This window comes from Manihot esculenta, chromosome 14 (assembly GCF_001659605.2).
Source record: "Manihot esculenta cultivar AM560-2 chromosome 14, M.esculenta_v8, whole genome shotgun sequence".
In the NCBI taxonomy this organism is placed as follows: Eukaryota; Viridiplantae; Streptophyta; class Magnoliopsida; order Malpighiales; family Euphorbiaceae; genus Manihot; species Manihot esculenta.
In genome coordinates this window covers 7,230,266-7,291,213 of record NC_035174.2, presented here as the reverse complement: position 1 = coordinate 7,291,213, position 60,948 = coordinate 7,230,266, and the positions used below count along the sequence as shown (strand labels likewise).

General features: G+C 32.6%; 8 protein-coding genes across 19 annotated transcripts; 3 read left to right on the top strand and 5 right to left on the bottom strand.

Annotated features, from left to right (window-relative positions):
* Positions 1–732: 732 nt before the first annotated feature.
* On the top strand, positions 733–7,358 carry LOC110631361 (squamosa promoter-binding-like protein 6). Of its 6 annotated transcripts, none has more exons than XR_002490496.2 (6): positions 742–2,131; positions 2,662–2,798; positions 4,461–4,631; positions 4,719–4,970; positions 5,033–5,345; positions 7,072–7,358. XR_002490496.2 is itself a non-coding variant. In XM_043950794.1 (6 exons), the coding sequence occupies exons 2-5, from the start codon at positions 1,584–1,586 to the stop codon at positions 5,327–5,329; spliced, it is 1,467 nt and encodes a 488-aa protein (XP_043806729.1). In that variant the 5' UTR covers positions 748–1,164; positions 1,494–1,583; the 3' UTR covers positions 5,330–5,345; positions 7,072–7,358. The 6 variants fall into 6 exon arrangements, 5 of the variants coding, with proteins under 5 accessions (XP_021634859.1, XP_021634858.1, XP_021634861.1 ...); XM_043950794.1 differs by having other exon boundaries at positions 748–1,164; positions 1,494–2,131; positions 4,719–5,345; XM_021779169.2 differs by having other exon boundaries at positions 744–2,131; positions 2,662–2,753; positions 4,719–5,345.
* A 934-nt stretch (positions 7,359–8,292) lies between these two features.
* Positions 8,293–10,772, bottom strand: LOC110600369 (probable UDP-arabinopyranose mutase 2). The gene is made up of 4 exons (XM_021737213.2): positions 10,361–10,772; positions 9,216–9,466; positions 8,966–9,134; positions 8,293–8,835 (listed from the first exon to the last, which is right to left on the bottom strand). Exons 1-4 carry the CDS (start codon positions 10,682–10,684, stop codon positions 8,497–8,499), a joined length of 1,083 nt encoding a protein of 360 aa, XP_021592905.1. The 5' UTR covers positions 10,685–10,772; the 3' UTR covers positions 8,293–8,496.
* Positions 10,773–13,783: 3,011 nt separating this feature from the next.
* Positions 13,784–21,985, top strand: LOC110631415 (COBRA-like protein 4). Of its 3 annotated transcripts, none has more exons than XM_043950197.1 (7): positions 13,784–13,800; positions 14,152–14,210; positions 20,277–20,356; positions 20,436–20,892; positions 20,984–21,131; positions 21,232–21,509; positions 21,585–21,985. In XM_043950197.1, exons 3-7 carry the CDS (start codon positions 20,330–20,332, stop codon positions 21,866–21,868), a joined length of 1,194 nt encoding a protein of 397 aa, XP_043806132.1. In that variant the 5' UTR covers positions 13,784–13,800; positions 14,152–14,210; positions 20,277–20,329; the 3' UTR covers positions 21,869–21,985. The 3 variants fall into 3 exon arrangements, with proteins under 3 accessions (XP_043806132.1, XP_021634935.1, XP_021634936.1); XM_021779243.2 differs by lacking the exon at positions 13,784–13,800 and adding an exon at positions 19,444–20,186 and having other exon boundaries at positions 13,830–14,210; XM_021779244.2 differs by lacking the exons at positions 13,784–13,800; positions 14,152–14,210 and adding an exon at positions 18,075–18,755.
* Positions 17,147–17,613, bottom strand: LOC110599596 (histone H4). Its single transcript, XM_021736048.2, has one exon. It carries the CDS (start codon positions 17,553–17,555, stop codon positions 17,244–17,246), a length of 312 nt encoding a protein of 103 aa, XP_021591740.1. The 5' UTR covers positions 17,556–17,613; the 3' UTR covers positions 17,147–17,243.
* A 97-nt stretch (positions 21,986–22,082) lies between the features above and the next one.
* Positions 22,083–24,842, bottom strand: LOC110599594 (protein COBRA-like). The gene is made up of 6 exons (XM_021736046.2): positions 24,609–24,842; positions 24,131–24,210; positions 23,367–23,817; positions 23,033–23,189; positions 22,690–22,958; positions 22,083–22,604 (listed from the first exon to the last, which is right to left on the bottom strand). Exons 1-6 carry the CDS (start codon positions 24,727–24,729, stop codon positions 22,312–22,314), a joined length of 1,371 nt encoding a protein of 456 aa, XP_021591738.1. The 5' UTR covers positions 24,730–24,842; the 3' UTR covers positions 22,083–22,311.
* A 378-nt stretch (positions 24,843–25,220) lies between these two features.
* On the top strand, positions 25,221–29,914 carry LOC110599595 (cleavage stimulation factor subunit 50). Of its 3 annotated transcripts, XM_021736047.2 has the most exons (14): positions 25,221–25,410; positions 25,811–25,894; positions 26,006–26,133; positions 26,256–26,328; positions 26,435–26,518; positions 26,614–26,700; positions 27,099–27,169; positions 27,362–27,413; positions 27,533–27,590; positions 28,117–28,217; positions 28,309–28,463; positions 28,901–29,009; positions 29,309–29,365; positions 29,462–29,914. In XM_021736047.2, the coding sequence occupies exons 1-14, from the start codon at positions 25,309–25,311 to the stop codon at positions 29,615–29,617; spliced, it is 1,317 nt and encodes a 438-aa protein (XP_021591739.1). In that variant the 5' UTR covers positions 25,221–25,308; the 3' UTR covers positions 29,618–29,914. The 3 variants fall into 3 exon arrangements, with proteins under 3 accessions (XP_021591739.1, XP_043806135.1, XP_043806134.1); XM_043950200.1 differs by lacking the exon at positions 25,221–25,410 and having other exon boundaries at positions 25,807–25,894; positions 26,019–26,133; XM_043950199.1 differs by lacking the exon at positions 25,221–25,410 and having other exon boundaries at positions 25,808–25,894; positions 26,016–26,133.
* Positions 29,915–36,280: 6,366 nt separating this feature from the next.
* LOC110630901 (cytochrome P450 78A5) lies at positions 36,281–38,957 on the bottom strand. Its single transcript, XM_021778541.2, has 2 exons — positions 37,740–38,957; positions 36,281–37,113 (listed from the first exon to the last, which is right to left on the bottom strand). The coding sequence occupies exons 1-2, from the start codon at positions 38,721–38,723 to the stop codon at positions 36,508–36,510; spliced, it is 1,590 nt and encodes a 529-aa protein (XP_021634233.1). The 5' UTR covers positions 38,724–38,957; the 3' UTR covers positions 36,281–36,507.
* Positions 38,958–44,325: 5,368 nt separating this feature from the next.
* On the bottom strand, positions 44,326–47,091 carry LOC110630787 (transcription termination factor MTERF15, mitochondrial). 3 transcript variants are annotated; one of them, XM_021778368.2, is made up of 2 exons: positions 44,799–47,091; positions 44,326–44,628 (listed from the first exon to the last, which is right to left on the bottom strand). In XM_021778368.2, the coding sequence occupies exon 1, from the start codon at positions 46,490–46,492 to the stop codon at positions 45,134–45,136; it is 1,359 nt and encodes a 452-aa protein (XP_021634060.1). In that variant the 5' UTR covers positions 46,493–47,091; the 3' UTR covers positions 44,326–44,628; positions 44,799–45,133. The 3 variants fall into 3 exon arrangements, with proteins under 3 accessions (XP_021634060.1, XP_021634061.1, XP_021634062.1); XM_021778369.2 differs by having other exon boundaries at positions 44,326–44,619; XM_021778370.2 differs by having other exon boundaries at positions 44,326–44,616.
* Positions 47,092–60,948: the final 13,857 nt, after the last annotated feature.

Here is a 60,948-nt window from a genome sequence, read left to right as displayed (position 1 = left end):
TTTACACGTGTTTTGTGGTCCGTTTTATATTAATAATTAATAAACTCTTAAATTAAATATTTATATAAAATTTTATTGAATTGGATATCTCTCCCATAATTGAGATGTTTTATTGATTTGGGCCCAATTTTAATTTTATTTTATTTGCCTAATTGCATTTGCTTTCTCTTTCTTCTTCTTTTTCTTCATGTTTTTCGTATTATCTTTTCTTCCGTTCTGTGCCAACTTTTTCTAAATTATCACATTGAAATTTCTTTGCTTCTCTTTTCTCCTATTCTTGCAACTTTTTTCAAATTTCTATCACCATTATTAATCAATCTTACCTAAAACTCTTTACATCACCTTTGTTTTAAACTTATATCATCTTAGTTTCATCTTATTAATTAGTCTTTAATTTTAAAATTATATTATAATTAATATTTTTAATCAAAACCCATTATTTTTTATACAATCCAATATATAAATTCAATCAATAAAAATATAATTAAATGTAAAATTTATTATTTATTTATCGATATAAAAATTTCTATTTATCACAATAACTTGTAGATTATAAAAAATCAATAAAAAATAGTTGCAGTGCAAAGTGCAAACTAACACAATCTTATTTGAAAACAAGTGAAATTAGAATAAAGAGATTAAGATTTAAATATGAAGTAATTACTGCTCAGAGAACAATAATGCAGGATTTTTGTTTTTTTTTTTTTTTTGTTCTTTGCTGGGCAACAACAAGGGGAGAAATTAACTAATCCTAGTTAGAAGTTAACAAGGAATGCAAAAAGGAAGTTTACAATTCTCTCTCTCTTTCTATCATAAGTCAATGTCTGTTTCCCAATTTATGTGCGTGTGAAAGTAGCAGCCACAGCCACAGCCACAGGTTCTCTCTCCCATGACACCTAAATCATTTTCAGTGAGTTGGGTCTGCCTCAATCTCCATTACTCTTGTTCCACTACTCTTCAAACTTCTCTGCTCTGCTAAAGCTAATATCATATAGCAATCCTTTTGCTTTCTTTTTCCACTCACCTGATGGCTTTCTTTGTCCCATTTGCTTCTGTGCTTCCTTGATTCCTTCTTGCACTGATCTTTTTCTTAATAGAAGACACGTGCTCTCCTAATCTCTTTCAGTCATTTTCTATGTTTTTTCCACTGCTTAGTTTCTCTGGGTATGAGTTTTCTCTCATGGGTTTTCTTGTTTTGGTGCATTTGGTATCTCAGAAATTGAGTTTCTTGTGAATTGGTGGTTTAAATGGAGGGTCTTTGTCTTGCTTTTCTTTAGGTATTCAGGTGGGGATTTTTGTGGGTAGTGTGTGTACAGTGTCCTATCAAGAATTTTTTCAATGTTTACTGTTGCAAGTGGTTTGTGAGACAGTTTATTTTGATTTTTGCCTTGTTTGGTAAAAAGTGTATGAGAGAGATCATTTTCTTGCTTGTTTTGACAACTGTGTTTCTGTCTAATCTCTTAAAATAGTGATTCTATAGTGTTGCAATGCAGTCTTGGAGCTATGTTACTGGAGGTAAGGGGTTAGTATCCGATGAAACAATTTCATCTTCTGATGCTATTGCCAAAAGCAAAAATGCCTTGATGGGTTGTAGTTTTGGCAACAACATGGTCGTCTCAAGTCAACAAGCTATTGACAATCATGGTTTTGGGGAATTGATGTATCAAGAACTCACGGGAAAACAATTAATTGATAATTCAATTAGGGCTACTTTGAGCAGCGAGGTTGGTGGTGGAAAAATTATCAATCCTTTTATGGTCAGCACGAATGCTTTTTCTGTAGAAGATGAGTCCACCTCCAGGCTTTCTAGCTCTGTTGTGGACTCTAATAGTAAGGATTCTTCATTCATTGATTTGAAGCTGGGAAGATTTGGTGATCCTGGAGATGCTCAGAATTCCAAGATTTCCAAAGGAGGATCCATTCTGTCTTCATCCGAGTCATCTGTGCCTTCGAAGAGAGCTAGACTGGGAGTGAATTCCCACACTGCCCATTGTCAAGTTTATGGTTGTAATAAGGATCTCAGCTCCTCAAAAGAATATCACAAGAGACATAAAGTCTGTGAAATTCACTCCAAGACTGCCAAAGTTATTGTGAACGGAATTGAGCAGAGGTTTTGCCAACAATGCAGCAGGTATATGTTTTCCTCTTGAGAATTCACTTTAGTTGCTGGCGAAAGATCAAAACTTTAGATGTGAATAGGAAACCTTAATTCTTGAAATAGCCAACCCAACGTATCTGATAAGTCAAGTTTTCAGTTCCTTTTTCAATTGTCTTATCAAATGTGGAAGCTAGGAAATTCAAGTTGAACTCTTTCATGTGTATCCTTTTCTTTTTCCCTAGAATTTTTAATTTTCCTGAAAGAGGATCCTCTTACCTTCTTTGCGATCATTTCGCTTCATTTTCCCTTCTTTGTTTTTATCCTAATCTTTTATGAAACATGTTTATCTGTTTATTTGGATGTTTTTTCTTAGTATAAAGAAATCCAAATATGCCTAAGGTGAATCTATTTAGCTTTTGCTTGTTGGAGTCTCTATTTGAGATTTAGGAAAAGCTGAAATTCGAGTTTGCTCTTGTTCATGTTTTGGTTAATATTGGCCCTACAGCTGTGCATGAGTTGAGCCTTGTTGCTGCTATAATGTGTATTAGCTTTTGACTGCCCAGGTTTCATTTGCTAGCTGAATTTGATGATGGTAAACGCAGCTGTCGGAAACGCCTTGCAGGCCATAATGAGCGTCGGAGAAAGCCTCAAGTTGGTATTCACTCTGCAAGGACTGAGAGGCTACTTCAGTCGTACAATGGTCAAACATACATCTAATTTCTTTTCATTAGTATAATATTCTCTGCCTAAATGTTTGGTAGTAATTGACTCTTTAATCACTTTATTTTACTTCAACTATTTAAGCTGTGTCTTACTTTCTAAATCAATTCATACATAACATTGGTTACTATTTAAACTAATTTAGCATTTTTCTAAACATGCATTAAGACTTGCATGGAGACATGCTTGTTTATTGCTAAATTAAGTTTGTATCTTGAAAATGTTCTTGATGGCATGAGTATTGCTATTTTGTTGCACCTCCCGGAAGATCTGAAACTGCAAAGTTATGGTTTCACCATGCAGATAGCATAAACATTTTGATATATGATTTGAATGACAATGAAGTAAAAATCAATCTTTATTAACATCTGTTCCTGATTGCCAACTGTCTGCAATTGATGAAGACTTTAAGGTGCAGATGTGAAAGCAGAGTTCTAAATTTCGGGATAAGCTGCATGAGTTGTTGCTTACCTCCCTTTTTAAAAAATTCTCTCCAGGGTGATACTCAGTATGCTTCTGACATCCTTTTATATGAGGCCTTGTTCGTGATTGATTTATCATAGGCTTCATTGTTTGACACATGTTTGCATGTGTTCAGCACCTGTTCCAACCATCTCCATGGGAAATACCCTGTGAATTCAATATTGTTTTTAGGTATAGCTCCAAAAGATGGACAGCTTCGGCTGCCAAGCTCCACTATATGGTTTCACAGTTATAGAGCAACTGCCTATTGCAGAAAAGCTAAAGGTTAGGAAACATCAAAGAGCACCCCTTCCATAATCCTGCTGAGGTAGAGCTTGCAAGTTGGTAATGCACCTTAAAAATGTACTCTTGATTCTTCTAGTGAGAATCTTCTCATTGAAAAACACATCTATTACTCAATAGCTTTGAGCATTTATTTTTCCAACTGAGTGTTGAAATGGTACAAGGTAGCTCCTTCTGTTCTGTTGACAGATTTAGGTAATGATAAAGCTGCTACTCTAACCAACAAAAGGGATGGGTGATTAATCCTTATCTGCTGCAAGAATAGATTCCAAAATTTCCATTACTTTAATCATCATCATGATAATGATGTTTCACTCTTTAGAAAAGTTGTTGCCAATCCAGTGGTGGTATAACACTTCTATGTTCATGATTCCAATATGAAAAATTCAACCACCTTTCATTTATCATCTGAGGAAATTTTCTGAATGATGGAAATCCACATATCAAGACATAGAAAATTAGCTATGTTGAAGAATCTAACAGCCGGAAGCGTAGTGGTAATGGCAGGTAATTTGCTGTCCTAAAAGGCAAAAGCAGTACAAGCAGTGGTGGACGGAGGGGACTTTAATGCATTTGACTGTGGGATTTGGGATTCACATTTGTAGCATAAACTACTGAATATATATATATATATGTAGATTTGTTTTTTTTTCCTCCCAAATTTATCTTGTTTGTCCATGGTGTATGTAATCTGTTCGTGACACCGAGTAATCTGTTAGTAACTTGATTACATTCCAGAAATGCTTGATGGTGCCTATTTTTGTCTCTTCCAATGGTATACAACTGGGACTAACTGATAAAATAACCCCATTTACGTAGGCTATGCCAATTATGCAGTTATGGTATCCTGATACGTGATATTGTTTTTTGAATACAGGCTTTGCCACCAGCAGACTTCATGGCTCTGCATTAACATCTTTTATCTGCCAAGATTTACTTCCTACTGACCCATTGCATCCTGAGAAATATGGAACAAATAATTGGCGCAGGCAGATAAAAATTGAAGATGGGTCTGAGTTTAGTCTACTATCATCTATTCCTGTTACAAGTGGGTATCTGCAATCCCTATTCCCTTCTGACAAATTGGATGAAGTATTTATTCTTTTTCATGACAATGAAGCTCCTACTGCAACAGGAAGCATTTTCGGTGAAAGCACTAATCGATATCCACATGAATTGGGAGGCTCAAATTCTGATTCACGTTCGTTAATCCAGGACATCTCATTGGGAAATGAACACTTGACTGCTTTTGATACAGTAGCAACTATTCAAGGACTATCAGGGATCACAAGCTCTAGCTGTGCTCTCTCTCTTCTGTCATCCCAGTCACATAATTATTCCAGTCATTCAGCAGAAATTTCTATGGCCTGTCCAGTGGTAGTTACAGGTAATAATACCCATTATAGTGTGACTCAAATCTCTGAAAAGCTTACAGGAGTTAGTTCTCAGGCTTCCACAAGTGGAGTACCAAACAAGTTCTCTTCATCAGGAGCTAGTTCTGCCGAAGGAAGCCACTTGGGCTCCATACTGATGTCTGATGGTAGTGATGCCATTAACTTTGATATCTCTGATGGGATTTACCAGGGGTCCAATTTCATGAATGCCAAGCATCATCTTCCCTGTGAAGATGGCACCACCATTAACCTGCTTGAGCTATCATCACAGCTTCAGCGAGTAGAAAGTCAAAAGCAATCCATGCAAGCAAAGCAGGAAAATGATGCTTTCTGCTGGCCCCACATCACTTGAGTGCTTTGCAAAGAAGGTATCTGCTCAAATCCCTGAGAACATTTCAATTATATATTCTAACTAGACATGTCAAGTGCTTTTCTTGGAATAGATGAAGATGTGTGTTTCTTGGAAATGACTTATCTTGGCTTATCCCATTGATTAAGCAAAAGATAGTAGCTTATTTAACTTTTGCAATCACCACCACTGCCAGGTCAACTCCCATGGCATTTAGATCCTTTACCTCTTTCACCAGAAAACACCCTAAGATCAGCAGCTGCAGCAGCATCCCCCAACTTCTTCTGTTGACATGTCTGCAACATGAAAGTGTCTCTATAGTTAGCAGATCCTTCACAGTCATTTCTTAATCATTTGCTGCTAACGTTTTTTCACATTAGAGGAACAGCTGTTGCTGTGATTTGCTGTGTGCTTATATAAAAGTACAAGGAAGACTGAGTGTGCTTGAGTGTGTGCTTTTTTGTCTATGGCGCCACTTAAACGTGGTGCTTCATTTCCTCCATTCTAGCAATAACCAAGTGTAGCAAGAAGTTCCTTTATATAGCTCATTTGGCAAAAATGCATACTTTGCCCTCTCACCTTTTCATAAAAAGTTTTACCCCTCAACTTTAATTGTTCTATTTACCTTTTCAACTTTCAAACAGTGAAATAACTTAATCTTTACGACTGACACGTGATACTCATGCGCTACCACATCACGGGATTAAGTCATTCAATAATTAAAAATTGAAAGGGTGATATGTATATTCTCTCATTTCTCATTTTGTATATATTAATGTTAAGAATTGAACAATCACACAATCCAAAAAAGATAAGCATGAGAAGAAATCAACACACTCATTTAACATGATCACCAATTTGGCGACGTTCACAGCACTTAGAATTTTCTTATTTCTTTATGAGTTTTCAAACAGAATACATTAGAAGAATATTACATATTTATATACTCATAAAAAATATGAACAAGACAATAGTTCTAAAAAAAATTCGCGACCATGAGGTATAGTGTATAGTTCATAATATATCATTAGATTTTATATCACAATAATTAAATTATTCAAAATTTTAAAATTTAAGGAGTAAATAGGATAAAAATAACGTTGAGAGCTAAAATAATTTTTCATGAAAAGGTGAGGAGCAAATTATGCATTTGGCCTAGCTCATTTTCTAAATGAGCATACTTTAACCATGATATTACCGGCCGAGCCTCAGCAGCAGAAGATGCTTGCTCTTTTCCCCTTATATATCATTTGTTTATGCTGTCTGTTACCTTACCATGGTTTTAAATGATGGGTGATAAGTTACATACAAGAATGTCGGCCTGCTAACCTGCTATTTACCTCACAGCTACCGTGATTTGCAAATCATGGCTAAATGCATGTGACACAGCACTTGATATGCAGCAATATAGGTCATTTCACTGTCCCATAACAATGAAGCTGATTGCATTGATTTACTTTTCATTTTAGGGAATTTGCTAATGGGTTAAAAGAAAAAATTCATGGCAGACTGATTCAGTCTCTTTCAATGTTTCCATTTCTGTAACTTACAATCCTATTCCTTACTAATCTCTTTTAAGTCATTAATATTTGGGTATTTGTTTGGTTCTGCTTTAAATCCTCTTTTAATTCTCATATAACTGCAATCATATCTTAAAATGATGATCTGCTGGAAATGGAAGATGCCAAGTTAGATGGGCTTCATTCTTAATTCATTTTATTGTTATTTTACTTGATTTGGCACAGGAAGCAGGAGCCTCAGTGTCTGGTAGCTCCAGTGATGTATACACCAGATCTTCTAAAGCAGCAAAACTGAAATGCTAAAGAGCAAAGAAGGACAAAGTTTATGAAGTCCCTTCTCACTTGAAGATAAGGGCAAAAATCGTTCCTTTTCTGAGAATGAATATTGAATTTGCTAATCATGCTTGAATGATTTATCTCTCTGCAACGTAAGGAATTTCATTAGCAAATTTAACTCTGCTGCATTTATGCCCTTTGAATAGAGAGGAGATCACTTGATGTTGGTTTCTTCACTATCCTATTGCATATGATTGTGTAAGTTTCATATTCAGTTCGATTAATTTCCTCAAATAACCATTACCGTTGTAGGTTAGTGAATCTTCAAGAAAAAGAGAGGAAATGTAGATTAATGACTCATCAACTTTTCCCAAAATGGATAGAAAATTCATTTTGCGCGACAAACTTCTCAAACTAAACTATTTTAGCTGGTAAAAAAAAAATGAAAGCTGAAGAACATAGTTCAACAGATCCAAGAACTCAGCAGAATTCAATATATACTCTCTACATGAACACCACCAGAATCTTCAAAGCCGATGGGATAATGATATGATATAAACAGTCCTGATGTTAATTACACATTTATTTAATATTGAAATTATATTTTAATGACCAATAAAGCAAAAATAAGCAAGATATTCTCCAACCTTGGTAGGGGTATAAATGATTGAAATTTTAATTTTCTCTATCACGGGAGAGATTTGGCGAATAAATTACTTATAAATGTTGGTCTGTCATGTATTATTTTAGATCTTATTTAATTTTCTCTATCACGGGAGAGATTTGGCAAACAAATAATCAAACATGCAGACGATTGTTTGGAAGGAAGCACGCTTCGCTGGAATTGGCTACAAGTCCCATGGCAGAATGCAGGAGCGGGATTCCGCATTAGACATCCGCATGGCTATTGCCGCTGCATGTCGACAAGAAACGCCAAACTACAGCTTCCACTTCGCTATTACAGTTGTTTCTTTGTCTACTTGGTTACGTTGACTTACACTTCTGTGAACAAAGACCAATCAAACCTAATGTTTTTGATGCACTTGCACTCTCAAAGCCAACCAAAAATTGGATCTTTTTCTCTAAAGGAATTCAATTTTTCAAAACGGAATGATTGATCAGTCAAAGTTTGATTCTAAGCCCCTTTCATTTCTAACAGTCGACGTTTGATTAATTACCAACAAAATGCATTACCATTTCAAAGTGATAATAAATCCAGAATACAGAAATACATCATTCATTACTGTTCTAAGCTCATAATATAAGATAAAACAATATCTTTTCCCTCTACCATCAAAACAATTAATCCAAGTTTCAAAGCAAAAGGCTCAATAAATGGACTCAAAACTGTTAACCTCTCTGCTATCAAGAATTCTATTTTGCAGTAGCGTTGATCAATTCACCAGAGGTCCCTGATGAGTTTAGCTCATCCCATGCTTCAATCCATGTGACCATGGCATCTGCTAGCTTGATGAAGTATTCATCAACTTTACCAAGTTTTGCTCTAACTTGCTTGGAGAGTTCAATGTAGCACTTCTGAACAGTGCTGCAGTCCTTTGGAAGTACTACAGATTGAAAAAAGGGGATCAGCTCTTCTTGCCAGTAGATTCCTTTGTATTCCTTTTTAAGGTTCACAAATGGGTTGCTTGCTTTACTGTGATATATGTAAGGCAATCCTGTCTTGACTCCAAAGCCCAAGTGGTCGCATATAACCTACAGACTCGGCAAAAAATAAAAAAACCCTTTCAGCTGCAATATACATGAAACTGATAAGCAGATGATAAAGCCTAACAAACAAACAGATACACAGAGTAGCAACGTGTTGAACAAGAAAAGCATAGACCTTAGTGCACCAGCCAGCCCACATATCATCATAGCGTCCAATTGGCTGACCATCGCCCATGAGACCAAAGTACATTGCAGGACCAATCAATTCTCGGTTGAATGCCAGATTCATACCACACATGGGGAACAAGGTTGTCTTTGGTATTGTCATTACAGCATCCACATACCTGACAGCCAGATCAAATATTAATCCTTCTGTTAAATATTGATGTATATGAGTTAGAACTAGTGATGCATTAAGGATCTACCTGGTGTTCCTCTCAAGAGGCTTGACAAGCTGGGTAGGGGCATCATAATCTGGGATATTCAGCCAGAGGCCATGAGATACAGCTGTGGGAACACCCTCACGAAGGCTGAATGGATACCCACGGACAAAATCTGCACCATTTCGATATGGGTCATACAGGGTGTTGAAGAAAAATGGAGTAGAAGGACTCAGAAGGTTCTTTATGTGCTGCTCAAGTGCATTAATATCTTTGCCAGAAGGATCTTTAGCTACCTGCAATAACAGAAGAGATGCTCCACTTCAGATTACTCCCAAATCAAATTCTCTGCAAATTTATACGAATGCATAAAATGGTACCATTTGAAGCACATAAACACAAACGGAAAATTGCTAAATCTATGGCAATGGCTTGACTCAAATAGCAAAAACAAGAGAATTCCAGTTTCTTAATGGGAGTTAGATAGCAGATCTATATCTCAAATACATATCAACGGCCAAACTTGCCTCTAACATTCACTACCGCAAGTGTACCAACAGAACAGAGGATAATTTGTCACCAAAATAATGATATCAAGGCATCAATTCAAACCATATCCTCGATTATTCCAAACGCAGTTCAATGTCAAGGCTCCAAACATATTGCCTTAGAATGGAGTATTACACATTACAATGTCACATGAAAACTTTTCCCTGGTTAAATTCAATTGGATTATTAAGATACCAAAACAGATCAAACCGTTGGAACCGCATGGAGTTGGCCAAGCAAAACCAGATCATCAAAGCATGTAGCTTTTGAGTAAAATGGAACACAGAACTATAAGCAGGAATTACAAAATTATAACAGAACCAGATCCAAATAAAAGAAATAACAGAGAGAATAAAGGGGAGTAGTACCATACCATATCAAATTAAAATTCAAAATTCCCACCAAAATCAAAATTGGCCAAACCCCATTGAGCATAACCACAAACAGATAACCCAAATTGCATCATATCTTCAAGCGCACACGCAAATAAACCAATTCCCATATGAAAAATTCAGAATTTCGTCCAGAAGACGACCCGGATCAAACTAATCAGCCGAGGTAATAAAAACACAAAAACCAAAAGGAAATGATAAAATCCCAAAACAAAACAGTACAGTGAGAAGGATCAAGGGGTGACTTACAAAGCAGTCATCATCAATGGTATAGATATACTTCTTCTTAGAAACCAAGTAGCCAAAGCACCTACAAGCAGAGTCCTTGAAGGAAATACAAGAAGCTTTGGGACCCAGAATTTTGTTAATATCATTTCTGTTATAGAGCTCATAGTCGAAACCTTCAGGGACCTTAATGGTTTTAGAGGGGTCACCATCCTGAACAATGATGAGATGGTATGGCTGGAAGAATGGCCTCCACATCTCCAAGAAATCAAGGTTTCTGATCGTGGGGATGACTATGTCGAGCTCATCTTTCAATAGAGGAGTTGGGGAGACTGCGGACTCGGCCATTGTAAGCGTTTTGGATCACACAGATGGAGAGAGTTGAATTTTGAAGGATTGTGGCTGCGAGTTGGTATTTGTAGAACTGCAGAGAGAGAGAGAGAGAAAGAGACAGAGTGTGTTTTGTTAGGACCTTACCCACCACGTAGATGTGGGCTCTGTCCAACAAGAATCTTAGCTCCATGTTTTCTCACTCCCCTCTTTGCCACGTATTTTAGCATTGAAAACAAAATAAAAATTTTAGTTATTTCTGAAGTTTGTGATAAAATTCAAGATTGTTTAAAAATTTAAATTTTAAAAGAAGAAAAAAGGATTATTTATTTATTTATTATTAAAGTGCATACTTTATAATTTATAAAACCCTTTGGTCCCATAATATTTTTTAATGGAATAATTTTATAGGTAAATTTAAATTATGCATTTCGGATTAGTCAGCAAAATTCTAGTCAGAGAAAAAAAAAGTTGGACACGTGCAAAATCCCAATTTCGTAAAAGCACGTGTGGGACCGGCCAATTGGAATTGAAGGTATTCATGGGGCGACTCTTTCAAAGTGCGCGGTGGTGGCTTTGAGCTTTGGAATTGGACTTTCCTTTCGTGGCTTTTAGAAATCATACGTTATAAGGACAAGCATTAATTGATCATAGACACCCGCATTTTTTATAGTACACGTGGCATATAAAGGATGATGGATGGTCAACACATTGGATGGATTTGACTGGGTTTTGAACGCGTTCAAAAAGAAAAAGTTTGGGCCTTGAGCCTTCCCTCTTACTCTGTCTCTTGAATTCCTGAAAACAAAATAAATCTCCATTATTTTCCCAAATTATCTTCAAATCATATAGAATGAAAATTTTAGAAATAACTAAAGGTTGCATTAATAAGAAAAAGATATGAGTCTATGATAAGGGGCTTAGTAGAAACAACCAATCAATACAGGCCATGTTCTTAAAAGAAAATAGAAAGAAGCCCAAAACTTACAATCCTATCCTAAACTGGTACAAGAGTAGAGGAAGGAGCACTGCTTATAGATGAGGACTTGGGACTCTCTAGAACTAAGGATCAACAGGCTCACGCTTAGAAAACAGAAAAGTGCTTGAATAGAGCAAAAAAGGAAAAAAGCATGATTATTGAAAGGTAAACAAAAAATTGCAATGACGGGAAAAAAAGGCAAAGGTGATGAGATTCTTTAGTATTTTGGACTATATCTATAGAACTCTTCATCCAGAGATGATGGAAAACAGAATTATGGCTATAGATGCCAACAAACTGAAATCATAAGTACATAAAATTTAAACAAAACAAAGAATAAAGAGAGTATATATCATTAGTACTGAGCAGTATTTGGTTGAAATTGAAAAAATTGATCGAATCGAATTAATTTTAAAATTCGGTTCAGTTTTTTATTTAATTCAGTTCGGCTCGATTTTTAATTTTAAAAATTTCGGTTATTTCAGTTCGGTTTGATTTTAATTAGAAAAAAATCGAAAAAATCAAACCGAATCGATTAGTGATAATAATATATTATTTTTAATAATATAAAGAAATTAAATTATATTAAAATTAAAATATTTTAATTAAATTTTAAAATATTAAAAATAAAGTGTAAAAAATAAAAAATTATTAAAAATCGAAATTGATCAAACCGAATCGAATCAAACTGAATCAGACCGGTTCGGTTCGGTTTGATTTCTAATCTAAATCAATTCGATTCGATTTTCATAAATACTAAAATTTTGATTTTCGATTTATTCGATTCAGTTTAATTTTGAACCGAACCGATCGAATACTCACCTCTATATATCATTGTCATGGTCCTAAAATAAGATTTAGTTACGGGATAATTTTGAGTAAAAATAACAGTTAATGAAGGATGGTGGAATCAGATTTTTTTTTCTTTCTAATCTATAATGAAAGTTGTATAAGCTCGTAAAAAACTCAAAAATCTCTTGAATTCGAATAATCAATAAATTTTAATAATTTTTAAAATATTTTTTATTAATTTATTGAATTTAAATATTAAAAAGAAGAGATAAATTCTTTCTATAAATAAGGGTGGTGAAAATCATAAAGTCAACACCCTCCTATAATTAAGGAGTTAGGAAAGAACACTATATAAATGGAGAACATAAAAAAAAATAATTAAGTGGAAAACTTAAAAAAACAAACTAAGGGTAAAATATGAGAAACTCAATCGACAATCTTGACAGCAACTCAATTACATTGCAAGAAAAATAAAAACTTTTCTAATTATCAGTGATTTTGATCTAATTTTATATTTTAATATTTTCTTTATTTATGTGTAAATCTCTTATATATTAATAAGAATATGCTAACAATACGTATAAAAAACTCGATTTAAAAATAAAATTAAAAAAATCTTTCTTTTTTACGATTAGATTTAAAAATTTTTTATATATTTATATATAACCCACACTCAAAGATGGATAGAAAATACAATCTCTTTGTCCTACAGGATAGAGAAAGTAACTATAAAACAGTGAAGGAAATGGAGTGTCTCATAACTATAAAGTAGAGAGACTCCATATTTTCATACCTAAAATTTAGGTTCACAAGCACGTGTAAATCGTGTGAAACCCTTATTTGATGTGTAGTATCAAATAATATTCGATAGGTTGGGATCTCTTAACCCTAATCCTAACCCTAACCCTAACCCTAACCCAAACCCTAACCCAAAGATGATGGTGAAATTTGTGGGGCAAGCCAACGAGGCTGTTAGCCTGCTAATGCCATGGAGGTGTCACATCAACATTTTTGAATCAGCTATTTTCAAATGTTTGTTTATTTCTTGACGCCAAGTGCACGAATCATATGATACCAGCAACTCTTTTATTCCCACTAATCAAACAACCAGTTGAAACCCATCATTTCTTTAGGTGGGTCCAAGGCTAAAATAAACCAAATAAAACTCATTTTATTTAAGACGAACGTGAAGGTAGAAATAATGAAGAAAAAACCATGGAATTAATATTTTCTTTTTCAGGCAATCTTTTTGTCTTTATCTTCTGATCAATACTCTTCTCACAGCAAATGCAAATCAGCATCCACGTAACCAAAAACCACTTAGAGTGAAACCAGGGGCTGGAAAGTTGTTTCTTGAAACCAGGTTGATACCATTTTTCGTATATAAGGGAGGATCACATGCCTGAATTCATCAAGAGATAGCTGATATGAAATGGGAGATTAAGCCTCCCAGATGCAGAGTGGAAATGGGTGGATGGGAGTGAAATTTAAAGAGTCTGGTGATAGAAATCGTTCCCATGCCACCCATTTCTATTCTTTCTGGGGGTTTCTCCCTTTTCCCATCCAGCTTCATGCATTTGTTTATGGCTCATTTTCCGGCTTTGGTTTTTTTTTTTTCAAATAGGAAATCAAAAAACATGCGAAGCAAATAACTTAGTTTTGGTGTTAGCTTTGTTTTTTCATTAATTTACATGTTGGATGTGATTGATGACAGGTGAAATGAAAGGCTTCTGCTCTTCTCTCGACCTTACTGATTGGAGTAGATTTGATGCGGTATGTTTGATTTTAATGATTTTTATTTTTATAAATTTATGGTATATTACTCTTTTATCTCCTCTCTCTACATACACACTATTAAAATAAATATTGTAAAATTAAATATTAATTAAAAATTTTAATTTTATACTTGCAACAAGGATAACATTTTTTAATATAATGTTTAGGAGCAAGATTTTTTTTTTTAAAAAAAAATAGAGATGGTTAATAAAATAAAAATAATTAAAACTTATATATTGAACATAAAATTATATAAACTTTGTCTTGAGATTATATTTTAAATTATATTATAATCAAAGAACCAAAGATTGTAAAGAAAAGAAGAGAAGCAGTGCGTCGGTCTTCACCGTTTTGAAGAGGAAATTTAATCCTTCACTTGTAAAGAGGCAAATTGAGGATCAAAGAATCATCGAAAGACCAAATCCAGTGGGTGAGCAATAAGGATAACCAGAAGAGATCAGAGAGAGGAGAGGAGACCTTGTATATACAGAATGAATGTATATACAGTCCCGCCCTAAAAGCAAGGAGAGGAGATCAGAGAGAGATCTTTCCCCTGTGTGTGATGGCGAAACAAAGTCGTGAAACCGGCAAATGAAACGTTTCTGTAGCTAATCGAAGAACCAAGTTAAAGAGCTCTTTATTACAGAGCGAGAAAAACGTGCCCTAGTGTTTGTAATAGTTCTACTGAGATTATATTTTTTGTGACCAATTTTTTTATTATATTACAAAAATCAATTTACTTATTTTTTTTTAGTTTGCGGGTTCAATTGATTTAATTTATTAATTATTATAGATATCTTTTATTTTTTTTTTCATTGGATTCTGTTTTTTACAAAAATATCAAAAAGAAAACTAAGAATGTCAATTTTAAGGTCACTTTGACCGAAATAAATATAATTATTTTCTTATAAAAAAAATTAAATTTTGCAAATATTTATATTTTATTTTAAACTTTTATAAAATAAATTTATTTTCCATGAATGAACCACATTATAAAATATATATGATATCTACAAAAATAATAATAATTCAAAAAATTATAAACATAATATTTTTTGTAAACATTAATAAAAATAAAGTCTATATTTATTTGTTTTATAAAAAATTATATATTTTTAATTTACTATTTTATTAAAAATAGTAAATTAATAAAAATATAAAATTTTCAAAAAGCCTATTTGTATAAAAAAAATTAAGATTTTTAATTATTTTATAATTTAATTTAAAATTTTAAAAATTAATAAAATTATTCAAAATTATAAATTTTATTATAATTATATTTAAATTTAAATTTTGAATTGAAAAGAGTGTATTTTACTTATCTGACAAGATGATATGAAATATGTCATGTACATTGGATAAAAAATTTAAAATTTTTAATTATTTTATAATTTAATTCAAAATTTTAAAAATTAATATAATTCAATTCAAATTCTTTAAATTTATTTGTATTCATATCTCATCATTTTAATTTTTTTCTATTTATCATTAAGTTTAATAAAAATTATAATAGATTTCATATTTATTAATTTTTTTTAAAATATTTTATTAGGTATTTATAATAGTAAATTTTATTATATTTTTATAAAAAATTATGTTAATATAATAAAAATAAAAATTATAATTTTATTATTTAGAGTTATACTATTAATTTTCTATTATAGTTTAATAGTATAAGTCAGTTTTTGAAAGAATAAATAGAAATCTTGTATTAAGAGTATATATAATTAAAATTTAAAATAATTATAACTAAAAAATGAAAAAAATTATTATAATTTCTTGTATCAGATAGAAATAAAATATGATAATGGAATTCTAAAAATTTAATAGCAAAGTGAATAAATTTAGTGATTTTAAATTGAATTATATTAATTTTTAAAATTTTATATTAAATTACAAAATTTTAAAATTTTTATACCAATAATATTTATTTAGTTGATATATGAATTATGACAAACTTTTCTCAATTTAAATTTTAAGTGTCAAATTAAGTTTTAATATAACTGTATAAGTAATTTTATTAATTTTTAAAATTTTGAATTAAATTGTAAAAAAAAATTAATTTTTTATATAAATAACCCATTTTAAAAATATAAAAATTTATCTATTTTCATAGACAACAGAATAAAAATATAATTTCAATCAATAACTTATAATGTTATTAGTTTTACTATTAAAATGACTCAATCAAATGTCATAAATAAAGTATAATTTTAATTATATCGATATATATTTAAAAATAAATTATTGATAATTCAATATATTTTTAGAAATTATTATTTTATAAAAATAGGTACAAATTCATAATATAAAACATAAAATTTAAATAAAACCAATTTATTTCTATAATTTTAAGTCTAAGTGAAAACTTTTCAATGTTATGGACATCCCCCCTCTGGTTCTCCCTTCCATCTCACCAGCCAAACTGAGAAAATTCACCTGAACTGTAAAGGCCTAAGCCTCCTGAGCAGCAGATGGAGTATATCCTTCTCCTTTTCCTCGCAAAAACATCACTTTCCAATTTGTCGTCGTTCTGTCACATCTGTATTGCCATCGACTCTTTCCCATCTCGCCTCCTATTTCGCTACTCTACAACTGAAGCTTTAAATTATAAGGGTTGCATTATTGTTTCAATTGCGAACGAACACCTAGGCAGTTAGTGTTCTTTGTTTTGGACTTTCAATTCTATAGGTTTACAAGATTGACGTTGAGGTTATGTAGCGGTATTTGGCTGGGAAACTTCATTCTCTGTTTCAGACGCGTACAAGGCCTTCGTTTTTGTTAGATATTAGCACCAATGAGATTAGACCTAATGGCCTTTGCCACCTCAATGCTTACCATTAATCGATGATGTTATCACCTTATTTCACATCCAAGATTTTACCAGCAAAGCATACTTGTTTAGAAAGAAAAATCAAACCCAATCAGAATACTGAATAAAACAGTAAGACTATCTCATTAAAATCTAACATTGTTTTCCACTATTGCCAAAAAAGGAAAAATACAATAATCCTAAACCTAACCAAATGTCTAACCACCAAAACCATACAGAGTCCTACCCTGCCTTTTCAAGGCATACACAACATCCATAGCAGTAACGGTCTTACGGCGAGCATGCTCGGTGTAGGTAACCGCATCACGAATGACGTTCTCCAGGAAGATCTTGAGGACGCCTCTAGTCTCCTCATAGATGAGACCGCTGATACGCTTGACTCCGCCACGCCTGGCCAGCCGGCGGATCGCAGGCTTGGTGATGCCCTGGATGTTATCCCGTAGAACCTTCCTGTGCCTCTTGGCACCTCCCTTTCCCAATCCCTTTCCTCCCTTTCCTCTGCCTGACATGTTTGATCTTACCCTTTCTCTGATTACAATCTGATACAACTGCCGGTGAAGACGTACGCAAGGGTCATTTTATAGAAGGAAAGGCTAATGGTGGCCGTTGGATTGCGTGTCGATCCGTGTGAAGAGTTTGTTTTAGATTATTAGCCGTTGGATTGATTGGTGGAAATCGATGGTGGTGGGGCGATTGTTTGTGGGTCTGTGGAACTTAAAAAATGGGCGGGTTCTTGAAAACTGAAACGCAGTTATTTGCCGCGTTTGGTTTCGAAATAAATTTTAAATGGAATTAAACCGAGTATGCGTATGTGGCGCCAATGTCATAGACCGTGGTCCCAACAAATTTTTCCTTCCAATTAAATTTTATTTTTTTTTATTTTAAATGTGGTCCAATCACATAATTAATTTAATGTTTAAATTAAATATTTCTTTTATTCTATAATTATTATTTAATAATTTTTTTTAATTATACTATTTTTAAAATATTAAAATTTATCCAAAAATTTGTTATCCAACTGACATCAGCATATAAAGATGAATCTTAGCCATGCAAAATGATTATATGGCTTGTCATTCACCTGCTCGAGACAGTAAAAGAACAAACAAAGTTGGTCTGCATTGGCATGTGAAGCTCAATTTTCAATTACCAATTTCAACGATCGCCCGAATTACAAGCAGTCGATGCTTACATTTCAGCCTCCGAATCTCAACAATGTCAGTCAAGTTTGTAGCTTTGATTACAAGCCAATCGTCCCATACCCATCTGCAAGAAAGCCCATAAGGACTTATCCAATTTCCTGAAAAGCCTTCCTGTTAGTAGAATTTCTCTGGGTCTACTAGTTGGGTCCATTGCAGCCCTCATCCCATACCATCTGCCAGGAAGTCCACAGAATTTGGCTGGGTCTGAGAGCAGAATTTCACATGCAGATGACAAGATGTTATAAATTTCTTCAATGATATGGAAGCCGGACCAGATGGAAATGGTGCAGTCAGAGTTGATTCTTGAGAAGGACAGAACACAATCCACAATCAAGGTTGGCCTACGATGCCACACCTTCTGACAAATACCCATGCCTACCAAATTCTGCGCCTGCGGCTTGAATTTGGGTCGCACTGTCAATTTTCATGGCTGCCCTTTTGATGCTGGAGACTTGGAGTTGTTGAAATATGTACTGAAAAAAGGAAGAATAGCTTTAATTTCCGCAGGTATGTTCCTGAATGATACTGTTTAGACAGAGTTCACTGAGTCTGAAGTTGTTGACAAGTGCTGTAACGCTCTTCCTCAAATGCCCAAGCCAGTGTACAGAGAAATGCCATTGAAGATTAAGAGAAGAAGTATAAAGTTAAACGAAACTCATACCTAATTCTTTCATGGAACCTTTCTCGGCCTATGGATTTAATATATATATATATATATATATATATTTCTAATTTTGTGAAAATTTGAATTTAATACGAGAATGGAGGTTTAGGGTTGAGATGATTCTGCCACCATGCATTAATTATTTAATTAAACAAATTATTAGATGATTTTTGTTTTGTTTTGTTCTTTATAATACTGGTACAAATGAACATATCTTGCTTGCTTAAACTTATCAATTTAAACTGCAAATGACCTAATTGGCTGGTGACTCTTTATCAACAAGATGAGATTCAGATTTTGCTTATTAGCCTTTTAATAGAAAAAAAAAGAGTTAACTTGAATTGCAAATCTTTTTTATTATAATTAGTCAACATAAATGGATCTTGATAGCTGACTAGCTACCAATTGTGCTATGTTCAAATTTCTTTGGTCCATCCATTGAATCAGCATGGATGGAGCAACTTTACCCTCCTAGAAATTTTTTCCTTAGGTTGTTGAGTTAAAACTGATTGATTCTGTCCTACACAACAGAGACCCAAAAATCCAGATTATGAGATAGAGCCACTGAGTAGAAGATGATTGATTTCTTGGTTCAAGGAGACCTAAGGACAGGCTCCAGATTGGTAAAAAGTCACTGGAATAGAAGAATTGTATCTCAGGTTTAATATTGGAGAAATTATTCAATATAACCGTTGTATATATAATAATTAGATATTATTATTGATTAACAGTTGCAAAAATATAACAGTTGTAAAATTTTTCTTAACGTTGGTATAAAAATATAATATTTGCAAGGGCTGATACATGTGGGTATGTGACTCCTGACTAGCGACCTCTCAAAATCTCCCGCCAGCTACCTTTTCCATCATTTCTCGCCAAGTTTATGCTTCAAGATGCAGGAACCTCAATAAGAAAAAATATATACAAAAAATAGGAATATGGTGTTGTGTATGTTAGAATAAAATTCAGAACTGAAAATATCTCATAACTCACCTAACAACCAGTAGGTGAGACATCTTCAGCAATTTCATTTTCACTCTAGTCTCTTCTCTTTTCCCTTTTAACATAATACTACTGCAAAGTGCAATCTGTGCCTTAACTCATTGCCTGGAATTTTCTGATCCGGCAAATTGAGGCAATGGAAGAAAATAAATATTCCAAGCTATCTTACAAAGTTTCTTTCCATTCAACAAAGTATCAGCCATGGTACTTATTTGCTCAAATGAAGTTCATTTGCGTGGTTTCTTTAGTTTTCATGATGTTGCCCAATGCAGGTAAACTTTCTTGCTCAGCCTATGAATCTGCAGTTCATGACTTTGATTTTCATTTCAGTTTTTCTTTCTTCTGTTTTCACATGATTGCAGCTGCATATGACCCATTGGATCCAAATGGGAACATAACCATCAAATGGGATGTAATGTCTTGGACACCAGACGGTTATGTGGTGAGTAGATTTGTTAGTAACCCCTAATAGAAAATCAACAAAATCAAATTCCTCAATTATTATTATTTTTTTTTTTCAGGCTACTGTGACCATGAGCAACTTCCAAATGTACCGGCACATCATGAATCCTGGCTGGACTCTGTCATGGTCATGGGCTAAAAAAGAAGTGATATGGTCAATGGTGGGAGCTCAAGCCACAGAACAAGGAGACTGTTCTAAGTTTAAGGGAAACATACCTCATTGTTGCAAGAAGACTCCAACAGTTGTTGACTTACTCCCTGGAGTCCCTTACAATCAGCAATTCACCAATTGTTGCAAGGGAGGTGTGGTGGCAGCATGGGGGCAGGATCCTACAGCTTCAGTCTCAGCCTTTCAGGTCAGTGTTGGACTTGCAGGTACCTCAAATAAAACAGTGAAACTGCCCAAGAATTTCACTCTGCTTGGTCCGGGACCAGGCTACACCTGTGGCCCTGCAAAGGTCGTGCCATCCACCATCTTCTTCACACCTGATCATAGGCGAAAAACTCAAGCACTGAGTGAGTTTCATTTCCCCCAAGTTTTTCTAAATATCTTATCTTTTATATTATTGCTGACACTGAACGTAATGTTGAATCTATGCTCATGCAGTGACATGGAATGTAACATGCACTTACTCGCAGTTTCTAGCCTCCAAAAATCCAAGCTGCTGTGTTTCCTTCTCCTCTTTCTACAATGAGACAATCACTCCTTGTCCTTCTTGTGCGTGTGGATGCCAGAACAAGAACAATTGTATTATGTAGGTCTGCAAATGCTAATTTTCTCTAGATTTTCTTTTATCATATGAGGATGTTAGTGTAGCTAATGCTGTTGTTGGATTGCAAAAAAAAAAATTGCAGGAGTAACTCAAAGGAAGCACATAGAAAGGGAGTAAACACACCAAAGAAGGATAATTCACCACTGCTTCAATGTACACACCATATGTGCCCAATTCGAGTGCATTGGCATGTGAAGATCAACTACAGAGAATACTGGCGTGCAAAGGTTGCTGTTACTAATTTCAACTACAGGTTGAATTACACACAGTGGACACTCGTTATTCAGCATCCCAATCTCAACAATGTCACACAAGTCTTCAGCTTTGATTACAAGCCTCTCGTACCCTATGAATCTATAAGTGAGTACCTGAAATCCTAAAATGTTTACATGTCTTTCTGACAGATATTCACGTATAATTGACTTGCCTGTGCAGATGATACTGGTATGTTCTATGGGATGAAGTACTACAATGATCTTTTAATGGAAGCTGGACCTTTTGGAAATGTCCAGTCTGAAGTGCTTCTTCGAAAAGACAAGAATACTTTTACACTGAAGGAGGGATGGGGATTTCCCAGGAAAGTTTATTTCAATGGTGATGAATGCAAGATGCCGCCACCAGATGCATACCCATATCTGCCAAATTCTGCCTACGTAAATCTAGTTGCATTTTCAACAATGGCAGCTCCTTTGGTCTTGACGTTGCTTACAATTTGGTGATCAGTCTTATATGGGGGGAAATTATATTCTTCTTATCTCTTTGTAACAGATATTGCAAATACAGTTTTGAAAGCCAGAACAATTTTTTATAACAGGTATATATATATCTTCGTTAAATCTCGTATACAAGCTAGAAAGTAGGATGTGCTCAGATCATTCACTTGCCGATATCTTTCACAGGAGTGAATAAACATGTTAAAAGTAGAAATTATAATAATCCCAAAAAATAAATGCTGTAGATATTCTCTAGACCAACTAATAAGTGTATAAGTTAACATTAACATAAATAATCATAAGGAAGACCAAAGCCACTACCAATATGGCATCTGAAGCACCTTATCTTAACTTGCAGTACTTGACACATTTGAGTCCATAAGGATTCCTTTATTTTCTTGTGTATCTCATACCAGGTCAGGTTTATAGTTTGACTCAGACATGATTCATCATATGTATGCAAAAAAGAAGACAACATAAACCAAGAATGTCATGACTAGACGAAGCAGAGAGATGATTGGACGGAAACTGCCATTTGGCAACAATGGGTAGGCATCTGGAGTAGGCATCAGACAACTATCACCATTAAAATAAATCCTCCTAGGAAAAGCCCATCCTTTTACAAAAGTGAAAGCTGATTTATCCTTTGGGAAAAGCAGCTCTGCCTGTACATTCCCAGAAGGACCAGCTTGTGCGAGCAAATCATCATAAAACTCAACTCCCTGTAACATGGCTGTATCATCTGCAAACATAATTTATTGTAAGCTTTAACAAGGAAATAAAAAAAACAGAGGCCGATGGATAAATGTCTAGCAAGAGTAACTCACTTAATCCATCATAAGGTGTTAGAGATTTAAAGCTGAAAAGCTGGGTGAGATTATCGGAGTTGGGGTGTTGCACAACTATATTCCACTGCGTGTAGTTCATTTTGTACTTGAAATTTGTAACTGTGACCTCCACCTGCCAGTACTGCTTGTGATCGAGTTTAACATGCCAATGTACTCGGATTGGACACATGTGGCCAGTACATTGCACCAAAGGTGTAGTTTCAGGTTTGCCTGAACTGACCACAGAGGCTAAATGTGGAGCATCAGAACTGTAAGGTAGACAATAAAGGGAAAAGATCAGAAGAAAGGTAATTTACTGAAAAACACAAATAAGTAAACTTACTTCACACAGCTCCCAGTTGCATCTGTACTGTTTTGACAGCCACAGGCACAAGTCCGGCAACCTACTACTGTGTCATTATAGGAGGACAGAGAAACACAACAAGTGGGTGTCTTCGGATTCAGGAATCGCGAATATCCACAAGAAACATTCCAGGTCACTGCCACAATGAGCAAGCATGTTAATTACATCTTCTTTCAATCTTTTAGCAACATGAAGTTTGAAAAGATACACCACAAAATGCAAGATCACAATATGAGGATGCTATTGACGCAACAGAGTCCAGAAAAACAAATTTATTAATGAATGACCATCTAAAACGTTCAAATTTTCTTACTTAAAGCTTCAGTAATTCCCCACTTATCTGCTGAAATAAATTTTGTTCGTCTAACAATCCTTGCTGCCCTACAATTGTATCTAGTGCCTGCTGCTTTCAAGTTGAATCTCTTTGGGGTTCTAACTGTTTTGTTAGAGGTTCCAGCATCACCTACTCTGACTTGGAAGGAGCTTACTGCATTAGCAGGGTCCTGTGCCAAAGAGCTTATTACTCCTCCTTTGCAGCAATTTGCTATCTGCTGGTTGTAAGGTGTCCCTGGCAATAAATCCACGACAGTTGGATCCTTCTTACAGCTATGCGGCATATTTCCTTTGAACCTGGAACAATTCCCTTGCTCTGTGGTTTGAGCTCCCATCATGCTCCAGATCACCTCCTGTTTTCCCCATTTCCAACCCAATGTCCAACCTTGAAGTTGGCGATATTGCTGGAAGTTGTATATTGTAACAGCTGCCTGTCGGGGTTTGACATATAGAAATATCAGACAATCATTAATCCAGATAAGAACTTCAAGCAGTTGAAAATGGTTATATTAAATTCCAATTGTTCTCCCAAATCAAACAGATTTTCGATTCCCCTATTCGATTCAACTGAACTACTTCATAACAGAAGGCAGTGAACTCAGAAGAGAATTTTATCAACATATTTTTACAAAACCTTATAACCTGTGCAAATTAAATTATCCAACTGACAGGATGACTCAATTTGAATCACATTTTGCAATGGCAGATATACTAGGTAAAACTGGATTATTTACTGATACTTACAACATAGCCATCTGGAGTCCAGCTTATTACGTCCCATTTGATAGTGACCTTCCCATTTGGATCAATATCATCATAGGCTTCTGCAAATACATCAAAAAAGAAAAAGAGAACTTCAATTATTTTTAATTTCCACGATTCTCGAAATTCCAACTAATTCGGTAGCGAATAACCCGATGACTGCTGGAATTGCAAAGATTAATAAAATGGCAAAAGAGCTACCAATACATATCAAAATCCAACGAAATGAAACTACAAGACCTTAACTTCTAAATTAATAGAAACCCAGTTGTTTATTTCACCGGGTTCAAAACATCACACACTCAAATTTTACCCACCAATCACGTCTCTACCACACAGCTCCATCATAACAGACATTTAAAAAAAAAAAGTGGTAGATAAGCGAAACCCGATTCAGAAAAGCAACAGAAGCATTTGGAAAATACAGTAAAAAAACCATGGAAAAGCAAAGCAGAATGACCTGTGGGAGTGAAAGTGGAGCATAAGAGCAAGCAGGCAAGAAAAATGGTTAAGGAGGTGAGCTTGAAAATGGATCCAGTGAGCGATGACAAGTGAGAGTACATTTGTCTATGCAGATTCATGATGTAAATATGGTGTTTATGCTTGTAGACTAGCTTAACATATCTGCCGAAGAGAGCTTTTTTGAGTCATGCAGAAGTCTTACGAAGCCATGCTCTCTACGATTTTAATTCAAGTTAATTCAGTTTCTGGGCTCAATTTCAGTTCCATTAGAATTTTAATTCTTAAACAATTTTATATAATATAAAATAGAATTTAAATTATCATTTTAAATTTTAAAATTTATTATTAATATATCATTATTATTTATCTTAATTGTATAATTTTAACTATAATTTATACAGGATTCAAAACTAAAATAAATATATTATATAAATAATAACTTAATTTCATTTATTTATAATTAAGTTTTAAAAATATCTCGCATATAAATGTAATATAATTTAAACATTTAATAAAATTTATTATAATTAATTTTTTATTTAGAAAATTTATTTATTCTTTAAATAAATTAAAGAAAGAAAGAAAATCTAATAGTCAATTGCTAGGCTGAAAAGTTCATGAGTTCAGTTTAGAGAGTGAACGTGCGACACTGTGAAAGAAAGGACAGGAAGCAGAACCCAAAAAGAAAAAAGCAGCAAATGGAACACACTAGCTTGGAGCAGACACTGCAAGATGGGAAGCTCCATCGACAGCTCAATTCCCTCATCGTTGCTCATCTTCGCGACAATAATCTCACCCAGGCATCTTTTCTACTTACACATCCCTATGATGTTTCTTTCCTTTAGATGTTCCTCCACCTATCTTCTGTTTGGTTCCTAGAAAAATGTGTGAGTGAGCAGTGGACGTATGTGGTTGTTGGTTTCTCCTCAATTAACTGTCATTTTAAGCTATTGACTTGTGGAGTTTATACGACTTAATTTGTCTCAGTTAGTATGAAATCTACCAAAGTCGCTTCCTTTACCTCCTCTAATTCGTTAGGGTTCATTGCATTTTGATTAGATATATAGGAGATTAGGGTTTTACTTTACATCTGTCATCTTTTACCATCATTCTTCAGTTTTTTTCAGCATTGTAACAGTCAGAAAACAGTACTACACTGTATGATTGATTGGGGATTTGATGCAATTTTGTCTTCTGTAGGCTGCAAGTGCAGTTGCATCGGCCACCATGACACCATTGGATGTTGAGGCTCCTCCAAATAAACTTCTTGAGCTGGTTGCAAAGGTTCTTATTTCCAGTTTCTTTTCCCTCATTGTATCTAGTATGATGTTATATTGCATACTGTAGTTGGATAAACAACAAAGTGAAATCGTCGGGATACTAAGATGACAACAGGGTCTTGCAGCAGAAAAAGATGACGTGTTAAGAGGGGTTCCTTCTTCTGCCATATATGATTTGGGCACATTGATTCCTGCAGCATATGGCTCAATCCCAGCTCCCCGTGCTGCATCCGTTGATTTCAGGCAATTTGCACTTATACCATCACTCCTACTCGTGAATAAAACTTTGGTCATTGTTTCTTACTGGGGAACTTGAGATTATGGCCTTTGTTGATGAAACTTCCATATCTCTTTTGTCAAATCAGTGCAATGCAAGATGCAAAAGGTTCATCAAAAAGTTTTCCAAAGCATGAGACAAGGCATCTTTCTGAACATAAGGTTTGAACAGAGGGAAACAAAATTTTTTATCTTCTCTGAAGCAGACTGTCATGGTTGAGAATAATTCGAGTCGTATGGCTTATGGACTGAAATTTATATTTTCTAGAATATTGCTAGATGCGCAAGATTCAGTCCTGATGGGAGGTTTGTGGTCACTGGAAGTGCAGACACATCAATTAAGCTCTTTGAGGTGTTAGATTTTTGCCCCTTTTTTGTTATATGTTTTGTTATCTCTTCAGAGATAATCTTAGATATGCCTCCTAAGCAACTTTTTCTTTGGTGCAGATTTCAAAAATAAAGCAAATGTTGCTTTCAGATGCAAGGGATGGTCCTGTCCGACCTGTCATACGGACATTTTATGACCACATACAAGTATTTCAACCATTATTATACTTCTGTTGCACACTGGCCTGCATCATTTACTTTAAAAAAAAATTGTTATTGCATTAAACCAAGTACAAAATCTGAATGTCTAGCTTGATGTCCTCATCTCTCATTATTTTCTTGTTCTTTTTTAGCACATCTTGCCTCGTTAGTTATTATACTAGCACATAATTTGCATTCCACATTTGAAAACTAGCTTTGGTTCTGATTGCTTACATTGAGTTCAAAGGGAAGCATTGTATGACTATGTATGTTTAGTCTCGTGGAGCTTAATTCATTAAATTTGAATTTGGTCATAGTCATTTTTTCTATTTGCATTCTTATTTTCATCAAGTTAATTCTGGGCTTCTGTCCTATATCATCTAATTTTGTTAATACAATTGCAGCCAATAAATGATTTGGACTTCCATCCTCAAAATACAATTCTTATATCAGGAGCCAAGGATCATACAATAAAGTATGGCATCATTTCTCAGATGAACCAGAAGTTCTAGTTCTTTATGCATGATAGCGCACACACACACAAACACTCTCAAATGTAGCATGGGATGTAGTCATATCAAACAAAGCATTAAATACTGCCGACTCAAGCACTTAATGACATTGTTGGACTTGACCTTTTCACACACTACTTGTTAACTCTTTTCAGATTCTTTGACTTTTCCAAAGCTACTGCAAAGAGAGCATTTAGAGTAATCCAGGTTTTTTTTTCCTTCAATTTTTTTTTTCTGATATGAGAAGTTCTTTAGTTTTCTGGTGGAATTCATTTTGCAGGAACAAATTGATGTATCACTGAAAATTTGTATGTATGATGACACAGGATACTCATAATGTGCGTTCTGTGTCCTTTCATCCTTCTGGGGATTTTCTTCTTGCCGGTAATTGTTCTTTATATATTTCATTTTTCAGACATATTTGGTTGGGATACATCAATCTGTTTTCTTTTGCGTCTGAATATTGATGTTTACTTAGCAAAAGTTAAGTTCAGGCTTCAGCAACATCTGCTTAAACTTTATCATGGGATGTTGTCAGTATATTGTTTTTGTCTTGTCAGTTGTTATCTATTTAGACCCTTCACAAAGTTTCATTGATATTACTCACTCTCTATCTCATTAATAACTTTAGAAAATGGAACTTGGAACAAGAATTTAAGATTTCAAGATCAGAAGGAAATTAAGAGAATTTACCATATGGATTATGTGGTAGAAAGCTATCTTTTGTCTGTTCATTTTAACTTCTGACAAGTTAAGAATATATTTCCTTTTCCTCCTTAATTTGTGTTCTGATATTCATTAAACAGCTGGGCAACAAAGTTTATTATGCCTTTTCAGAATATGTATAATGTATCCCTCCTACGGTGATTTACCTATTGACAAAGTTTAACTCAGACTTAAAAAATGACAGGTACTGATCATCAAATTCCACACTTGTATGATGTCAATACATTTCAATGTTATCTATCAGCTAATGCCCCAGAAATCGGAATTAGTGGAGCCATTAATCAGGCATGGTTAATACTTTAGTTATTGAATATCCACATATAACAGATGAATTCAGGAGCATTAACATAATTGTGGTATGTTCTTGGTTGTACAGGTGAGGTATTCATCTACAGGTGGAATGTATGTCACAGCATCTAAAGATGGTGCTATTCGGTTGTGGGACGGGGTAACGGCCAATTGCGTTCGGTCTATTGTCAATGCACATGGAACAGCGGAAGCCACTAGTGTGACTTTTACAAAGGATCAACGGTACAGACACCAGAAGATATATTCTTAGATGTGCATGTGGAAATCTTGTTTCTTAGTGTTTTGAAGGGCTTGCAGATTTTTCCATCTGCTGAAATGGTACTTATCAAATGAGAAATCTTGAGGGTGAACAGAAGAGAAAATAAAAACTTCCATTGGGATACAATTTTTGAAGTGAGGATTATTACTACTTTACACTAACATTAATAAAATGGTCTTTGATTTGCAATTATAATCAATTAAAATAATAAATGTGAAAGTAGGAGGTTTTATAACAATTCATAATTTTTCTTTTCTTTCCTTTGCTGCCAATTAATTATATTTTGCTGTCTGTCTCTCATGGGTGCTCAAGTAAGATATTCCAGCTTTGGAGGGTGCTTTTCTCCTTTGGGATGGTCCTCAACATGGATTTGCAACATGACTGAAAGTTTACTTTTCAGGTTTGTGCTCTCCTGTGGGAAAGACTCTTCTGTTAAGCTTTGGGAGGTTAGCAGCGGAAGATTGGTGAAGCAATATCTTGGTGCTACACATGCACAATTGAGGTGCCAGGTATGCTAGGAAGTAGGAAACCTTTCTCTGGAGTTTCGAATTAGATATCTGTGCATTTTATTTAGTTTTATTCTGATTATGTGGAAAATGCACTCTAGTGAAGGATACGGTGAACAGTTTCAAACTAATTAAGATCGGCTGTGTGTTGATAATGTGTTTTTGGCTTTTTTCCCCAACTGTTATTTACTAGGATAATATATGAGTAACCACAGTCAATTTGTTGATGTAGAAAGTTTCAAAATTCTTAAGATTTTTATAGACTTGCCAAAATATTGAGTGCTTCAAGCTACTCCCCGCAGGCTGTTTTCAATGACACTGAAGAATTTGTGCTATCCATAGATGAACAAAGCAATGAGGTTTATTCTGCTTCATTACTTTCATGCTATAAAGAGTGTGCGCTCGCGTGCGCACACATATTAATTTGGATTCTTATATAGGCCTGGTGAATACAGATTGTTATCTGGGATGCTTTAACAGCGGAGAAAGTGGCGAAGTGGCCGTCCAACCATAATGGTGCACCCCGTTGGATTGAGCACTCACCAACAGAGGCAGCCTTTATTTCGTGTGGGACTGATAGGTCAGTCCGGTTCTGGAAGGAAGCTCTCTAGGTAAATGAAAGGGAGAACACCTTTCTACAAAATCTTCTGCAAAATTAAGCTCAGGATGAGATATTAATTGGAGGTTAGTTTTCCAGATACGTGGACCTCGCGACTAGTCTTTCTTTATTTGGATAGTACATCTAGGAATTTGAGGCTATTCTTCTACCTTTGTTTCTGCTGCTTCGTTTGTGGCTTCTTCCATGAAATGTATTAAATTTGTTCCATTACTAATGGAATGGTAATTTTTGTGCCATTTCTTACAACAAGAAGATATAATCAAAATAATTATTTGTGTTGCTTGTGGTAGTGGCCTTCCAAATCTTCGAAGTTTTGATGATGATTTAATTAATTAAACTTTATGCTGTTATTGAACTTACTCCAAACTAAAACATTAACATAAAAAGTAAGCTCACAACTACTTTGAAAACAAGTTCGAAATATGGCAAGTTGACTGGCCTAGAATTCTAATGATCATACAATCTGAAACATATACAAGTTGGAATTGCAGAGATGTGAAAGGAGGCATTTTCAATTTTTATGAGAGAGGAGAGGAGGAAGAAGAAGCTGAAAAACCCTGAAATGGAGAAACTTAAAAACCCAGCTGCATCAGCATCACCACTGGGCAGTGATCTGGAGAGGGAAAGTGCACAATAAGCTATTTGTGCAGTTAGGTCCAAGCCCAAAGTGGTTGACAAGTGGATCTTTACCTGTAGCTGAATGTGGGCTTGGGTCCTTAGGCTCAGAATATCCACATTCAAGTCATCAGGTTTTTCCCTCAGAAGTGAAGGAGCACAATCTCTCTCTCTTTTTTTTTTTATTTTTTTTTGTTCAGGAAAAAATTTAACATGGAAGAAAGATATGAGGGTTTAAACTAAATAATTTACCTTGTATATTAACTGAACTAAAAGCACAATAATATCAAGTTAAATAGTTGAAAAGATGGGAAATAGAAGTAAAATTTTTTTAAAAAAAATGTTGTACCCTAGCATGTATGCAGATGAGGTCCACAATATTTTATTAATGCTACAATATAATCCAATCCCTGGTACTATACTCATGTTTTTAAAATTTTTCTTTTAAAAAATCTATTTTATTCCACAATTATTGAAACATGTGTGACAAAAAGAAAATTCTTAATTATTAGAAAAAATTTTAAAGGCACTATCATCCTTTTTTTACTAGTAAAGAAAATAAAGGATTTAAGGGACCCTTGAATATTAATTAAATTCTGAAAACTACTAATGAGAAATGAGATCCACATAAGCCTTTGGTATATTTAAAACTTTTAAAAATCCACTGACAATATTATTTCCTAAAGATGTTTCACCTGAAACTCCTTTTTCATAATACATAACAAAAGTCCTGATTTTCAAAATTTAATACTTATTATTTTCTACTTAATCTCATTATACCACTAATTATCCATCACTTACAAAAACTTCATTTGATATACATAGTGTTCATTAGTTATTATAAAATAAAATTATTAATTAATTTTTATTAATTTAGATTATATAAATCTTAAATATAGATTAGGAAATTGGATGTGAAAAAGGGCAGCAGCATGAATAAAGTAAGGATTACAAATTTTAATTTCCTGCTTCCAAAAATGTGTCAATTCTCCTAATCTCAATACACATCTTTTTTTTAGCTATTGTACGGTCGTAGTTATCAATTAATTAATTAATTAGAGTAAAAAAACAAGATTATCCTTTCATTATGTTAACTAAAGTGGCCAATGTTTTAACTGTAAAAGGAAATGTAAAACACTAATCATGCACAATTTAATTAATTTCTGATTTATTTTGTATTAGTTTTGCGTAATTATGATTTTAATTTAAAAAAAAATTATATATTAGCTAAAATTCTGATAGATCTAATAATTAAATTTAAAATAATAAGACAATGAGTTACGTACTAATTTGTGATAGTTTCTTCGTTAAATTAAATAATAAGACAATGAGTTGATTAAATCTCAAGTGAAGAACAATTATTAATAATGGAAAATTTATTATTATTGTTCTTGTTCTCTCATTAGAAAATATAAAAAATAAAATTTAATTAAGGTAATTTCCTTGACTAGATTTGATAACACTATTCATGGTGTTACACATTTATTAGACTTATTGAATAAGAAGGTTAAGCATTCACATCAAATAATTAATATTTCATTTCAAAAATGGTGTTTAGGGTCTAAAATTCAACAATCTAACTAAAATTTGGAGCCCAAATTAGTACATGTTCTATTAATTAAATTGCCAATCAATGAATAAAACAACACTTCCATTGTCTAGCTAGATTCATGATTATCAATGTGGTTCTCACTTTTGCCAACAAAGGGAATGCATGGAATATAACCTTTTCACACAAAATTTTGCTTAGTTTTTACAAGAGATTGAAGTTTGAATGGTGGATATTTGTAACGGTCCAAACTGATGTAAATAATTTTTAGATCTATTAAATTATTTAATAGTTTCGTGCTAATTATTATATACGATTTCAAATTGCCATAATCCCCCAATATGTGGAACAGATCAAGCAAACGGCTACAGATCAAGCAAACAGCTGATTATTACACTTTTCCCGCTAAATTTGAAATGGATTAAACAAGTAGCTGAATATTACACTCTCTCCCGCTAAATTCGCGACAGATTAAGCAATAATCGATTAATTAATTAAATATTTTTATAATTATAAAAAAGATAAATTGTTACGCTCAGTATTCACATGAAATTTTATATATTTATATTATGAGAGTTTATGTAAATTTGGTATAAATTTTTTTTCTCAATTAATCACTAATTGGACTTATATGAGAGAAGATATACACAAAAAAAAATTGATCCAATCTCTTACATATTCAAATCACTATCCCTATAAAGTTAATTTCAACTTTAATTTTTTTGGGGGTCCAAGTTTCCTCTTTGTTATATAGTATATGCAAACTACTTATACATTTATGAACAAGAACATCATAATTAGAAGTCCCTTTGGAAGGCATGAAAGTGTCCAAGTTTAGAAGGGTGAGCTTGTTTTAGAAAGAGAATTAGCTTAATTATATTCTTTTTCTTTCATATATATAACAAAAGCCAAGCCCTCTTTTCTGACTATACTCAAAGTTTGAAACTTTAGTATTGTATATTCAGAATTGCATATAAATTCAAAACCCTAAATAAAGTATGTGCATCTTATAAACATTAAGATATTTGGATTTTCTTTTTTATTGCAATAAAGTAATTAATATTATGGATAGACTTAATTGACTGATAAATGGTAGATAATTCATTGAATTTAATTATGAAAAATATATAATCTTTAATAAAAACAAATTATGACAATTGGTTATAAATTTAAACATATGGGTAATTAAATTTAAGTGAAAGTAAAAAAAAAAAAAAACTTATAACTTCATTAATTTTTTTATTTTAATATCCATATTCAATTTGTGTGAAAACACATAATATTTTATGGTATTGCAATATTAATAAATAATAATAATTTTTAAATATCGTAAATAATATTTTATATACTTTTCTCTTAAATTAAAAAGAAAAGAAAAAAATGATGATAATTGTGATGAAGAAATGAATATTGTTATAAGAAATGGATGGGAATTGAGATGTCAACATCAATTTATGTTCATTATGAGCAACACTTTATAGAAAAAGATTCTGAAATGGGACTCAACAACTTTAATTCAAGGTCCCAGCAGCCATTACCTAAAATCACCATCTCTTCTCTTCCCCCATCTTTTTTTTTTATCTCCATATCCCTCACCAACTGTTATTTTCCTTCCTTTTTTTTATCAACAGAATAAATTCTATTACATGTAGTATTCATTAGATTTAGATGAATTATTATGATATGATACTAAATTCCTGATGTTAACTTTAAATTTTCAATGACAGATATCTGTCGCATAAATATTTATCAATAAATGTGATTAAATGTGAAATTTCTCTGTTATTTATAATTTAATTTCTCATAAAAAAAAATTCTAAAAAAATATGATTAAAGGGTCAAATTATATTTGTACTATAAACACTTTGATTATTAAAATTGAGTTAGTCATGATTGTGATCACATAATGGTGAAGATAATTATAATGAGAAGATGCATAATTAGGTATTGTGTGTACTAGGGCATATGTGGAACCCATGTTACACTTGCAACCCAACAATATTAATTAATTAATTAATTAATAAACTTTATAATATAAATCCCAATTCCTAACTATTGCATATGGACCCACTAAATGAAAGAAAAAAAAAATTAAAATTCATCATTTAGTAGATAGAAAACGTTTGAAGCAGCCACCAAGAAGAAGATGATGATGATGAATAAGAAGAAAAGAAGAAATTCCCTGTACCTTCCAACAGGGTTTGATTGTGTTCCCATCTGGGATTGGCAAGACAATTAGGTGATTTATAGATTGCACCATCAAAGGCACTTATGTGGGAAGATATGATTATTAACTTAATTAATTAAATTTAAGCACTATCTATAAGGTTTAATTAATATTAATTAAGGGCATAATTAGAAAGAACTTTTCACATAATGTTTGTTAATTTTATTCTTTAACGTATGAAAGCTAATGTTGGAGAAGCATCAAACAAGAGAATATTATGATGGTCACAAATATTATTTATTAATTATATTATTTATACCAAAATCTCTTCGCCCACTACTTTACCACGCATGCAGTCTCTTTAAACATTTTCCTCCTTTAATTTTCTCAAGTTAATTACATTGAAATAATCAATTGAGGGAATTGACCTAATTAATTTTCTTAATTGTATAATTTCATGGATAATTGATGTTAAAATATTTGATTATTGCTAATATGATGAGATATATACGTAAATGGGAACAATAATTGTCTAATATAGTCTGGGCTTATATATAATTTTATTTAAAATAAATTATTAAAAAATTAAATAATACTAAAAGGAAAGTTTCATTCCAAACATTTAATTTTATATACAAAAATTATGAATACAATCAATAAAATATAAAAAGTTAATATCTTTTTATGTTACCAAATGCAAAATTAACCCAAACTTAATTTGGTAATGATGAGAATTATGGAATAAGTGTAAAGCTTGTACGGAATGTGATTTGTCAATTTACGAAAATAAAGGAAAAAAAAAAGAGTATTTATTATTGGGGAAAAAAAAAGTATTAATTCTGTGCATATTATTAAAATTTGATGGTGAAACTTGAGAGTGAGGAAAGGAATAAATGACGATTGATGAGAGAGAATCAAGGAAAAGAGGCAACTTGCATTCAATTTCATGTGGATAAAAAAAAATCAGAAACCCTAGCTAGCTAGCTATAATCATTTTTATTTTGGATATTCAAATCCAATATGCATCTTTCTTTTACAGGTGGGAAAAAGGAGCAAAGCTTTACATAAAGCCACTACTGCTTCCTTCAAATTTTATTCTTGGCAAGGTTTTTTAAGGAGATTAACCATATCATTCTTATGTGGCTTAGGTTCTTATTCCTCAATCATTTAAAGTTTCTTCTCTGTGTTGATCAAATCAGAACCCAAAAAAAAGAAAACCCTAATAATAATAAATATATATTAATGAAATTATGATTTAGAACCCTTAGCTCAGGAATCTTGGTTTTGTATAAAACCAATTATAATCTAGCTAGCTCTTTATTTATTTTATTTATTATTAGTTTCACATTCTAAAAATGCAGCAGGAATCATGTAAGAATAAAGATAGATAGAGAAGAAAAAGCTTGTTTATTCTTTTAATTTTGTAATTTTAAAAATTGTTAATTAATAAACACGATAATATAACGGTTAATATTGTGGGAATTTGATTAAAATTGACTAACGCTTAATATTATCGGAATTTGATTAAAATTGCTATACTTTTAATTCGTGTTTCAATTTTATAATTTTAAAAATTGTTAATTAATAAATATGATAGTGATTAACGGTTAATATTATCGGAATGTGGTTAAAATGGATATGTTTTTAATTCGTGTTTCAATTTTATCACGTATATATGCAATGTGTTTGAGTATAGGATTGAAATTTCATACCAAAAAAACAAAGTGCTCCAATGAATTTTGATGCAATATATTCCTAAGAATATATTTTTCCATAAGAGTATACTTTTCTTTTGGAAAGCCATGCATGCAATTAATTTCATTTAAGAAACCCTAAGCAATATTGAACTGAAGGTAGATTTAGATGTAAACCCTATTCATGGATATGCATAAATTTCCATTTTCTGAGTTGTAATCTGATTTTTCTTCTAACAAAAAATCTGTGGACATATTTGGAAAACCCATTTACATAGATTAGTTACACATGAAGATAAGGAGTCCTTGTCATTCTTGTTTTGGTGCAGTTGAATTTTTGCCATTTGGGAAGGTCAGGAACAATTATCTTAACAAATTTATGTAAAATAATTAATGCTGATGATAATGATCATCTCAAATAGATGAATTATTTTTTTTTTTAAATTAATACATGAAACTCCTGTACCTTTCACACAACAGACATGAACTCTTGTCTTAAAAAATCATTCATGAGATGTACATGACCATATAAATAAATATTTCATGAAATAAACATGATCACTGTGGATTAATATTCTAATTTTGATTTCAAGTTATACCTGTAATTAATTTAGAATTTGAAAGACGATCGAGAAACAAACTGATATATTGCATTGACATATGGCAAACTTGTATACAAGTTGAAGGAAAATTTTCATGCTTATATCACCATTAGGATATTAATAAACGGAAAGCCAAGCCCTGCAAATAAACAAAAACCTAATTGATCCCTTATTTATTTTCAGTCTCCCCATTTCAGAGGTTTCCAAAATCATGAAGGAGATTTGATAGCAAGCCATATCAAACATATCCAGATATTAGGCAGAAACCCTAGCCACAGCTTTGCACACTAAGGAGTTCTTCATCTCCAAAGAGAGCTTCAGGTTTTCAGACAAATCAACGTCAGATTCACTTGGCACCCACTTCAGGTTTTGAAGCAGCTGAGCAAGCCAAAGCTCCACAGTTGCTAAGCCCATAGCCTTACCAGGACAAACCCTTCTACCTGAACCAAAGGGAGCCAACCTGAGATCAGATCCCATGATGGAAACATCTTCCTGCATGAACCTTTCCGGCTTAAATTCCTTCGGATCCGACCAGAACTGCTCATCATGGGTTATGGACCACATGTTGACCATTGCAGTGGTGCCTGCAGGGATAAAATGGGAGCCTATGTGCGTGTCATGGATGGCTAGCCTAGCCCAGGACAGGAGAGGACCTGGTGGGTGCATTCGTAATGTTTCTTTGACAATGGCACGGAGGTAAGTTAGGTTAGGCAGGTCAGAATCGCAGATTGACCGGCTAGTGCCGACGATAGTGTCGATTTCAGACTGCGCTTTAGCTTGGATATCTGGGTGTAGAACCATTCTTGCAAGAATCCACTCAAGAAGTATTGCCACCGTATCAGTACCCCTAAAGATCATTTCCTGATAGCAAAAATTAATTTCAGTTCAATAGTAGTTTGGAGAAAAAAAAAGGCAGTATTAGCTAGCTAGGGCACACATAATCGGGTATAAGATCAAAGGAAAAAAAAGGTGAAAGATATTAGCATATGTGTAAAGCATGAGAGGTGCAGACAAGAAAAGAGAATACTGTCAAGGGAAAGAAAAAGGAAGAGAAAATATTCAGATTCTCAACTTCTTTGGATACCAACGAACCATATTCTATCATCTTCACAGATAACTGTTTCCAGGAGATTTCCATACAAAAAAAAGTTAAACAACAATAACATAAAGTACATAGAAAAAATCAAAGAAAGAAAACAAAATTTTCAGCATCTATAAAAAAATCAAAGAAAGAAAACAAAATTTTCAGCATCTATGACAGTTAAAAGATAAAGATTAGATTGAGAGAGTAAGTGCCGCATGCGGTAAAAGATCGAACTCCTTGCAAGCATCTTTTATATGCAACAGTACTGTCAATCACAATAATAGAACTGCATATAATAAGGCAAGACCTAGTAAAAGCAATCTAAATAGCAAAAAAGTTTCAAGGAATCTTAATTGTATGGGACTAATTAATCAACATGTTAAAATTGAGATGCAAGGCATACCCATAAAACAGCAATCATATCAGAGTCACTGAGCCTGTTCTCCTCTTGCAAATCCAGCAACACATCAACAAAATCATCAGAATTCTCATCAAAGTCTCTTCCTTTGTCAGCCCTCCTCATTTTATGTTCCTCTATAATCTTCCCTACAAAAACATTCACCTTACTGGCCAATTTTCTACATCTCTTCCTCACTCCTTGCAAATCCAACCAACCCAAGAAGGGAAAATGGTCACTCCAGTTAAAAATTCCTAGTAATTCATAACCCTCACTTACCAAGCCCTCAAGTTCACAGGCATCAACGTTGTTGTGATCATTGAACTCATAGCTCCTCCCAAACACGCTTTTCATGACATTGTTTAGTGACCCAAAGTGCAACACCTTCCTAATCTCAATCTTGTCATCTCTCTCAACTAAACCCTTTATCTCAGCCACCATTTTCTGCCCTATCTCTGCCCTAAACTGGCCAAAAGAAGCGATTCTCTTAGGACTAAACAAATGGGTAGCTGAGATCCTCCTTAAATTCCTCCAGTACTCTCCAAAAGGTGCAAAGCCCATTGCTCTGTGAAACAGAAGCTCATAAGCGGATTCTTTAACAGGTCTATCAGCGAAAGCTGAATTGTTCAATATCTCTTTAGCTGTTTCTGGATGACTAGAGATAATGAAGCGAGTGAAGCCTACAGAAAATGCTACCAAAGACTTTGATTTGAGATGAGAGGTCTTAGCGAGAACTCTGTGAGTCAAGGAGCCAGTAAAAGCCAAGACCATACCAAGGAAAGGCCAACCTGAAGGACCAGGAATTGCTGCTTGGGATTGAACATTGAACCTTATTTTGTATAAAGCCCAAGCAAGCCCGCCGGGAGCTAGCCAGAAAGAGAAAACGGAAACAAAGAGAAAGAGGCAGAGAATGGCCTCTAAACTGAAATATGGCGAAGACCCAATACGATAGATGAAAGGAAAACACTCAAACATGAATTCTGGTGACATTTTCGTGATTGGTTAGGGGAGTGAAGCAAGAAGATTTTTTTTTTCTTTTCAGAAAAAGCTAAAACTGTGCTTTGCCAATTATGCAAATGGGTGGCTATTTAAACACTGGAAGATGAGAGTAATGGAGGCTTGAAACGAAGGAAAAGAAGCTGAAAAGACACTGAAGCGAAAAGCTCTGCAAGGAGAAGGAGATGGAGAGGGAAGGAGAGAGAGCTCAGAAGTTGCAGATGGAGAAGGAGGTCAGGGGGAGCGATTTTATAGGAACGGTTTATGAAATAAATTAACCATGGTTTAAAATTATTTAATTCACAGCGGTTATTTTTTAACGCATGCTCTTTTAAAATTTCTCCTTTTTCTTTTTCTTTCTTTGGACAGGGTTTGGCCTTAAATTACAATTCTGCCATCAAGGCACGTTCAGCTTTATTCCTCAGCAGCCTTGCCCACCTCCAGAATTTAATCGGAGTGAAATAAAATTGGGCTTTTTCCTTAATAAGGGTTTATAAAAAAATAATTCCTGAAAAAAGTTATTTTCTAAATCAGGATGATTTTAAAAACCATTGCCTGTGTTTGTAAAGTGTGGTATTAAAATTAATACTTATATATCAAGAAATATTATAGCAGTATTAAATTAAATATTTATTTTATTATATAAATTTTTATAATTTTTAATTTATATTTAAATATTTATATTAATTTTATATTAAATATTTTTTTATTATATGATCTGAATCTTTAACTTTTAAATTTATTAATTTTTAATTTATATTAAAATATTTTAATGTAACTTTATATTAAATATTTTTTAACTATGTTAAAATAATAAATTATTTTTTTAAATATAAGAATTAAATTATTTTAAAAAATAAAATTTAAACAATTAAATCATTATAATCCAACAACTAATTTTAATGAAATTTAATGGAATTAAAGGCAGATTAAGTCTAAATATTAATTTCTCTTCTTATAAATTATGAAAAAATGACAAATTTGATTGATTTATTTAATTAATTAAATTAGTAGAATGAGGAGCATAAATGTTCTTGTCCGTTTTAGTATAAACTGTTATTTTATTTTTTATTTATTTTATTAATTTTATTATATTTAATTTAAAAATATTAAATTTTATTAAATATTAATAAATATTTTAAAATATTTCTTAAAAATAAAAAAATAAAATAAAATTATAATAATTTTATTTATTTATATATTATTATAGTGTAAAATAAATAATAATGTTGACATTATAAAAAAAATAATAAAAATTATGCGACGAAATAAATATTAAATCTCGATTTTTAATTATTTATATTTATATTTATTAATTTTTTTAACTTTGTAAGATTTTTTTCTTTTTTAACTTAATTTACTTAATTTAATGTAATTTGAAGGGAAAGCCAACCACTATTTTCTTAAATGGGATTTAATTCGTGACGTTGGATGATACAATAATTATGTAATAATAAATAACATTAAAGATTAAAATCAGTTTTTATTTTAAAAAATATCATAATATAAATTTATTACGGATCATCTGGACCCATAAATACAAATAAAGAAAAATATATTTTTTAATATATTTTTTATTTATATTATTTTATTGACTATATATTTATAAATTAACCCGAATTGAAGAAAGAATAAAATAACCTCCGAGAAAGCAAAAAATTCAGAGTCTCCCAACTCTACGTAAAGAAGAAATTTGTTTTAAAGCATACCCTTTAGCTAAGCCATCCGTACATTCATAGCTTAATTTCTAGTGGATGTCGTTTCCTTATATTTTGTTTTCTTCTTTGTTTAATATGATATTATATATGTTTTATAATTTTTTTAATTAATTTATTTTAAAAATATTAAATATTAATAAATACTGAAATATATTTTAAAAATAAAATAAAATTATAATAGTTAATTTATATGTTATTATAATATACAAAATATTTAAAAAATAAATAAAAATTATATTTTAATTTGGATGGACATTGTAATTGAGAAAAACAATTATAAATTGAACAATTTGACCTGTATTATTAAGATATTTTTTTATTCGTAATGGCTTAATTTTGAATGGAATCATCTTATTCTACAAAGTAGGGTATATATGTAATTTGAATAAAAAATCATTAAATAAAATAAAAAAATAACTATGCAATTGATATAGATTAGAAGCAAAAATTATATTAATTTGATTATAATTAATTATTTATAACTTACAATAACTTAAAAATTGCTGCAGTGGTAATGATAATTTAATTCATGCGAAAGAAATATGGAGTATTTTATTATGGTTGCAAGTAGATGAAGAAGATTAGGGATTAAATGGTAATTAAAGGCATGGGAAATATTCTGAGCAACAAAAAGTGAAAACAGATAGATATAATGGTAGAATCGATTCCTATCACATATCATCTCTTATTTTACTAATCTAAACATCTTCTTGCTTAGATTATATTCTTAAGCCAATAACACCTTCATTTTATTTATTAATCATCAATTAATTCCATTAATATTTTCTATTTATTTAATATTAATTATTATTAATGACCGATAATTAATAGTTGTTTGTGAATATGATAAAAAAATATTGATATATAAAATTAATTTAAAAATAAAAAATTATATTTTTTAATATATATAAATAAAATAAAGAATGAATAGAAATTATAAAACTTAATTATTAAATTAAGCGTAATGTTGAATGGAATCATTTTCTAATGGACATATTGTTTAGTGGAATAATGTTGCATATATTATAATAATTAATATAGGTATGCAACTTGAACAGAATTTCCATCAAGATACACTAGTCAATGTTTGCTTTATTTTTCTCTCACTATATATATATAAATTATAAATTAAAATAAGATCCAACCAATTAAAACTCAAGAATTGAAGCATGTATTTGAGTGGTATATGTACATTCATGTTAAAATCTACTTTTGGACCGACAGTATTTTATTTTATTTTTTAATTATGTGATTAACGGTGTTGCAAAATCACACAAAAAGTTTCCAGTTCAAACAAATGAATCCTTTGAATTAATTACTTTGTCATTGTGCAATTAATATAAATAATTTTTAAAATAAAATGACTTACTATATTTCCTTTTATACATATGTATATATATACAATTCTTAATTTCCTATCAACAAATTAATTAGATGCCATTCTTTTTCTTTATTATTGAATGGACATTTTGATTTTATTTTGAAAGTTAATGCCGAATATCATATTCCATTTGAAAATTTGCTTACTCACAATCAATTTTTTACCTTTTTAATTATGTAAGTTTCTTGAGAGATAGGTTAAAAATATTATTTGTCTTTAAAAAAATTTATACACCCGATTAATAAATAAGAGATATATAATTTAAAATAAAATTTAAATAAATAATATTCTATTAATTGGATGTACCTTAAAAAAATTTCTTATTAAATACTGCAATTTAATATAATTTTAAATTAGATTATTATATCATATAAATTTGATTTTCGAAAATACTATACAACTGATAATAGTGGAGATATCTAACTTAAAATAAAAAAAATAAAAAATAAAAAACAAACACGTGATTTAATCAAAATATCTTCATGCTGAAGACAACACCATGATTATGACGCCGAACCAAGTTGCATTGAATTAGCTGTTTAAAAAAAATAAAAAAAATCAATGTGATGATGCTTTGCAGCTTGAATTAATTACTTCATTATATTAATCAATGTTCGATTTTCTTGGAAAGTACTCTAAAATTATTTACTATTTTTAATATTAATTTAAAAAGTAATTATATGAAAAAAAATCTTTATCATGGAGAAAACCTGCAATCAAATGGGTGATGTATGAGTTGATTCTGTTTAATGCAAATGGGCATTTTTCTAATTTTCATAAGACGACTTCTACGAGTTATTTTCATGGTCAAAAGTTAAAGTTGTGTTTCAAGCACAATATCCAAATTTTTGGTGGAATTTGATAATTTACTTGTAGTCATGGTTAACAGTGTTTTTTCTTTTTTTTTTTTTTTGAATAATCAGTTTAAAGTAAGAATTGAATTTAAAATTTTTCAGTTTTAGAAAACTTTAATGCTAATGAGTTAAAATCTATTAAACGCAGTGATCTCTCTCTTAATTAAAAGGTTTAAAGCGTGAACATTTATGGGTTTTTTTAAGAGTTGCAAGTGGGTAGTGCATGCATTCTCCTCCAGTGGATTTCTCATGATCAGTTTCCTACAGCAACTTGTTTTGTGACCTTTTTTTTAAAAAAAAAAAAAAAAAAAAAGTTAAAGTTAGGGGAGAACTTTATTTTTAAAGGAATTGGATTTTCTTTTTTATCAAATGGATCCTAGTAGATTCCCCTTTCAGTGTACACTGCCCTTTTTTTTTTCTTCAATTACTGGTATAATAATAATAATTATTATAATAATAATTGTGAAATTATTAATTAAAAATATGCCCATGTATTGCTCCTACTAATTCTTCAAATAATAAGAAAAAAATGGAGACTAGATCAATGAATGGTTTTAAACTCAAGCTAAAAAGTAAAATTCCCCAGCTCCATTTGAATACAAAGTATGTATAAATATGAAAAGCAATGGCTCCCAAGATTGTTCAAAGTCATATATTTTTGTGGAGGTAGACAAAGACAACCTTTCCAACTTGGTACCAAATCTTCTCTTAATTTGACTCTATTATACATTTAAAAAACAAAAAAAATAAATAAAGTCAATAGAAATAAATAAATAAATTTTCTCACTTTCCTAAGCTTTAGTAGCTAATTTTAATTTATAATTAAAAACATGAAAGGGAGACCAATGTACCATTTTCTAACCTAAACATGTATTTGTTGTTCCTCTAATCAACAACAACTTGCTATTTGACTATTTTGCTACTTGCTTCAAACTATTTCCACAAAGGGATATTAATTTATTTATGGTTTGCAATTGAGTTTTTAAATTATAATATTAGGGTTTAGGTTTAAAAGTCTGCTGAAACACAAATTTATAAGAAGCACAAGAAACATCTTGAATAACCACTTCACTAAAAAATAGGAGATGTATAAAAATGATTTAGTTTTTGTTAAAGACAGGATTATTTAATTCTTTGATCTGAAATGTTATCAACAACCACCTTTACAGAAATACCCTTATAATGAAATATAGGGTTAACTAAAGTTATTAAATAGAAAAAATTAAATTAAATGGATTAAGCTATAAGCCTCTAACAAAGGCCCAAGGCAAATGACAAGCCTGGATTGCATTTGCACCTGCATCTGCATGCAGCTTGCCTTTCATTGTTTGAACAATTTTTTATCAATATGTTTTTTTTTAGAAAAAAAAAATCATTTTTAGCATTTGCAAGTCAAAAAAATTAATATAATCTTAATTATGTTCTGTTTAAATGAGAGGTTCATTAAGCTGAGCTACATATATTTTAGCTTCTGAGCATTGCACATTACCATTTCATCATCATTTCTCTGTTTTTATGTTCTATACTGCTGTAATGGTTTGATTACTTGGAATGCTTTTCTTTTTCTTTTTCTTTTGTTTTTTTTTTAAAAAAAAAATGTTTTTTCGAACTCTATATCTTCCCATGTAAACATTAAGCGAAAGTTCATAGGAAGGGATACTTTAATTTTAAGGTTTGTAAGTCATACATTATGTATATAACAGTTTTGACAAAAGAATGCAATGAAATTTGGATACCATGTTAGTGAAGATTAGCCTCCACAAGAAGAGTGCATATGTAATCTGGCTTGGTTTGTTGTCTCCATTGATTCCTCACCTTGCAATTTTTTCAGAATATGCAGATGACACCCATGAAAAGCCTCTCCATTAACGGCCAAAAACAACTTTGGAATTGCCACAAAGCGTCGCGGAGTTGTGGAACTTCAACTTCACTGCCTGCTGTACAAGCTAGGATTTGAACACATAAAAAAACTGTGAGAACCAGACACAAAATCGTTAAAATAGAGGATGACAATAAAGCCAATTTCGTTATGTGCTTTTGTCTTGGTTTTCATTTTCAATTTTCTTCATTGCTCACAAGACTCTGAAAAAAACAGAAGTAGAGTCAATTAGTTTACCTTGTAGCGTACAACTTTCATGAATCCCTTGATGTGAAAATAATGCGACCATCTGGCTTCTCCTCCATAGATAATTTACTGGCACTTAGATAACTACCATTCTACCAATAAACTGCAATGTCTCTTTCATTCTCCAGACACCCTTAAAGGCAAATGCCACAGTAATCCAGTATAATTTCACATGTTGCATTAACAAGGCCATTCTTTAGACTGCATCAGAAGAACAATAGCTGCTAACAACTGTTCATTTTAAAGATCATAACAGCACAATCCCATGACAAATGAGGATCATTTAAACTGCATTGGTACAGAATCATTATGATCACTCATCTTCACTAAACAAGGCCTTCCATGAAGGACTTCATATTTTTCACATCTTCTTCAGACTCTGGATGCATTTGTGCTTTAAACATTTTCCATAGCCCAGTAGGATGATGTTGTCTTTTAACATGAACATCTCCTGAAAACCTCCCAAACATTTTTTCACACTCTGGATATGGCTTGACATATAGATTATAAAATTTAAGCCTGCTTAACTTTATCATACCTTTCAGTCCTACCTCATCACCAAGTCCTCCTCTTGCACGTAAATACTCGATCACATTGTTGCGAGGAACAATCTGTTTCTCAAAACTCACTCCCAAATACTCAGGAACTTCAACCAAGCAACCAACATTAAATTTCATTGTGTTCACTAAAAACTCAATCTTCTTTTCAATGTCCTCTACATCATAAATAATCACCCTTGGTTCTATCCATAAAACCTTAAAAGCTTCTCTGCGAATCAAACCATGTTTACATAAGCAATCAATTCTTTGCTTTACTTCAAACCCAGCTCTAAATGCTCCATCACTAAAAATCTTCAGTTTGATTGGCATTCGACATTTCAAAGAACTAAGCAATTCCAAACACCTAGCAAGTTCACCTAATTCCATACCAAGAAATCGCGGCTCCCTAATAATCTCTTTCCTAATAAGCTCTTTGCTTAAACCCAAACCCTCAAACTCATCAACCAATGGCATCAGCCTATTTTCAATTGCAAATCCTAAAGCCTCAGGATAGGAATTGAAAATCCAATCGACCTCACTCCTTTGGATTCCAATTTGCATTAAGAACTCAATTCTCCTGTGCATTTCACTTTTCTTCATTGTAATTGCTCCAGGAAAACCCTCTAGCACCTTCCCCACAGTACTTTCACTAAAACCAATACCCTTCAAAACACTCACACTCTTATTAAATCCATCTGGATCAATCTGGAACCTTTTAGCATACGCCAGAACACTCTTTATCATCATTGGGGAAATGCTCAAATTCCCAGATTTTGAAAAACCCATTTCCCATTTCTTCAAAAATTCCAAGTCCAAAACCCCAGGGCATTCAGCAATCAAAGAAACAACAAATTTTTGTGGGATTTTGAAGGATAAAAGAACACCAAGGGACTTCTCAATGTCATCTAAATTGGAACCCAAAAGAAAGCGATTTGTACTGATGAAACTATGAAGCTGGGATGGAGGGAAACCATACCTTTGGAAGAGATTAGCAAGGGAAATCTGTTTCCTGTACAGGGATCCATTTGAGGAACCAGGCATTGTGGACAGGAAATGAAATCTCTCATTTGGATGAGTGGGGATTGGTTTTGAGGATAACACAAAGCGCTGAATAACATTCCTAATGCGGAGGATCTTAGTGGCCATTGATGGATTCAAAGCTGAAACTTTGTTGTTGGAAACAATCTCTCTATATATATATATTTGTATTAAGGAAAACTTGAAAGCAGTGTGATGAGAAACTAGAGTACCTTAATATGGTAGAACATAGATAAGTAATTTTGGTTGTGAGGTGGAGATTGGTAGATGAGGAAGCATCAGATGATACACTTGTTCTTTGTCACCAGAATCTTTGATATCAGAGCTCGTATATGCGTATGAGAATCTCACTCCAGCAGATGACTCCACCAAAAGATTCAGATAAATTGTCAACTTCTCTGCCCTCGATTTGGTGAGATTTAAACAGAATATCAACTGCACTCTGCACAGTTGTACGCTTGGAGCTGCAATAGACACTCGACTGTGAAGAAGGGACGGGAGGGAGACTCGACTCGACAATTGACTGTGGATTAGACAGAGGGAAACAAGGTGGAGGAGAGCGGACGACGACAATTGCGAAGCGAGCTCAGAACGAGAACTGAGATGAGGGTGAGACCTAGTCTGTGTGAGAAAGAAGGCAACGCAGGGAAGCGGCGGAGAGAGGGGTGCGATCGACCGGTTCCATTCGAAGAGGAAAGATAACGGAAATAAGTCCAATTACTAATTTAATTTTTTTGTCAATCGCCCCTATACTTTTGGTTAAGATCAAATAAGTCCTAAGCTAATGTAATATTATTTTTTAATAATAAAATATTTTTTATCTAATAAAATCTCATTTTTATAATTTTAAAAATTTTTTACTATATTTTTTGTATTAATTAAAATATTAAATTGTTAATATTTTAAATTATAAAAAATAATATTTTTATTGTTTTTGTTTAGCTCTAACTAAAAGAGAAAGTGTACCTGAGTTTAATTAATTAAAAAATAAATTAAATTTATTTGAACATTAAGCAAACGTATAAAAAAATTAATTAGATTTATTTCTGAAAAATAACCATTGAAATGATAAAGCCACGTAAATTAGTAAAACTATATATTAATTTCTGTATTCTAAAAATATATTTAATAATTAATAATTAATAATAAAATAATAATGAACAAACAAAATTATAATTTTTTTAATTTTATTTATAATTATTGAATGTAAAAAAAGTAAACTTTTTGGTTAATTTATATTTATATTCAAATTTTTTGAATTTTCAGAAAAAAAACTTTTGAATCTAAATAATAAAATCATTTTTTTTTCCAATTTATCACCAAGACTTAATTTAATTTATAAGAAGTTAGTGGCATATAACAATTTAATCCATAAAGTTTTTTATTAACGAAATATATAGTCCCCTCATTTAAATTTTATATTTAAAAGTAAATATATTATATATTTAATATGTATAATAATAAATATATTATATGTAATATATAATCTTTTTCAAATAAATTCTTATTATAATAAAATAATACACGCGCATATACATTTTGCATAAAATTACTTAACACAAACACAAATTATGCACATATTATTTTTATGTAAAAAACTATAATCCATAATGTTAAGTAAACTATTATATTCTTTAATCAATAAAGTTTTTTTGATATTTTAAATTTTCATTTATATATATATATAAGATTTGAAATAGGAGAAAATAATGAGATCAAAGAAAATTATTAAAATAAAAATATTTATTTTAAAGGTTAATTTTTTAATTAAATAAAATTTTAAAAATTGCATTATAATTACCATAAACATTTTGACTATAACTACAACAAATTAAAAAAAAACTTTATAATTCAATATTTATAACTTTGAGTTTACATAAATATTTAAATTTTTGCATTCAATGTACATTTTGATTTGTGATATATGAGATTTTAGGGTTGAATTAAGGGTGGCAGTTAAATAGACTGCGTGATACTTGTAAAACAGACGCCAAATAAACCTGGGTGTTCTGAGCACCTCTTTAAATTTTATTTTTTTAATATTTTTAAAATTTTAAAAATTTTTATTTTCAGTTTTAAATGCAATCATTCAACATTAATTTTACAATTAATTTTAAAAATAAAAATAAAATATGTTATATATAATTATTATTTTAATATATTTAAATATTTTGTATATAATTATTATTTCAATATATTTAATTAATATTAAATATAAAATTTACTAAAATCTCATAAATTTTAATATATTACTAGTTATAAATTCATGAGTCATTTATATATATTAAAATTAAAATTTATCAAATATTTCATAATTTTTTATTGGTATTTAGGTGAAATTAATAATTAATAATGAAAAATAATAGTGAAAATAATAATTTAAATAAAATTAATTTAATAAATAAGAATGATATTAATGAAAATTAAATTCAATTATACAAAATTTATAATAATAATGTTTTGGATGACGTTTAACGATGATCATGAAGATGACCGTCTGTGCCACAATGTCGAGATCTTCTCTCTTAAGGCCGTCTTGTGTTGTATTGACACCTGTCAAATGATAGCGCCTGTTGAGCTTCTTTAGAATCTCCAACATTATCGTCTTTCATAGATATATTTAAATAAGGAGGTTGAAATCGAGGCCTTGAACTCTCCCCAACAATTGGATCGTGAGATGCAAAGCCGAAATCCTCTAAATAAGAGGTTGTAGAAAAATAACTCAGGAAAATCTGAAGAAAACAAGTTAAGTCGGGTTGAGTGATCATCCAGTGATTGTCGGAGGAATGCAAGAAAAATAAACTCTGATGGAGTATGTGTCTGTACAAGAGAGAAGAAGTGGAATGACGTGCTAGCCATGCCTTCCCCTCCAGTCTGATTGTAATTATAAGGAGTTAGAGTAAATGACTAAAAAGGCATAGAAGAAGGTCCTGGTGCCCATCTTGTATACTAACTTTGATAATTATCTCCTTAAGAAGGTATGTGTGAAGATTTGCCTAATTCTATGTATGAGCCGTATGGATGAAATGCAACCGGTGATGGTATCTACATAACACCAGGGTCTGGCGTAAATTGTGGAATCTTCGTCTCCCTTGATGGCCTGGTAGTTTGGCGACGATGTCGTGGAGGGTTCCTTGATGAGGAGAGCGTGTCATGTACATCATCTGGAAGTGGTTAGGTAGATGGGGCCAGTTGTAGAAGTGATATTTGGAAAATGCAATCAAACATATGAAGTGCATGAAACATCGAATTGACTGTACTTCCAATATTTTCCATTATCGGATGACGAACTTCGCTCGACCATAAGCTGCAGTTCTCCAAACCATCTTCCTGTAAAATGTATTTATTAAGACATCAATCCCAAAAGTTAATTATTGTAATTATTTTTGTAATTAATAAAGAAATATAATGTTACCACAATGCCGATTGATGCACCCTTTTAAACACTCATCGACGTGAAATCCTTCTATACCATTCAATGTATTGTGAATAAAAATGTAAATGTTGGGTTAGAGGATTGCTGCTGACAATCCGTCGGTGCCTCGACTCCCATAGCGCTATCTAATGTTGGTGTTTGATCATCCAGTTTGTGGCCGAAGATGTTAACTTGATTCCATGCATATCATTTGTTTGACATGGTGATTGTGAAATTTGTTGAGCTAACCCAAACTGTCGCAGCACTCTGTCAAGTTGATGCCACTCAACAATATAAAAATAAATCAGTGACATAACCAATCGCCATATTTTTCTATCTTGTAAACAGAAATCTGGCATAGCATCCACCACATTATCAGAGTATGGCTCCCATATAAACTGTGTATATAAGATAATGTAAAAGGTTAAAATTGTATATTTTGAATTGACATGTAATTAAAAGGTTAAGAATAATGACCTATTCGACTTCCATGCGGTCAAGTTAGTAACGAAGTTGCATTAGCATATACGTTGTAACTTCGGTAATAGTTCTAGTGTTATTCCACCTATACAATATATAGTTTACAAATAATAAGATGTTAGTTTTAAAGTTATAATTGTCAAACAAAACTGTATTTGTAATACCCGGTTAGAGTCCGGCATCGGAATTCCTGTCGTCCGGTGGAATCCAGGATGTCGAAATTCTCTAGAAGGGTAAGATTTATATTTTTCTAAAGGAATATAGTATGTTTTAATGTTTTAAAGTTGAAATGAAAAGAGTGTTTGAAAGAAAAGAACCAAGGCAGAAAAGCCAGGTTCGGCCGCCGAAGGTGACATTCGGCCGCCGAACATGCATGGCTTTCGGTTTCACGTGTGGCCGCCGAAGGTGGTCTGGCCAGCCACCTATAAAAGGCCCTCAGTCGGTTGAAAGTGTAATACCCGGCTAGACTCCGATATCGAAATTCCTACCGTCCGGCGGAATCTCGGATGTCGGAGACCTCTAGAAGGGTAAAACCATGTTTTCATAAAATGTTTTGATGTATTTTATGGTTTTTAATGAAAATAAATCCAAGTTTTGAGTAGAGAGGGCTTTGGAGACTTTGCCAGGTTCGGCCGCCGAAAGTCATGTTCGGCCGCCGAACGTGAGGAGGTTTTGGGAGCGCTTTAGGCCTCCGAAAGCCTTGTTTGAATCAGCCAAGGTTCGGCCGCCGAACTTGCATGCGCTGTGGGGGCACGTTAGGTCGCCGAAAGGTGGTAAGAACAGCCCTATAAAAGGACCCCATGGCCGAAACGGGCAAGCTTTTCTTCCCGTTTTCGGCCAAGGTGAGTTCTCCACCGCCCCTCCTCTGTTTTGAGCTTCTCCCTTCGAGATTTCATGTTTTTCTTATGAGTTTTCATCTTGTTTTGAAGATTTTCGAGTTTAAAGCAAGTTTTGGAGCTTTGAGGTTCAAGAACTCAAATCTTTCCCATCTTCGAGCTAGGGTCGTTTTCCTCTCGATCTTCAAGAGGTAAGGGCCGATCTTGAGCTCACTATATGTTTTTTAACAAGTTTTAAGTTGATTCTTGAAGTAGAAATGCATGTGTAGGGTTTTATGAGTTTTTGGGTTTATGTTGGATTTGTGTTGTTTGATGTGTTGTAGATGGGGTTTTAGATGGTTTGAAGCCCCTAAGAGCTTGTATGCTTGAGTATGTGTGTTGTAGAATAGGTTTATGCATGATTGGAGGTTTTGGAGGCAAATGTGCATAGAGGAGCCAAGTTTCTGCCCTTTGGCAGAAACTAGGTTCGGCAGCTGAAGGACTTTCGGCCGCCGAACATGGCTGGGGAGGCAAGCCTTTCGGCTGCTGAAGCCTGCCCCCGAAAAGAGACTTTCGTCTCTGTCTGGGACTTTCGGCCGCCGAAGGTGCCGCCGAACCTGCCTGGGTTTCGGCTCTGGAGGGACTTTCGGCCGCCGAAGGTGCCGCCGAACCTGCCTGGGTTTCGGCTCTGGAGGGACTTTCGGCCACCGAAGGTGCCGCCGAACCTGCCCTGTTCAGCCTTCCTTTGCATGTTTTTGCATGATTGTTTTGAGGTGTTTTAGGGGTTTTTGGGGGATGTTTTTAGAGTTATGTTCTAGTTGTTTGGTCCCTCATTTGAGTCCACCTGTGTAGGTTCAGACTCGAGGAACCGAGGACCCCAGCAGTGAGTCAACTGCTTCAGTCTTTGTCAGAGCTAGCCAAGAGGTGTAACGACCCGAAAATCGGACCGCTACCAGCGCTAGGATCCAGATCGGCTTAAGGCCGCCGGGACCCGTAGCAAACCTGACATGCAACCTGTAAACCTGTTTAATCCCATACATGATCAACAAACATACATAAAAATTAAAACTTTTCTTTCATACATACATTCTATCACACACCAAACTCAACCTGTGCATGCACTGAACATGGTCATAATCATAAACTTGACCCCTCTGTGGGATCTCATCAATGCCCTAATGGGCAATACATCATAAGTTGAGTTGGTTAAACATAAACATCAATAGACATTAAGATCATGTATTAACAAGGGATTACAATAAACTATGGTCAAGCACACTTCTAAACCTCAATATCATTATACATCACATAACCATTTAACTTTACATCATTATACAATTTATCATGTCCACTATCTATCTATTACAAACATAAGACTTTACTCTTCTTGACTTCTCTGTCTAGCCCGTACCTGCAATCCTGGGGGATTAGGGAAAAGGGGTGAGCTACTAGAGCCCAGTGAGCAGAATACTAGAAAACAACATTTAAAATCTCATGCCATCATGTAATGCAACACATCACAACAAATCACATCTCGGATGGTATTGTCACCTATAGTCCTCTACATTCCAAAGTGTCGGGACGTAGAATGGGTACAACCGGTCTTTCTCTTAACATAACGTATCATACATACCAATGTGCCAGGGACGTAGAATGGGTACAACCTGGACTTTCTCTTACATAGTGCCAGGGACGTAGAATGGGTACAACCTGGACTTCCATACCATATCATGCCGTAGCATCATCATACCATATGAGGACTAAAGGATCATTCAATAACCAATCCACATCAACATCATAAATGCAATGCAACATATTCGTGAATTCTAATGCAAACAACCTAATTCATCACATGGCATTCATGATGCATGAGCATGCTCAACTGTGTAATTCATTTGCTTTAAAAACATAAAGGTTTATTCTACTCACCTCTGGCCGAAGCTCTACTGACTCAGAAGCAGCTGAACTCACTGCTGGGGTCCTCGGTTCCTCGGGTCCGAACCTACACAGGTGGACTCAAATGAGGGACCAAACAACTAGAACATAACTCTAAGAACATCCCCCAAAAACCCCCTAAAACACCTCAAAACAATCATGCAAAAACATGCAAAGGAAGGCTGGACAGGGCAGGTTCGGCGGCACCTTCGGCGGCCGAAAGTCCCAGACAGAGACGAAAGTCTCTTTTCAAGGGCAACTTCGACAGCCGAAAGGCCTGCCTCCCAAGCCATGTTCGGCGGCCGAAAGTTCCTTCGGCTGCCGAACCTGGTTTCTGCCAAAGGGCAGAAACTTGGCTCCCTTTGCACAAAAACTTCTCCCTTCCATTCCAACATGCATATAACTCATCAAATCATGCAAATATACATACATTGGCTCCTAGGGGTTTCAAACTACCTAAAACCCCAACTACAACACACAACAACAACACAAATCCAACATACATTGCTCAAAACATAACATTAACTCAAAAACCTAACTATGAGCTAAACATGCATTCTACCCCATAGATCTTACTAAAACCTGTTTAAAACATGAAAAGGATTCAAGATCGGCCCTTACCTCTTGAAGATCGAGGGAGAGACGACCTAAACTCGGAGTTGGGAGAGATTTAACTTCCTTGGTCTCCAAGCTCAAAACTTGTTCAAATCTCTTCAAAATGACATAAACCTTGTTAAAACATGAAGGATCGAAGGAAAATCATCAAAAACGAACCATGGAGGAGCAAGAACTCACCGTGGCCGAAAATGGGGAGAAAACTCGCCCTTTTCGGCCATGGAGCTCTTATATAGGGGCTGGCCAGTTCACGTTCGGGGGCCGAACGTGCCCCCACAACTCATGCATGTTCGGCGGCCGAACATGAGGTTCGGCGGCCGAACCTGGTTCCTTTCAAACAAAACTTTCGGAGGCCAAAAGTGCTCCCAAAACCTATCCACGTTCGGCGGCCGAACATGACTTTCGGCGGCCGAACCTGGTAAAGGTTCCATGGTCTTTTTCATTTAAAAACTCAAATTCATTCTTCTTAAAAATCATTAAAACATGAAAATATTTGTGAAAACATGGTTCTACCCTTCTAGAGGTCTCCGACATCCGAGATTCCACCGGACGGTAGGAATTCCGATACCGGAGTCTAGCCGGGTATTACATTCTCCCCCCCTTAAGAACATTCGTCCCCGAATGTTCCTCAACTAGCACATAGCATGGCATACAACATAACATACACATAAAACATATAAGAAACTAACCTTAGAAAATATAAGGGTATTGCTGGAGCATGGACTCCCGTGTCTCCCAGGTGCACTCTTCCACATTGTGGTGGTTCCACAGGACTTTCACCATCGAGATTTCCTTGTTTCTTAGCTTTCGGATCTGGGTGTCTATGATCCGTACTGGCTGCTCAACATAGGTGAGATCCTCTTGGATCTCCACATCAGGCTCACTAAGAACCTTGCTCGGATCTGACACAAACTTCCTCAACATTGAAACATGGAAAACCGGATGGATTCTTGCCATTGAAGCAGGCAAATCTAGCTTGTACGACACATTCCCAATCTTCTGCAAGATTTCAAAGGGTCCGATGTATCGTGGGGCTAGTTTACCTTTCTTCCCAAAGCGAACCACTCCTTTCATTGGAGACACCTTGAGCAATACCAGATCCCCCTCCTGAAACTCTACTTGCCGCCTGCGGACGTCTGCATAACTCTTCTGTCTGCTTGCAGCAGTCTTGATTCTCTCTCTGATTATGGGTACCACCCTGCTGGTAATCTCTACTAACTCAGGCCCTGCCAAGGCCTTTTCTCCAACTTCTTCCCAGCAAACAGGTGACCTGCACTTCCTTCCATATAAAGCTTCATATGGAGCCATCCTGATGCTAGCATGATGGCTGTTTGTAATACCCGGCTCGAGTCCGGCATCGGAATTCCTGTAGTCCGGTGGAATCTCGGGTGTCGGAACCCTCGAGAAGGGTAATGCATATGTTTTCTAAAGTCTTTTCATTTGTTTTCATGGTTTGAAGGGTTAAAAGACTTGAGTTTTGAAAGAAAAGCAACAAGGGAGAAATGCAAAGGTTCGGCCGCCGAAGGTAACTTTCGGCCGCCGAACATTGCATGGTTGCGGCTTCACGTTCGGCTGCCGAAGGTGGTCTGGCCAGCCACCTATAAAAGGGCCAAGGGTCGGTGGAAGGAGGTTATTTCTCCTCCACTTGCAGCCAGAGGTGAGTTCCAGCCTCTCCTACGTTGACTTTCCTGTTTTCCATGATTTTCATCAAATCTTTCAAGAGTTTTAAGAGTTTTGGTGATTTATGAAGGTTTTGAGCAAAAGAACCAAGTTTTGAAGCTTGGAGCTTTGGAAGAGCTTTTCTTCATATCTCCACGTTAGGATCCTTCATCCTCAAGTTGTGTAAGAGGTAAGTGAAGATCCTGAGCTTCTTTGATGATTTTGAAAGGTTTTATGAAGTTTGTATGGGTAGTATGCATGTTTAGGTTTAGGTGAGGTTTTGGTGATTTGTGGTGTTCTAGCCAGAAAATGTATGATCATGTATGGGAGTTCACAGGTCTACAGACAGGATAGCAGGCTTACTACGGGTCCCGGCGACCTTAAGTCGATCTGGATCCTAGTGCCGGTGGCAGTTCGGTTTCCGGGCTGTTACACTGTTATTGTAGGCAAACTCCACCAAAGGTAGATGCTGCCTCCAAGAACTGCCAAAGTCCAGCACACACATTCTAAGCATATCCTCGATAGTCTGGATGGTCCTTTCTGATTGTCCGTCCGTCTGGGGGTGGAAGGCAGTACTGAAATCCAACCTGGTACCCATGGCATCCTGCAGACTCCGCCAAAACCTAGAGGTGAACTGGGGCCCTCTATCCGACACTATGGAAACAGGAACCCCATGCAGCCTGACGATCTCATCGACATACACCTGCGCCAACTTGTCCACAGAATAGCCACTCCTGACAGGAATGAAGTGAGCAGATTTGGTGAGTCTGTCCACAATCACCCATATGGAGTCCAATCTGTTGGACGCTGCCGGTAACCCCACTACGAAGTCCATAGCTATATTCTCTCATTTCCACTCTGGAATAGGTAGCGGGTTAAGCATTCCAGCCGGCTTCTGATGTTCCAGTTTCACCCTCTGACACACTTCGCAGGCTGACACAAACTGTGCCACTTCTTTCTTCATCGCTGGCCACCAGTAAACTTTCTTCAAGTCTTGATACATCTTGGTGGCTCCGAGGTGAACGCTGTATCTTGCATTATGAGCCTCTCTCATAATGTCTCCTTTTAGCCCTATGTCATCTGGTACACATAGTCGACTCCCATAGCGGAGGATCCCCTTGTTGTCAAATCTAAACTCACTATCCTTGCCTAACTGAACAGTTCTGGCAATGTTTTTATTTTAAATTTATATGGGAGATGGTCGACGCAATTGTTTTTATTTTTTCCATGCCCAAATCTATAAAATATGCAGTGCGCTGCCCATTTGCTGCACCTATGGTGATGTAGCTCTACAAAACTCTTTATAAAGTTAAGCAAGTCACACTGCACCCTAGTTATATTGACCATAGGTGTTGAAATTTGCTAGTAGTGGCAAAAATATTAGATTGATCCTGTGAGTAGATCTATCTACAAACAGTGATCCACCTATTAGCCGTAATAGAATGCCCTAGCATGCCTTTGAATAGTAACATCATCGGCGTAATCTGGAATGTGGTCAAAGTTATCACTCAACTAGTTAAATGCTACTGTATTTCCCTTCATAGCATCCCGATCTGGTACCACCCCTAGCAAATCTTGACATAATAATTGTAAGGACTGTCCTGTAGACCCAGTAACAATATTGCCATCAATAGGCAATCCAAATATCAGTCCCATATCCTGAAGTATAATAGTACACTCTCCATGGGGTAACATAAAAGTATGTGTCTCTGGCCTCATCTCTCAACTAAAGTCGTAATGAGGTAGTGATCTAAGTGGAAGAAACTTAGTCGAACAACTCCATAAAATCCACTAGCACGAAAATACGGGATGAGTCTGTTATCGACATTGTGACCATGTAATACGCCAGAAGATCGTCGACATGTGCTTACACTAGCATTATGTGGCTCATCCTACATGACTTGAGACCTATGAGACGGTTGCAAATGTAGCACTGAATTATCATGCGGTCTCGGATTAATGAAAGCTCTACTGTCATGTGGAGACTCCATTCCTACAAAGGGCTATTAGAACTGTCAATTCATGTGCTATTTATTATTTTTGATGAAAATGGTGAAGAAATAAGCAAATGAAATATCAAAGTGAATTCAAATGGCAAGCGTTATTTTTAGTACGTAAGTGTTACTTTTAGTACAAGTGATAATGACAAAAGATGGAAGTAAAATATTAATTCACATGATAATTATTTATTTTGGTTAAAGTGATAAAGACATAATATAAAATTAAACAGTTAAGTCATATAAAATATATTATATTTAGTGCAAGTGATAAAGACAAAAGATGAACATGAACTATTAAGTCACATAACAGTTACTTCTTTTGATGTAAATGATAAAAACCAAAAATAAAAATAAGACATGAACTATTAAGTCACATAACAGTTATTTCTTTTGATGTAAATGATAAAAATAAAAAATAAAAATAAACTGTTAAATCACATTACAAGTATTATTTAATAGTGTAAGAGATAAAAATAGAAGATAAAAATAAATCGTTAAGTTACTTAATAAGTATTATTTTTTATGCAAGTGATAAAAATATAAGTAAAAAAAATGAACTATTATGTCATACATCAATTATTTATTTTCTTGAGAGTAATAAAGGTAAAAAATAAAAATAAACTGTTAAGTCACCTAAAAAATATTATTATTATAAAAATTCTTAATCTTACTTATATCTCCGTGCCTCGTCGGTGGAGGAACGGTGATGGTTTATTTTTTAAAATTTTGAATTTTTCTAATTAAATCTAAAATTATTTTAAAAATTAAACATCAAACTTTTTTTATTAATTTACATTAAATTATTTTAATATATATATATATATTATGAATTAATTATTTTAATATATATATAACTAAATTAAAATTAAATTGATATTATGTATCTATATAATCTATTTATAATATATATAAAGTGAGAATGGCATAAATAATAATATTACTTAAAATGTCCATTAAATTTTTCTATCACAATAAATTATTAAATTTAATTAGCAGTTAAATTATTTTAAATTTTATTTATTATTTAAATTAATTGATAAGTTTATCAAAGTTTAAAATTCTTAATCTTATTTATATTTAATTTATTTTATTTTTTTATTATAATTTAAATGGTTTATAATTTTTTTAATAAAAGATGATTAAAATAATTTTTATCATCTAATCTTATTTTTATCGTTGGTATTTTATTTCGTTGAAATAAATTTTACTTATTTTTTTCTTAACTAAATTAATTTACACATTGTATCTTATATATATTTTTTACATTATTTAAATTAAAAATATTTATCAACATAATTTCAATTAGTAAGATTTAAAGAAAATATTAATATTTTCCTATTCAAGATAACATAATACACATTTTAAAATAAAAAAAATATTAAATATTAAAAATATTAACAACTAATTATATACCTTATAAATTAACTATTTTTTTTACATTTCCTAAAACAACGGCTTTCACTTGATTATTTAGTGGATTTAAATTTTTTTCACCTTCTTTATTTCAAATAATCATAAATATTTGCTTCATAATTTATAAATTTTTCTGTTAGTCAATATACTCTTAAAATTATACAATAAATAATTTAATATTAAATTAAACTGTATATGTAACTCTTAATTTTTTATTTTATCTTCTACAATATTCTTTTTATGAAATAAAGAGAATATTTTATAAGTGTATTTAAAATGTATGATCCAATTTTTTTTAAATACGAAAATAAAAATTTACTAAATTAAAATAATTTTTTATTTCGTATTTTAGCTAAATAGTACCTAAAATTTTAAAATAATACAGCAGAGTTATTTCAATTAAAATATCAATCATTTATATGTCTCGTATGTTATAATTAAAATAAATTATTTGTTACAAATAATAGTTGAGTCATAACGTATTATATCAATTATTTATATGTCTCGCATATTATAATTAAAATAAATTATTTTTTATAAATAATAATTGAGTTATATTATGTCTTGAAATAAGTTTTTTTGATAATTTATTTTTAATTTATAGATTTATTTCCACCTTTTATTAATTCTATCTTTAGCTACTTCACTCGTAAAACTTTTAGAACAACTTAGATATATATCATGAATAGAAAATAATTTGAGTAGGTTTTTTAGGGAAAAGGGAAAAGAGAATAAGATGAAAAGAAAAATAGTGGGTGGAGAAGAAATATGGTGAGGGGGAGAAGGCCGAAGCTTAAATAGCCAAGCCTGACGCTTCTTTATGAGGGCTTTTTATAAATTTAGGGGTGGAAAACTTTTTAACAGCCAAGTTGCGTCAGGCCATTATTTTATTTTTATTTTTTTTTAAATGTTTTGACGCCACTCATAATGGCGCCAGACCATCATTTTTTTAACTCAAAGTCGCGCCAGACCTTAATTTTTTTTAAAATTTTTTTTAATTATTAAAATATTATAATTATATTAATTAATATATTATTTTTATATTATATTTTTATTATAATAATATATTATATTATATTTTATTAATTTTAATATATTTTTATAATAATATTATAATTAAATAATATTAATTATAAATTTATTTATTTGATATTAAATATGTATAAAAATATTAAATTAAATAATTAATAAAAAAATAAATTAATAAATTAATATAAATATTTAAAATTATAAAAATTAAATTTATTTTTATTAAACTGATATTGTGCCAGTATACGTAATCATAAAATAATATTAATTTTATAATAATGTATATAATCACATAATAGTATTAATTTTATAATACTGAAATTATATAGAGTGACTAATATTTTTAGTTTAAATATTAATAATAAAATATATTAAATATTAATATATAAAATATATATTAATATTTAGATAAAATAAAATTATACAGATAATTAATTTATTATGTGATTAAATTTATTTATTTATTTATAATAAATTATAAATAATTTAATATTTTTATTTTGTGATTATAAAATTAATATTATTACGTGATTATATATATTATCATAAAATTAATATTATTTTGTAATTATGTACGAAGATACAATATCAGCTTAATAAAAATAAATTTAATTTTTATAATTTTAAATATTTATATTAATTTATTAATTTATTTTTTTATTAATTATTTAATTTAATATTTTTATACATATTTAATATCAAATAAATAAATTTATAATTAATATTATTTAATTATAATATTATTATAAAAATATATTAAAATTAATAAAATATATTTTAAAATATTATTATAATAAAAATATAATATAAAAATAATATATTAATTAATATAATTATAATATTTTAATAATTAAAAAAATTTTAAAAAAAAATTTAAGATTTGGTGCCGATCAAAGTAGTGCCGAACTATTTTAAAGAAAAAAAATTAAAAAAAATAATGGTCTGGCACCATTGTGAGTGGCGCCAGACCATTTAAAAAAAATAAAAAAATAAAATAATGGCTCGGCGCCACTTAAAGTGGCGCTAGGCTCTGACGCCTGTCAAATAGCGCCAAATAAGCTTTTCGACTGCCAACTATTACCTCAACTCCAAATTTACAAATATTTTTATTTTAATTTTAAATTCATAAATAAAAAGTTTTTCACCCCTAAATTTATAAAAAGCCATAAACAGACGCTAAATAAATTTTTTTACTGCCACATG

What these genes read in the sequence shown, in the direction of transcription:
- LOC110630787 (XM_021778368.2), bottom strand. Translation starts at nt 46,492, where the DNA reads ATGGCCACTAAGATCCTCCGCATTAGGAATGTTATTCAGCGCTTTGTG.
- LOC110599595 (XM_021736047.2), top strand. Translation starts at nt 25,309, where the DNA reads ATGGAACACACTAGCTTGGAGCAGACACTGCAAGATGGGAAGCTCCAT. An exon ending in GCGACAATAATCTCACCCAG is followed by an intron (nt 25,411 to 25,810) that starts GCATCTTTTCTA and finishes TGTCTTCTGTAG; the next exon opens with GCTGCAAGTGCAGTTGCATC. An exon ending in GAGCATTTAGAGTAATCCAG is followed by an intron (nt 27,414 to 27,532) that starts GTTTTTTTTTCC and finishes ATGATGACACAG; the next exon opens with GATACTCATAATGTGCGTTC.
- LOC110630901 (XM_021778541.2), bottom strand. Translation starts at nt 38,723, where the DNA reads ATGTCACCAGAATTCATGTTTGAGTGTTTTCCTTTCATCTATCGTATT. An exon ending in ATATGATTGCTGTTTTATGG is followed by an intron (nt 37,114 to 37,739) that starts GTATGCCTTGCA and finishes TTTTGCTATCAG; the next exon opens with GAAATGATCTTTAGGGGTAC.
- LOC110599594 (XM_021736046.2), bottom strand. Translation starts at nt 24,729, where the DNA reads ATGAATCTGCATAGACAAATGTACTCTCACTTGTCATCGCTCACTGGA. An exon ending in GCAACTGGGAGCTGTGTGAA is followed by an intron (nt 22,959 to 23,032) that starts GTAAGTTTACTT and finishes TCTACCTTACAG; the next exon opens with TTCTGATGCTCCACATTTAG. An exon ending in AACACCTTATGATGGATTAA is followed by an intron (nt 22,605 to 22,689) that starts GTGAGTTACTCT and finishes TTATGTTTGCAG; the next exon opens with ATGATACAGCCATGTTACAG.
- LOC110600369 (XM_021737213.2), bottom strand. Translation starts at nt 10,684, where the DNA reads ATGGCCGAGTCCGCAGTCTCCCCAACTCCTCTATTGAAAGATGAGCTC. An exon ending in CCTCTTGAGAGGAACACCAG is followed by an intron (nt 9,135 to 9,215) that starts GTAGATCCTTAA and finishes TCTGGCTGTCAG; the next exon opens with GTATGTGGATGCTGTAATGA. An exon ending in GGGCTGGCTGGTGCACTAAG is followed by an intron (nt 8,836 to 8,965) that starts GTCTATGCTTTT and finishes CCGAGTCTGTAG; the next exon opens with GTTATATGCGACCACTTGGG.
- LOC110599596 (XM_021736048.2), bottom strand. Translation starts at nt 17,555, where the DNA reads ATGTCAGGCAGAGGAAAGGGAGGAAAGGGATTGGGAAAGGGAGGTGCC.
- LOC110631415 (XM_021779243.2), top strand. Translation starts at nt 20,051, where the DNA reads ATGGAAGAAAATAAATATTCCAAGCTATCTTACAAAGTTTCTTTCCAT. An exon ending in GGACACCAGACGGTTATGTG is followed by an intron (nt 20,357 to 20,435) that starts GTGAGTAGATTT and finishes TTTTTTTTTCAG; the next exon opens with GCTACTGTGACCATGAGCAA. An exon ending in CGTACCCTATGAATCTATAA is followed by an intron (nt 21,510 to 21,584) that starts GTGAGTACCTGA and finishes TTGCCTGTGCAG; the next exon opens with ATGATACTGGTATGTTCTAT.
- LOC110631361 (XM_021779166.2), top strand. Translation starts at nt 1,488, where the DNA reads ATGCAGTCTTGGAGCTATGTTACTGGAGGTAAGGGGTTAGTATCCGAT. An exon ending in TTTTGCCAACAATGCAGCAG is followed by an intron (nt 2,132 to 2,661) that starts GTATATGTTTTC and finishes TTGACTGCCCAG; the next exon opens with GTTTCATTTGCTAGCTGAAT. An exon ending in GCTACTTCAGTCGTACAATG is followed by an intron (nt 2,799 to 4,460) that starts GTCAAACATACA and finishes TTTTGAATACAG; the next exon opens with GCTTTGCCACCAGCAGACTT.